The 72,089-nt window shown below is 35.6% G+C and overlaps 5 protein-coding genes and 1 long non-coding RNA gene across 7 annotated transcripts in view; 2 read left to right on the top strand and 4 right to left on the bottom strand.

Annotated features, from left to right (window-relative positions):
* The window catches only part of LOC126726381 (SH3 domain-containing protein 3), an 11,299-nt gene extending 8,606 nt beyond the window's left edge, over positions 1-2,693 (top strand). Inside the window, exons 9-11 of one of the 2 annotated variants that reach the window (XM_050431627.1) lie at positions 1,134-1,208; positions 2,063-2,193; positions 2,369-2,693. In XM_050431627.1, the coding sequence (XP_050287584.1) occupies positions 1,134-1,208; positions 2,063-2,182 (195 nt within the window). In that variant the 3' untranslated portion in view covers positions 2,183-2,193; positions 2,369-2,693. The other variant, XM_050431626.1, reaches the window with a different exon arrangement.
* A 3,376-nt stretch (positions 2,694-6,069) lies between these two features.
* On the bottom strand, positions 6,070-16,000 carry LOC126728396 (ABC transporter B family member 9-like). The gene is made up of 12 exons (XM_050434221.1): positions 15,740-16,000; positions 11,430-11,484; positions 10,819-10,994; positions 10,225-10,446; positions 9,906-10,144; positions 9,194-9,719; positions 8,833-9,106; positions 8,119-8,749; positions 7,807-8,035; positions 7,460-7,726; positions 7,110-7,373; positions 6,070-6,862 (listed from the first exon to the last, which is right to left on the bottom strand). The coding sequence occupies exons 1-12, from the start codon at positions 15,998-16,000 to the stop codon at positions 6,218-6,220; spliced, it is 3,789 nt and encodes a 1,262-aa protein (XP_050290178.1). The 3' UTR covers positions 6,070-6,217.
* An 11,752-nt stretch (positions 16,001-27,752) lies between these two features.
* On the bottom strand, positions 27,753-35,925 carry LOC126726368 (ABC transporter B family member 9). The gene is made up of 12 exons (XM_050431602.1): positions 35,418-35,925; positions 34,089-34,143; positions 32,507-32,682; positions 31,953-32,174; positions 31,632-31,870; positions 30,892-31,417; positions 30,531-30,804; positions 29,793-30,447; positions 29,484-29,712; positions 29,140-29,406; positions 28,790-29,053; positions 27,753-28,499 (listed from the first exon to the last, which is right to left on the bottom strand). The coding sequence occupies exons 1-12, from the start codon at positions 35,679-35,681 to the stop codon at positions 27,852-27,854; spliced, it is 3,819 nt and encodes a 1,272-aa protein (XP_050287559.1). The 5' UTR covers positions 35,682-35,925; the 3' UTR covers positions 27,753-27,851.
* An 8,286-nt stretch (positions 35,926-44,211) lies between these two features.
* On the top strand, positions 44,212-51,231 carry LOC126728393 (uncharacterized). The gene is made up of 5 exons (XM_050434220.1): positions 44,212-44,563; positions 47,317-47,685; positions 47,773-48,500; positions 48,982-50,555; positions 51,099-51,231. Exons 1-5 carry the CDS (start codon positions 44,212-44,214, stop codon positions 51,229-51,231), a joined length of 3,156 nt encoding a protein of 1,051 aa, XP_050290177.1.
* A 613-nt stretch (positions 51,232-51,844) lies between these two features.
* Positions 51,845-55,506, bottom strand: LOC126726376 (E3 ubiquitin-protein ligase AIRP2-like). Its single transcript, XM_050431624.1, has 5 exons — positions 55,340-55,506; positions 54,336-54,498; positions 54,163-54,229; positions 53,609-53,840; positions 51,845-52,225 (listed from the first exon to the last, which is right to left on the bottom strand). Exons 1-5 carry the CDS (start codon positions 55,429-55,431, stop codon positions 52,015-52,017), a joined length of 765 nt encoding a protein of 254 aa, XP_050287581.1. The 5' UTR covers positions 55,432-55,506; the 3' UTR covers positions 51,845-52,014.
* An 808-nt stretch (positions 55,507-56,314) lies between these two features.
* Positions 56,315-59,475, bottom strand: LOC126726379 (uncharacterized). Its single transcript, XR_007655846.1, has 2 exons — positions 59,330-59,475; positions 56,315-58,493 (listed from the first exon to the last, which is right to left on the bottom strand). It is a non-coding gene; the product is annotated as an uncharacterized LOC126726379 (long non-coding RNA).
* Positions 59,476-72,089: the final 12,614 nt, after the last annotated feature.

Raw genomic sequence — 72,089 nt, 5'->3', positions numbered from 1 at the left:
GGATTATGTTCCTGGGGACCAAGAGTCCTAATATGCTAGAACCAACCATAACCAAATGACCTCCCATAGAAGCTTGAAATCCCATGATATCTCAAAGCCAGAGAGGCAAACTGATGGTGTATAAAAAGATGGCCCGTTGACTAAAGAGGTTGGGTTCATGACGTGCTTTGATAACTAATGCAGTGGCATAAAGGAGTTGAAATCTTTCTTTAAGGGCCTATTACTATATTATATGCCTTTCTAAGTATCATTTCCTATCTATTCCCTAATTGGTAATAAGTGATATTTCTTGAAATCCTCAATTGTGCCTTTTCAACAAGAGGGAAAGGAAAGGAAAAACCAACAAAATGACCACAAAAAAAAAAGCTATTGTGAGAACAATTAGAGTATTGCAATCCCAATCATTTTGGTAACCAATATATGAAAGACAACACCTATGTATTCTCATACCAAGTTCAAACTTTCCGCTGCCATTTTCTGAGTGGATGCCAAAATCTAATTTCTATTTCCTTTTTTGAGGGACTTGTCAAAAAGGGGGGTTGGATGCTAAAATCTTATTGGAGCTTTTAGATCTTTGTAATTCCAGATCTTGGTTGTGATGTACATCTAGCATACTTCCTGTATACCAGGTGCAATCATTTTTCTTAATAGCAAAGTGTGTGCCAATCCATTTAATCCCTTGAAACTGTTTTTCTACTCAGGGTGTATTGGTGTGTAAGGGTGGCCTGCACCAGTGAGGAAGAGTGAGTTGATACAAGTCAAGAGAACCAAAAAAAAAAAAATGTAGAGAAGACAAATATTAACATTATTAGAAGTGGTAAAGTTTTAAAAAATTTTCATTTTGTATAACAAGGAACTTGGATAGTGTGAAGTATGGACATATAACCAACACATCCTTATAAGAGAAATTAGGAGGGGACTCAACACTAACACAGCATTTGAATAGGGAACAGCTCTGCTCTATACTCCTGTATGCCATGTTATCAGAAAAACTTTTACTTGAAATCAGAGAAATTGATCTAGCAGCTTCTGTGACTTTTAAGCCCTTCATCCTTGAACTGGCTCCTCAAATCCATGTTGTTGAATACATATTAGAGAGTCTATCACTAAATTTTTTTATTTGCCTATTGCAGGTAACACATACTTTTAATGCTGAATCGGAGAAGGAACTGAGCTTGTCAGTAGGTGACTACGTTGTTGTGCGGAAGGTACTTTATCTTCTCCTTGACACATCTCTTAATTTTGTGACTGTGATTTACTTGCATATAGACAGCATCTGCCTAATGGATAAGTATATTGGGAGATGTTTTTTGTCCACTGCTCTTGTTGGAGCAGAAGGAAATACGCTGCATATGGTTTGCTAGCAGTTGACATGTCACTTATGGTGGGGTACTCTCCATGCATTCTCCTTGTTGCAGCTCTAGTATCTGGAACAGATGGCACTCCTAATATTTTTAGAAAACCTTTCCATTTCATTGTTCCATATATATATCATCTTATAAAATAAGTTCTTGAAACATTTATAAGTGAGCTTAGTCAATGCATTTTAAACAATGAGTTGATCCTTCTTTGACATTGAGGGTTACATATTCTCTTAATGGTTCCGACCACTTCAACCTCATTTAATAGGTTTACTCTTACGATTTTTAATCATCCTCAACTGATTGTTGGTATCACATCATCCCTATATATTCTCTTGCCTTCTCCATTTCCTTGCCATGAATTTATTTTTCTGAAACAGTGTCAACTCCAATACTTCAAGCTATTTAAGACTTTCTTATAAAATTTTGGAAAAAGTGTGTTTAATGTTTTTATAATATTTCTAACATTAAGGTTTAAACATCTAACCACTATTTTATTCTAGCCAACAGCATTGCAATGGCCATGTATTATCTTAAAGAAAACATACTCAAACTATGAAGCTGACAGGGGCCATGCTTTTGTTTAGATGCTAAAAAGAGAGAAAGAAGTGAAATTAATATATTTTGTATTTTTCTGTCTGGGTTTGACATGCTTTATATTTGCTTGTTCTGTAACTTTGAAACTTCACATGTTTATCCAGGTGAGTCCATCAGGATGGTCGGAAGGAGAATGCAGAGGTAATGCTGGATGGTTTCCATCAGCATACGTGGAGAAGCGCCAAAGGATTCCTACTGCTGATGTGGCTGGGGAAGTTTACTAAGCAGTACCCAGGTATTCAGCTGGTAGTTTAAGTTTGTCATCTGTCCAAATTGGAACAAGACTGTTTTATGTATAAAATAGTAAAAAAGAGTACTACTGTAATGCTAGTTTCTATGCTCTTGGGTTTTTCAAATTGTTTTGTGCATGTTCTTTCATATTTATTTAAAGAGAATGGTCATGTTTGCAGATGGAAGGCTTCTCTTTTGTTAGTACTGAAAACAAAATTGGGGATGTGGCATTTAGCTGGTTGGCAGAGGAAATACATTAATTTACAACTAGAGCAATATAAATTAAAGGCCAACAAATATGATAACTAATCTATGGCCGAAAAAGAAACAACAATAAGTAGCAATCCCAGCCATATTTTTCGGGGGCATGTTTGTTCATTACTTCATTGTAAAGTTTTTATGTGCACATGGTGCTAGTACTACACCAAAAAACTGAGTGGATGTTATTAGTTTTGGTCTTTTCTACTTAAAAAAAGGTGATAGTAGAGGTTACTAGTTAAAATCTCTCATATCTCTTCTTCATGATGAAGCTGTGGTTAGATACCAAAACTTAAAATTATTAAAGAAAAATGGTACAGTCAATCCTCTTGTTGAGTAGATACTGTGAAAGCAATAGCCAACGTGATGAAGCTACAGCAATTGGGAGTGTCTCTCCTAAAACAAGCTGGGGTTTAGTCCTTTGACTAGTTAGGGGAAGTTTGGGAAAAACCAATAAATTAATTAAGAAAAAAGTTGATGAATGTTCTAAGGGCATTGATTTAGGAACAAATTTTAGAAATTTTTTATGGGAAAAAAAAAGTAACTGATTTTTTTGATGACTTTTTATATTTTCAATAAAAACGGTATCAAAATTTCTTATAATGGTTTATTAACAAATACTCTAAGGGCATCCGTTAACCGAAACCATTAATTAATTTGTTTTTCATTTAAACTACCCTACCATGTAGAAGAAAGCAACGCAAGTGTAAGGACCGATTAGCAAGGAGGGCGTCCCCAATCCATTAGCCATAACGCAAATGTATTCCTGGTAGAACATTTCTTTGGCACACCTAATCTTGTTGCATGGTAATTAGTACAAGGATGTGAAGGCTAACACGACACTAATCAATATATATATATATATATATATATATATATAAAGCAAAGACCGTATGCGGAGTGCATGAGCTCCTGTCATGTGGCGCTCTAATATTTCATTTAGCATTTTTTACCTCTTATTATTATTGTTATTATTATTATTTTTGTTACTGTTATCCAAAAGACCACATTAACTTTTTTTTAACTGTTATCTAAAAGATGGGTAGTAGTAGGGATGACAATGGGGCGGGATGGGGCCGAAGGATGGGGTTTTCGTCCCCGTCCCATATGGTTTTATCTTGCTTCATCCCCGCCCTGTCCCGCCTCGCCCCACATGGTGGGGAAAACTTTCTCACCCCATCCCCGCCCCTTGGGGCCCTGTGAAACCCCGCCCCACCTCGTAAAACTCTACTTTTTGTTAATTTGCTTTACAACTAGTACAATTTTTTTTAATGAAACCTATTTCATTAATAAAAATATACTTAAAATTACAACTAAATTTATCCCATCAAATCAAATCAATTTTTAGAAAAAATTGAATAATATATCCAAGTGTTTAACAAGACAATCATATAAAAAAAAATAAAAAATCTCATAGTATAATACATAACAAAATAAAGGCAGAGAACCACATTGGGTAGAATAAAATAAGCTAATATTGATATGGTTATTTAAATAGTAGGGTTTTAAGGTATGAAAAATTTACAATTATAACCCTTAGTAACGCGGGGCGGGGACGGGGAGGGGTGGGGCAGGGTGGGTCTAAAAAGTTTAAACCCATTCCTACCCCGCCTCGTGGTGCGGGGCTAAAATCTTGCCCCATCCCCACCCCACCACCTTTGCGGGGCGGGGAAAACCCACACGGGGCAAAGTGAGGAGGGGCGGGGAAAAATTGCCATCCCTAGATAGTAGTTCAAAATTAAATTAAAATTAGACCAAACCTTATGAAAAGCCTAAGCCCACTTATTACGTTACATATTAAGACCCAGATTTGGCCTTTCAACATTAACTTTTTCCCACATTCTCCAAAATATGGGCTAGCATCATAAAATAAGACACATTTTGAAAAACTCTCTCTATAGTCTTCTTGATATGACTCTTATTATTAAGTGCCACATCAATTTGCTCTTTCCTCTTCCTATTGCTGATAGTATTTTTGCACAAAAATGGATTATTTCTACGCCATCTTCTTTTATATGGTGGAATCTATTAAAAATAAATAAATAAACAGTTTATATGATAGGAACAATAATTCCCTCAATTTGTTTTTTGTTTTAATTTCTAATGTAGAAGACTCTTAAAGCCAACAAATTATATGCCTAGTTGTCCACTTTCTTTCAAGGAATGTAAAAGATAATTATACACTTTAATTAGCCAAAATAATTAAATAATTGTGAAATTCATTTAGGCTATACATACATACATACATACATACATATATATATATATATGTATGTATGTATGTATGTATTCATATTCTTAATTATGTATATTCATAATAATTTTAGTTCTTTTTATTTCATTCCTCTTAATGATATGTATATTATAATTGAACATAAGATAGGGCCGTAAAGAATAGTTAGAAATTATTTCAAAATAAAAGTATAAAGTTTCAGCGCATTGTGCGGGACATCAACTAGTATCTAATAACAATACTGATTAGTTACTACTTAGTGACTTTGCAACTGCATGATTTAGAGGAAGGATTTTAAAGCAAATGTGGCAATGAAATCATCTACAATTATGTCACTAGCATGTGCTAACTCATAAGAATGCTCTAGAAGAGAGACACATGACACAATATGGGAATGATACGTGGTACTATCTAGACCTGCCACGTGGCTTTAATAGAAAATTCTTCAGTTTTACTTGAGCAATGGACTAAAACATGGACTGCAATGTGTTTAAACAATGAATTGCGCTTATGAACTTTTAATCAATAATCAATATCCTTTAATTAAATGAATTAACATGAACTCCAAATAAATTAAATGTACATCCTGATACTTCCTCCAAAAAAAAAAAAAAAAAAAAAAGTACATCCTGACAAAAATAATGTGATTCATTTAATAAACACATGAAAAATGCTTAAAAACAATGACATAATTTATGGAATATAAGTAGACCCTTCAATCAACTCAGCTATCAAGAATGTGAAGGCCAACACAATACTTATTTGTAACAAATCTTATTAGTGATTACTTAGCACCTGTTTGGGATGCACTTATAAGCCAGTTAGCCAACTTATCACTTATTTTTCCTATACTATTTGCAGGTTCTACTTGAGTTACTTATTTTATTTAACTTTGATATTATATGTACAGTACTTCCAAAAAAATGTTTCCAGCAAAAAGTTAAATAGTGAGTTTACAATTGAATTATTTACAAAAACGAAAAAAGAAAAAAGTAGAACCATTATTTATTGTTTTCACGAGTTTACAACTCAATAGGCAGGGGCTGGGGAGCTATTATTCATTTAGGACACATTAGTATGTTGAATAACGTAGGAATATGAACAAGTGTTACTTAAAATAAGTTATACAATTGTTTATAGTATCTGTAGAATATCATTGAGAATTAATCAATTGTGTGTCATTTTATTTATATAAGATATCTATTTTCTCAATATGAGCTATTCACAGGTATCAGGAGTAGCAATTTTCACATCTCAGATAAGTAATGTCTATTTCTATAATCACAGAAATCATTGGCCTTGGACCCTCAAGGCCTCAACATCATACGCAAACACAACAATATAAAACTCTAATAACTCGAGCAACATATAGTTGACAGTGGTGTCTTAAGCAGCTCTTTGTAACAGTACACTTTGGTCACCAATTTTGATTACTACCCCTACAGAGAGCACACACATTCTGAGCCAAAAGGCATGCCCAGAAACTGTTCTGTTATCCAGCAAAGCAAAAATGAGCTTATGATACTGCAGTTTTTCTTCACGTTGAAGTCATATGAAGTGCTACCAAAGAGGCATAGACGCCATCAGTGATCTTCATCAGAATATCATGCCTTCCCTTCTCAGCAATCCCACCATTCTTCACCACTGCGATTATATCAGCTCCTTTGATAGTGCTTAGGCGGTGAGCAACAACAACAGTTGTTCTATTTACCATCACTCTATCCAAAGCATCTTGCACCACGCGTTCTGACTCTGCATCTAGTGCACTTGTGGCCTCATCGAGCAAAAGGAGTTTCGGGTTCTTCAGTATAGCTCTTGCAATGGCTATTCGTTGCTTTTGGCCCCCGGATAACTGTACTCCTCTTTCCCCTACAGAGGTGTCATAGCCTTCAGACAGTGAGGATATGAAATTGTGTGCATTTGATGCTTTTGCAGCTGCTATAATCTCTTCCTCGGTAGCATTCCCATTGTTGCCATATGCTATGTTAGCACCGATGCTTTCATTGAATAGGACAGGTTCTTGACTGACCAATCCCATTTGTTGCCTCAACCAGCTTAGTCTGAACTTTCGGATATCAACTCCATCCAAAAATACACAACCTGAATCAGGATCATAAAATCTCTCTATGAGGCTGATTACTGTTGATTTCCCACTACCACTCTCTCCAACCAAAGCAACAGTCTGCAAAAAGAATTTCAAGTTAAGAAAAATTGATTAAATGTATAAAGAAAATAATTGATTGATACATATAAAAATCACACACAAGTGGAAGACCAGAATGTTTAAGCTTAATATGCAACATGCTAACATCAAAGGTTGAAAATCTAATAGGTGGGGGTTTTGTTCTGGCAGATCATAGCTCCAAACATTACCAAGGAAAGAAAGGAGAAAAAATTAAAGTCACAGAACAGAGTGGTAATGCCTATACCTTCCCAGAGGGGATGCTCAAAGACAAGTCTTTGAAAATTTGAATATCTGGACGTGTGGGATATTTAAAGCTGATATTTTGTAACTCAATATTCCCAGTTACAGAGGGCAATGTGATGCCCTCATTGCTACTTGAATCTATGCTAGGCTTGCTGTCAAGAATTTCAAATATTGAAGCTGCTGAATTCTTGGCTTTGGTGGTGTCTGGAGCCAAAGCACTTGAATGTGAAACCCCATTTGCTGCCATTGTCAAAGCAAAGAAAACCTGCACAAATTCATTAGTTTTATAACCAGAATAAAACCAATACTACAATGAGAAGAGAGGAAAGAAACAAATGGCTCGGACTATACCTTGAAAACTTCACCAAATGTTGCAGATCCATGTTTCACAAGAATAGAACCGATGTAGAAACAAAATGCATTTGTAAGGAAGAGTGCAGAGAAAGAGAAGCCAAAACCTAATCCACTTATGATTCCTACCCTAATTCCATGTTTTGTAGGGCCGTCACATTTCTCTTGGTACAAATCCATCACCTTCTGCTCAGAACAAAAGGATGCAACAGTCCTAATGCTGCCTACGGCATCATTTGCCACTTGACTTGCTTCTTCATACATCACCTGAAAAATGGTTGCAACATCATTAGTACATCCAACATATATCCCTTTATAGAATGTGGACAATTGAAGAGAAACCTAACCTTGGCATCTGCACTGAACCCCTTCATAAATTTCATCTGAACGTATCCTTGCACAAACAAGACGGGCATCACAGCTAGAATTATCAAAGCCAATTTCCAGTTAGCTGTAAATGCTATGATTAGTCCAGCCATGACCGTTGCTATATTCTGAACAATTAAGGCCAAGGCATCACCAAGAAGACTCTTGATAGTGGAAGCATCAGTAGACAACCTTGCACCAACTGCGCCACTGATAAGTGAAAAAAAAAGATCAAATGGTTAGAACATGAAAAATATGGTAGCACTTAAAGAATTACCACTCATTCAACACACCTTGAATGTCCAGGTTCATCAAACCAACTTATTTGTTGGTACACGACCTTTTCAAATGTCAAGGAACGAATTCTTTCTATCAACTTTCCACCCGCAACTCCAAAGAAGTAACTCTGCCCTGGAAGAGCTATCAGAGAAACGCAACCCAAACCCACATACACAAGTGCCCAAAATCGAGAATCTTTTTCTAATTGTTTTGGAGGTTTAAAGAACATGTTAATGGATGATGATAGTAACAGAGCAAAGATGGGGAAAATTACACCCTGTACGCTTGCAGCAATTGATCCTATTATCAACACTGGAAGCTCAGGCTTGTTCAAGTATGCCAACCGTTTCATGGACACCTCTTTACGCTTCTCAATAACCTCCTCCTCATCATCTGCTTCTTCTTCAGCATCATAGACATTAAATGGGCCAGGGACAACATAGCTAAGTGAAAAAGGCCTGTTAACTGATGGACCTCTACTTAAGGATCTTCCCGAAGAGGATTTCCGGCTGACAGAACGGACCACGGTCTTATCAATATCATTGTCAGAGGTCTGGGTGTCTTCCGCTTGAGCAGCTCCTTCTTGCAGGCGAACTAGTTGGGAGTAAGCCCCTTCTGGATCTCTTGTCAATGCCTCGTGTGTTCCTAGAATTCAGTTTTTTCATAACAATTAAAATTTGGTGTGAAAGTTTGGAAATTTGGGAAGGAAATTGCAGGTTGAGTTTTACCTCTCTCTACAATTTTCCCTTCTTGCACCACTGCTATAATGTCAGCATTCCTAATAGTTGTCAAACGATGTGCAACAACCACAGTTGTTCGATTTGACATGATGTTTACTAATGCTTCTTGAACTATGCGTTCAGACTCAGTATCTAGTGCGCTTGTTGCTTCATCAAGGAGGAGGATTTTTGGGTTCTTCAGAATGGCCCTTGCAATAGCAATTCTTTGCTTTTGTCCACCAGAGAGCTGAGATCCATGCTCCCCTGCCATTGTGTCAAGTCCCTGTAAACAGATGGATAGACTTGAGTCTTATTCTTAAACTAATCTTTATAACATAGAGCAGCACAAAAAATAAAGGTCTATGATTACATTGGGTAGCTTGTCTATGAATTTTGCTGCATTAGAAAGCTTAATTGCTGTTCTGATCTCCTCTATTGTCGCATTTTCCTTCCCATATGCTATGTTTTCCTTTATGGTAGTTGCAAACAGAACAGGTTCTTGACTAACCAGACCGATCTTCTCCCTTATCCATTTAAGCTGCAACTGCTTCAAATTTACACCATCTATAAGTACTTCACCAGCTTCAGGATCATAAAATCTTTCAACTAGGCTGATCACTGTAGACTTCCCACTTCCACTTTGGCCAACTAGAGCAGCAGTCGTGCCACTTGGAACGTGAAATGAGAATCCGGAGAAGATCTGTACATCTGGCCTTGCAGGGTATTTGAAGTACACATCTTTGAGTTCAATTTCACCTCTTATGTCCTCCAATACGTGCCCACTAGTGTCAGAAGCATCAATATTGGGTTTTCGCTTAATTGTTTCAAACATTTTATATGCTGCAGCCTGCCCTGATGCAAATGCATTCAGACAAGGGGATGTCTGGCCCAAAGACCTAGTCAAGGAGATCATAGACAAATATATGGGAATCAGTGAAATTAAAAGCAAGATAATCAATTTGGATTGTCAAAATTAACAATGATATGTGTCATAAGCGTGCATGGACAAAGTCATAAACATTATATGTGTTGCAAATGAACTATCAAGCCAATTATTTTATCAAATGTGATACTCTACTTACATTCCACCAGTCATGAGCGCCATAATTACGTTGAGGACTTGTCCTCCAGTGTATCCCTTTTCAATAATCAGTTTGGATCCATACCATACAGCAAGTCCATAACTGCCAAACATAATGAGGAAAAGTACACCAATTCCTAATCCTGAGACCAGCCCTTGTCTAATTGTAGAATCGCGGGCAATTCTTATCTTGCTCTTATACTTTTCTACTGCGCTCTTCTCCCCAGTGAAAGAAGCAACCTTGCACAGTTAAAAATTGAATTAAGAAATTTGATATTTTGGAAAGGTATTTATAGTAGATGCTTATATCAATTCCTTACTGTTCTTATGGATCCAAGTATTTGTTCTGCTAAGCCGCCAGCTTCTGCATAAACAACTTGGCCACGGGTTGACATTCTTGACATCATGAGTGACATAATTCCACCAACAAGGATAATAAGAGGTATACAAGAAAGCAAAACGCATGCAAGGAGCCATCCTCTAGCAAAGGCAATCACAAAGCCACCCACAAAAGTAGATAAAAGTTGTATGAATTTTCCAACCTGTCAATAGACTAATTGTTAATGATGCTTCAAATCCTAGAACAAATATGAAGTTAAGATAAGTAGAGAAAAATGAGGTTAAAAAAAGGCTGCAAGCATCGTATTTGAGTGAGACTATCCCATTTAGGAGAAGGTATCTCGTGCATAGGATAGATGTATCCTCCCTTTCACAATGTGTAGATCGTGCATAGGATAGATGTATCCTTCCTTTCACAATGTGTAGATCCCAAATAATTGGGGTTCACACAATGTAAGGTGGATGATACATATATCTGATACACAAAATAATTATTGCATATTTAGGCATATAAATAAGGACTTCTTTATGGAAATGGTTCATTATGCAAAGGTTCTTCAATCAAAGAGGATTACCTTTTCACCCATGGCTTCTTGAATGAGAATGGTATCCCCAGACATCCTCTCAATGACCTCTCCAGTATTTGTTTGAGTGTCAAAGAATTCAATGTCTTGTCTTAGTATCGTTTTCAAGTACAAACTACGTATACGGGCAGACTGCCTCTCTCCCGTTACTATCCAGTTCGATACCTCTACAACATATGGCACAAAGTGATCATCAATTAAAATGACTCATCTAATTAGTACCAATTAAATCCAAGGGCTAAATCTAGTTGAATGCTAGCCATTATTAGGGGATCCTTAGCCAACATGTGCTCCTATTACATGACAGAAACTTCTCAATATATATGAAACACTTATATTTGAATTATAAGCTTTTTATGCACATGTTAGTGGCTCTAGTGAAGCACTCTATCATGCACCAACCTTGAAGGATTCTTGTACCGATTGCATATTCTGTTGTTTTGAAATGAAAGTAACTCATTTATCATGTACGCATATATGTGTGTGTGTGTGTTAGCTCCACAAGGCCAGTTGACTCAATGTGCTGACCATATAGTGAAAATATTACAGAAAGAAAAAACATGCAACCGTGCAAGAAAGAATTGGCAACATTCTGCTCTTACGTAGAAGTGCAGCGATTCCTGCACCAATTGCCAAGTACACAAAGTATAATGCCACCTGAAAATCAAACAGGCACATACTAGTAAGTCAACAAATTTTCATTAGTGGAAAAGGGACCTTCATCTCCAATAAAGCACAAAGAGAGATTATAAAGAAAAATGATGATTTGTTCCCTAGTACATTTCTTCTACAGCATCTCAATTTGTAACCCACCCCCCCAAAAAAAACCCATGTCATATATACCAACACATTGTCACTTTTGCAATTAAATTGTGCCATGTAGCTTCCAGCATGGCGGTAAACTTCTTGAAATCTCCATTTTTTTTTTAATTAAAAAATGAATCTAGACCTATCCAATTACTCCTTAATTATTTCCCTAATTTATTGTTCACTAGTATGTAGCTTCATGCATGTGCACAAGTTCAATTAAAAAAAAATCACAATTATACAATTCAAATTAAACCTTTTTTTTTTCTCAAAAAAAAAAAAAAAAACTTTTTTTGAGAAGAGGTTCAAATTATACATAGTATTAGCTTACATTTTTTTATTCTATACATTTCTAAAATATGTAATGGTTTCTCATTATATATATATATATATATATATATATATGATTTAGAATTTAATTGGTTTTGAACTCTTCGATTTTTGCAATCAATAATTCACTTGCCACAAAAATTATTAAAAACTTAGATAGACACAAGGTAAAAAATTGGACTTTAATTAAAATCTAATTTAGAATCTAATTGAGAATCTCTTTCTCAAAAAAAAAAAAAAAAATCTAATTGAGAATCTAATTGGATTTCAAAAAATTGGACTTCACTTGGCACTAAATCTATATCTATATATTACTAAAAGCTAAAACGTAGCATTTAATGTTGCTAGGCTCACGTTGAGCCACATCAGCAGCTAAATCATCATTTTTTTTTTCCAATTTTTCTTATATATATATTTTAAACGTTTTCTCTTTTAAGGTGACTTAAAAACTCCATTATTTAAAAGTTAAAATATCTTTTAATCATTATTTTTATTATTAATTTTCCAAAACTCTCCATGCCTTTTACCTCTTCATCTACCCACTACTTTCTACCTTAATATCATTATTTCTCTACCTTTTGATCTTCCTTTATTTTGACTCTTCATATTCTCAACATCTTACTATAAATTTGACATTTTCTTTTTCATTCTAAGCATAGTTTTCTCACACAAAAAAGGTCACTTCTCTCTCTCTCTCAATTTGTTTTTCATTTTTTGTTTTATTTTTATTTTTATTTTTATTGCACCAATTCTTTAGGTTGATGAATTTTTGTGTTAATTAGAATTCTACTTTGATTCAATATTATCCTACTACATTATACATATAGTATATAATAATATAATGTTATTATATTACATAGATGACTTGGATAATTTGATGTTTATTGCTATATATTTTATTTTTACTCTTTTTTCTCTCATCTTATTTTATTCAACATGTAAATCCAGTCACATCCTCCATACTATTAAATTATGCAGCACAAATCAAGAAAATGGCTAGATACAAACTTGCCTTTCTTTACCATACATTGGGGGAATCAATATATTTGTGTGATAAAGGGTCATATAATTTATAATTTAGATAGCACCCTTTGTATGTGTCTAGGCTCATAGATTGAGCAATTTGTAGATTTAAAAGGCTATTGAGAATGAACTTTTTGAATCAAGTCTAAAAAAATATGAACTACTATATATCATTGAAATAAAAAATTTTATCATAGATGCATTAATATTTTTTTGCCACAAATTTAAATCACAGAAACTTAATAATTTTATATTATGTGTTAGCATCATCTCTGCTTCTTTTTATTCTTCTCAAAAATATTATGTATCATCTTTAAAGGATGCCAACAATATTGATCTTATGGGAAAAGTTACATAAAATATTGAGAAAAAAATGTTTTATATTACAATCTACTCAAAATGTTTTTGAAATATTTAAACCTTTCTATTTTTCATATCGCTGACGTGATTTATAAATACCACATGCGTTAACTTAAGTTTTAATATTCTTAAGTTGTTTTGGCAAAAAGAAAAAGGAAAAAAAAAAAAAAAAGGTTGTCACAAAAGAGGAGTTCATGTAAAATTTCTTGCAAAATGAAATATCTGTTTTGTAAGGTCATCAGACTTGATAATTTGCAAATGATGGAACCACTCGCAACAATATTTGCACAGTTATATAGTTACAGCTAAAAAAATTATGTATACTTTTAGTCTTCAAAAAACACACATCTACAAGTGGTTAAACGTTCATCTTGGGTAGTTTTAAGTTTTCATATAATTTTGCGTATATTCATCTATTTTAATTTAGATTTTTTTTTTCAAAAAAAATTTATTAATTTAGATATTTATAAGTAAAAAATGAAATAATGATTCATGAATAATAAAAAAAAAAATTATCTATGCATATTTATCTTGTGCGATTGTAACTTTACATATAATTTTGCATTTATGTATTCATCTACTTTAATTTAGATGTTTATAACTTAATAATGAAATCTATAAATAAGGTAATTAAAACAATCACATTTCTACAATTCAAAAAGTCACAATTTTTTTTTTAAAAGGCCTTTTACACTTCCTTGGAATTATTTTTAAATTTTTTTTATAAAACCTTTGACATACCACTAACCTAACCACTTCATACATTAAAAAAAATTTAAGGCTCATTATTACTTTAGTTAATATATTATGGATATCTTAATTGATTGAGACCAAACTAGAGAAATGTCTTTCATATTTCCTTGAAAATTCAGAAGGGTAAAAAAAAAAAAAAAAAAAAAAAAACCCTTTGACATACCACTAGCATAATTACATCTATAACTATTTAAGCCTGATATCTATTTCTTATTGATAACCATAAAATTTACAACTAGCATGGGAACATACAAAGTAATAAAGAATAAATGAAGGAAGATAAAAAGAAATGAAATCAAATGTCAATTAATAACCGTTATTTGGAAAATAAAAAGGTGGTCAAGAGGAGTAAAAAATAAAATAGAGATGGCTATACAAAGGACATTAATTAAAAACTTTATAGTACAATAAAATCAACAATTAAATATAATAATACAAAATTTGAACTTAAAACCAATCAAACTCTGACTCGGGAAATAATATATATATATATATATATATATATATATATATATATATATATATATGAAATCATAATCTTCATATACCATGACTTAAGAAAATTTAATGAATAGTTTTACCTCTTATTTAATGTCTATGTTATGCAAATCATCAATCAATAAATATATGATAATGGTAAAAAATGTTATAGACAAGATTATGAAAAATATGATAAATCTTTTTTTTTATTTAAAAAAAAAAAAACTCTTTATAAAGTCTAGAGACTAAAATAATATTTTATTTAAAAAATTATCATGCGTAACGCACGGGTCTGCGACTAATTAAATATTAAATGAGACACATGATAGAAAATTGAGAATCCTATTAAAATATAATTGGATTTTTTCTAAACTTTAGCTATTAATATATATATATATATATATATATATATATATATATATAGATTACTATTATCCAAATCCCTTAAAAGTTATAATATTTTTCATTAATGGTATATTTTGCATTTACTTAATTCTTGGAGCATTACGTACAATCAAACTTGTCAAAATCAGGATCTTAGGCAAAATCGGTGAGAATGCTTTGTAGATCCAATTGTAGGATCAAATCTAGTAATGATTTATAGACAAAATGTAACCTATATTTTTAATAAAAATATTTTTCTAATTTGATTTATTTATTTTTGCATTTGCAAAGGCTACTTCAATTTTTTTTTCTTTCAATATATGTAACCCCCCCCACCCCCCAAAAAAAATGCTAGATAATAAACTCCCCAGATCACACTACAATATACATCAATATTTGTGAAAGTTTGAATGCCAAAAATAAAAAATTTGTAACATTCCTATCCAAAAAAAAAAAAGTTGTAACATTAAAAATAGAAAAAAGAGTACCAAATATTGCAGTATTGCACCAACACAATTAATACAAACTCAGCCATTTCATCAAATATACAAGGATGTTTCAAGCCTTCTAGATTAGCAAAACATTTTCCTTCATCCTATCATTTTTTTTTTAATACAACATTTCATCCTATATCATATATGTTTCATGTTCAGCTAGAGATATCAATACCCAAAACAATAACCAAAAAAAGATCTAACAACCATGCATGCATGCAAAACCAAGAAACAAAAGAAAAAAAGACCTACAAGACATTGCAAAAAACAAAAATGCATACCTTAGCCACTTCATCAACGACCTTGGATGGGTCGCTGGAGCCAAACGAGTTGATCAGCTTCCCAAATATGATCGTCATGAGTGGCTGCGCTAACCCATTGCCCACAGCACCTATTGTGCCCATAGTCATGAAGAACAGGTCGAATTTGTCGGCGAAAGTGAACATCTTATAGAATGAAACCCTCTGCTTATCAATTGTCGCGGCCATGTCTTCTGATTCGTTTCCTCCATTTCCATCACCACCTCCTTCCTTGATCGCCATTTGTGTTTTTTGTTTCTCTCTGTCTCTGTCTCTGTCTCTGTCTCTTGGCTCTAAACAAAAAAAGCAATGGTATTGCTTTTTTTTATGAAGCGAATAAAAAATAAACATTCATGCATATATATATAATGAAACAAAGAAACCTATATATAGGTTTTGGTTTTGTTAATGCGCGTTTTACACGTTATTGTAACAAAAAAAAAAAATTAACATTAACGAAATACAGGAAGGAAATATGTAATTGAAATGTCCCTAGGGCCTGTTTTGTCGCCACAAACATAGTGCATGAATTCAAAATCCCTGTTGGGAAACTTATATATAGCATTCTTTAATTTGTAAGAAAGAAAATGCTAAAGCTACAAAACTTATGTCTTACAAAATATTTTACACACTTTACGATTAGTGGGAATTTGGTCAAGAGTATAGGGATGCTTTTAATCCGTACATACATCAACCCTTCTTACGACCAATCTATTAATAGGCAAAATTTAGAGAAAATTCAATTAGATTCTACAACTGAAGTCTAATTTTGTACCATATATCCTAAATTATTTATTTTTAGAGAAAGTTTTACTTCCTAATTTTGGAGTCAAATGTGGGATTATATCATTTTTTTTTTTTTTTTTATAAACATGTGGGATTATATCATAAATATCCATCCATGTTACAATTTACATTTTCTCCTTAATAATATTCTTACAAGACTTTTTAAAGAGTTAAAAAAAAAATAAGAATGACTATCAATAATATTTAAATTATATATGTAAAAATTAAACCATGCATCTTAATGTATATCTTTTAAGTATATTTATGCATATGGACGAGATTACAAGCTAGTTTTTATAATAGGCTTCTTTTAGAAAGAAAAATTATTAGGTACTTTCAAAGTAGAGTAAAGTGGTGCTCTCTCTCTCTCTCCTCTCACATTTATTGTAGATTTTGCAAATTAAATTTATGATGGTCAGTCATGAGGGAACACCACGTCACTTAATAAATTTCCCTTCTAGAAGCTTTTCATATTATTACTAATTAGAAAAAAAAAAAAAGAATAAAGAAAAAGAAAAAGAAGAAGTTAGAAAGCCAAACTAGAGTATCCCTGTCACCACAAAAAATCCCATGCAGATAAGTCTGGTTAGAACTTAGAAATAGCACTATCCAAAGTAACTTTTGCAGCAAGCATCGACCTCTAATGCGAGGGGATTTAAATAATTGGACGTAAAGAGTAGATTTAGTAAGGGCTTTCTATATTTACACCCTCCAATATTGTGTCAGGTAGATTTTTGTAAATAAATAAAAAAAATAAAGATTGATATTATTATTATCTAATATAATTAGAAAATCTAAAATCCCATCGTCAAAGAACTGTGAATGATTCTAACAAATTTTCTAAAATTTTCTTTGTTTCATCGCTGTTTAAGATTTGACCGCAAGACAACTTGGCACAATTTAGGCATCTCTTTGTTCTTGATCTATGTTGAGTATAACCATTTTTATCATGAGAAATGTTATGTTTATAACATTTTATCATAAGTGGTAAATTGTTATTGGTTTTAATTTGAATTCAAAAATTAAATTACTTTTTTGTCCACACATAATAACCTGTAATAACCTACCATTTAGAATTTATTATGAAAATGTAGTGAAAATATTGTAGACATAAAATTTCTCTTTGACCATCTAATAAAATGTTTGGGATTATTTAGTTCAACTATTAATGTTCAGGTATATCATATAAACTTCAATTTTATTATTATTATTATTATTATTATTATTATTATTTTTGACATATTGATATTGATATAGGGGGAAAAAATAGAAGAAGAGAGATTATTGGCCAATGAATGAGGAAGAATGTTGTAGACATGTGATTTCTCTCTCCTTTTTTATTTACTAGATGCACTCAAGTGACAAGACAATCACATAAACACAATGAACACACAAACTTGAAAATTATTTGATTTATCAGCCTTAGTAGACTAGATCCTATTTTTTCTGCGAAAAAATTGTAATGTATGGTGTACCAACTGTATATTCTGGACCTACGTCCTTTATGAGTAGTGCTTCTCGGGCATTACTTGACTACTGTGTAGTGCCCACTATTCCTGATTGCTGTTCTACTGTTATATATGATAGAATGATTACTAGCTAGACTAGAGTACTAATAGACTATGCTAGAAATGCTAATGTTGTTGTCGGAATTCACTCATTGGATTGCTTTCATTATGATTTATCATTTAGGTATAGATAGTTACTTGTGTACGGTCAATGGGTCGTTGCTGTTTTGTTTAAGCGTGTGTCTGTGATATATTAAGATTTGATATCTATCTTATTGTGGTTGAGATTTATCCTAACTTTATGTGTTTAATGTGTGTTAGTGTTACTGTGTTTATCAATTTATTCTTTTATTCTTTTTGGTTTTTTTCTTCTAGATTTTGTAATTGATATGTTTTTGGTTTATAATGTTAATTATTGATGGTTGATTTGTAATGCTTTACCCTTTGTCTGGGAGTTCTTAAATGACTGGAATGAGTAAATCATAAAGAGATGGAAAAGAATGGAATGAAATTGAATATATTTGAGAGAAATGAATGAAAAAAAAAGGAATGTAATGGAATTATTCAATCTTGTTTGGATGTTTAAAAACAAAGGAATGAAAGGTAAGTAATTTTGTTTAATTTGGGAGTAATATAGAGGGAAAATAATAAAATTGTTTTATGATAATGTATTACTATTATATATTGATTAAAACAATGGAAACCCAAGTGTAGACTATTTGCAAGTAACAATATCTCGCTGAGTCTAAGGTTGATCCACATGGAATGATTGACACTAATGTAAAACCCTCTATTATTAACAACAAAATAAAAATAGTTGTTTGTTTGTTTTTCCAACAAAAAATGGAGCAAGATAATATTGAAATTACAATTGAAAATAGCATAATAAATTTGAGAGAAATTAATTAATGGAGAAAAACACTAGGGATTCAAAGATCCACATAATATTTCATCATATGAACTTGGATTATTTTTAACTTAATTAAGGTAGAGAGCCAACTCTCCTAATTGGAAGACAAAACGACAAAGTACTCAAACAATATGTAGATTAAATATGAATGATTGAGCAAGTAATTCAATTGGCAAATTGTAACAAATCAAGGAGTTCAAGCATTCAATATATATAAAAATCATATTAAATCTTAAAAGCTTGTCAACATGCAATGATTCTCAATAATAAAATCAATGGCAAAACTTAGATATAGTACTTAGTACCTTATGTACTGTACTTTAGGTTCCTCTTTTAAAATTTAAACACATGGCTATTTTGTAGAAATACTAAACTGTGTCAAATCTAATTTTCCATAGTGTGAGAAATCTCAACCAATTAGTCCTTTCTCTTTTGAGTTCCAATAGCAAAACTGTAGTGCCCCAAGCTCAAAAAAAAAAAAAAAAAAAAGGTCAGATTTATTTTTGGACTCCCATGTGCCCCACTTACCCCATTCATTACCACCACACATCACCCTCCCTTCTCTCCCTCTTTGGCTGGTCAACTAAGGGTATTCTACACTTTGTTCTTTTTCTTTTCTTTCACGCAAACACTCCTCTCTCACTCTCTCTTACTCTCCCACCGGTACCCACTCATCACCGCCATCTCCACCATCTTTTTTCGGGAAGATCACCGGAAAAATTCTTAGGAACCTCTAAGCATCTTTATATCTTTTATTTGAGGTAAAAACTCCTAATTTTTTTGATGGGGTTTTTATATATATTTTTTGAGGTTCTTTTATCTAAACTTTGGAAATGATATTCATGCGATTTATGAGTTTCTTGGGTGATATTCTTGTGATTATGTATGTGGGTTTTGATTTGGTGGACTTATTTGAAAAGTGGGAACTACTTATTAAGTGATGAGATTTTAATGTTATGGAGAATACCTAGAATGACTTAAGTTTATAAATTGGAGTGTATGCCTTGTAAATTAAATTGTTGAGAAACTTTGGAAGTGGAATAAATTATTTGTGAGGTTAAATACTTAGGCTTGCCTATTAATTTCTTATTTAGCAATTTCAAATTCGTAGCTAGATGCAGTGTCAAGTTTTATGCTTATTGTGATAGGTTTTCTTGGTAATGTTTAGGTTGTAGTACATCTATATCTCCTTTTAGAGCGTTGGAAGTTAGGTTTTTTGTGGATTGCAAGGTAAGTAGCTTTTTAATCGGATTTCTGGAAAATAACCATGTTGCATAAATGTTGTTTTTGGGTTAGACACATTTTAGAAAACTATTTATAGAAACTTATATTTTCCTAAAAACTATGTTTTTGTAACCTTAATGTATATGACTATTTATGAAAAGTGCATTATATTTGGTATTGTATATAGGAAAATGCATGAATTGTTGACATGGAAATATGAGCATCTTTGATAATGGATTTCATGAAATTATTGTATTGTTGCAATTTCTAAGGAGGCTTTAATGCTAGTAAGATTTGGGAAATTGATAAAAAATCTTATTGCAATGAATGATTTTAAGGACCTTAAGAATTTTATGGATATCTTGGTTATTGGACAATTTTATGAAACTACTTGGAAAGTAAACCGTGTATTTTGAATACATTTAATTTGTGAGCTTCTAATGTGATTTTGCGTTGTACCACGATATTGGTGATTATCCCATGTTTGTGACAATGAGTCAGGTTAGAGCCTCTCACTTTGCATGACGCAGGTAAATCCTTGAGTGTGTGAAAGGCTGCTGTCCATAGGGTCAAAAGACCACATGCAAAAGGGGTACTATGTAACGCGCCCTTCCCTGCTATCCATGGGGGGAATAGGTAAATCCTTGAGTGTGTGGGTGAAGCTAAGCAGGGCCAAAAGACCACATGCAAAAGACGTACTCTATGACGCGTTCTCCCTTGCTGCTTATGGGAGGGGGTTGGGGGGGGGGGGGAGGTAAATCCTTGAAATTGTGGGTGAGGCTACTGCCCATGAGGCCAATAGACCACATGTCAAAAGAGGTACATATCATGCTAGTGGTTTGTGGGTTCTAACTTGTCTCTATGGCAGTATAATTTCTTTGTGACATTTTCGTCTTTGTGGCGGCTTGTCATGTGGCTTGGGTTGGCTTTTCAGGTTTTTGGAACAATGTTATTATGCTCACAGCATATATATTAAGTAATTTCATGGCAATCATTTTTGAGAAGCTTTGGGTGGCATTATTTAGTTACGCTTATCATTTTATCAATGAAATAATTTTGCAGTTTTCAGCTAGAAATTCTCAAATTGTTTCATGTTGTAATATGCACATAATCATGAAACTTGCATTTCCGCTACCTCCATTAATTGTGTTACTTTCTAGGCCCTATCTCATCCCATTATTTTACCAAAATTTTTTAGAGTAGACAGCGATCCTTTTGAAACAGGTTTTTGTAGCTAGCAGTAGTTAGACAAATTACTAATGGAGGCTGATCTTTCATAATGGTGATCGTTAGGTGTTGTACATCCTGGAGGAAGCTTGATACATTCTTTTGTAGCCAAAAGTGATGATGACTTTTATTCCCACTAATGGGACAAGTTAATGATGTGTAATTATATTTATTCAGACGTCCATCCTTTTGTGGTTAATGGACTTTGTAATTATAGAATAAAGCTCTAACTCACTTTGGAAGTATCTTTAATGAAATTATTATGAAAATTCTTGATGTTGGTACTTGGTATGAATAATTTGAATTGAATTGTCAAAAAGGAAAAATCTACTGGTACCTTTGGGTTGTATTTCTCATGTTTTGGATCCTTTTGGGTACGGGGCGTGACAAAAACTCTCTCATTTTCCTGTTCTCTCTTTGCTAGAAATCAAACCACTTGAACAAAAAATCAAACATAGGTGAGTGAATTTAATATCTCGAAAAATAATCTTGAGGGTACCTTTGGGGTTCAAGAGCGAGATGTACATTTTGAGTCTATTGGGTAACCCAAATCTCTGTAGCCCCACTTTGAAACCCTTGCATCCATGTTCGAAACCCAAACAACCTTTGTCCTATGTTGTTTTAGCTATGCTAGTTGTCTGGGTTGTAATCCTACTCGTGTCTCTTGTGTTATGGTTTTACAAAACCAAATTTCTAGCATTTGGTAACAAAACCCAAAAGAAATGGAAGGGAATCGCATTCCATCGAATGGGTCGGGATTCAGTGAGGAAGACATTTTTGCATTTCAAAGAAAAGAAAATTTGATTGGATGGTTGGATATACAAGTTGAAACTCAGATGGGTCAAATATTAGCAATTAGGACTTAGAAGGCTTTGGGAAAAGAGAGAGCTGCTACTCCTGGGTTGGGTTTCTCACGCGGTGAGAGATAAATTTAACGCCGTTTAATATTTCTATTAAGTTAGCCATGCTGTTTAGATACATAAGGTACTATATTTAAGTTTTTTCTTAATATGAATCCCAATAATCAATCAGCAATCCGTAAAAAGCATATAGATAATCTCAATATCACATGATAAAAATATTAGGTTTCACCTTTAATCCTAAGTAGAGATTTAGCCACACATATTTATGCAAAATAAAGCCGTCAAAACAATGGTAAATGTCTAAAAGAAATAAAAATAAGATGAAAAACGTTCTAGGTTTTTTCCTCCTCTATAACCTCAACCTCCTCTAAAAGAAAAAAAGAAAATCCCTCAAATTTTGGATGTGAATCCCTTAATTTTTGGATTTTTTTTTTTTTTTTTTTTCACTATTAGTTTCCAGCTCACGTTTGACCTCCAAAACGATTTTTCCGAATTTGTGGTAAACTATAAAGTCATAGATATATCCTTGAGTCTTTCTGTGGTCAAAAGAATAAGGTCAATCGAAAATCTATGTAAAAAGTTATGGCAAAAATATTGAGACACCATAGGTTGTTTCCATATCAAGATTTTTCCAATTTTGGCTTGAACGAATTTATTTCTTTTCTTTTTTATTCTCACACATTTTTACTTATTTAATACTTCAAAAACCATGTCTCATTTGAGTTTAACTCTTGGATTCTCTTGACTGAACGTTTGCATGATTAGCCTATTAGTTTTAATCTTCTACAAAAGAAAAATATACGTAATAAGTATATTTTAGAGAAAACTTTCAAATTCATATATTTATGTGTAATTGAACATTTAATTGATGTGATATTGCCTACAAAAACTAAGATAATAGTGTAATTTTAAGCAGTTATCATTAGACTGCTATTTTAAAATAAAAAGCTAAATATATAGGGGTATTTCTAGAGTTCTAGTAAAAAATTTATCAAATTTAATTTCATTCCCTCAAATGCTTCCCAATTTTAGGGGAGTGAAAATTTAAGCTTTTAGAGGAAAAAGAGGAATGAGTGTTCTTTCCTACCAATTTCATTCTTTCTCACTTATACTTCGAAACGAAACAAAAGAAGGAACCTTCCATTTTTTCCATTAAAACTTCCAAACAAATGAAGGGAAGAAAAATATTCTAAAAATATTCTTTTCATTCCTTTACATTCCATCACTTTCCCTCCTCCCAAACGAGATGTTAAGGGTTTAAAGTTAAGCCTAACATGTATAAAGAAAGCCTAAGTTTTAAAGTCAAAACTAGCAAGAAATGCCTAGTTTCTTTTTAGGAATTAAAAAAAAAAAAAAGAAGCCCAAATGGCTTTAAAAAAGTCAATTTTTTTTTTTTTTTTTTTTAAGACCTAGTTGAAAAAAAAAATCAAAATTGTCTCAAAAATACATTTCTTTAGTGGAAAATAAGCCCAAAATTTAGAACCATCTTTTAAAAGTGACTCATAACTAAACTAATCACACCAGTGGGTTCCAATTACCTCAATTGGTAAAGTCTCTGATGGTTGTATAAGAGATCTGGGGTTTAATCCCCGCCTACACCAAAAATTGATTAGTGTTTTGGTCTGATGAGGTTTGATGATAAAGAATTATCATCAAGAGCGGATGCCATAAGTTGAAACTCTCTCTCTCTCTCAAAAAAAAAAAAAAAAAAAAAAAACTAAACTAACTACACCAAAAGGATATGGTGCACCGCACCTTGTATAAACTGGTTCTTACGCCTCCATAGGTGGGGTGCGGTCAGGCATAAGGGAAAATCACACTCTATAGGTGTGGTGCAAACCCTACCTCCCAAAACAAGCCGAACTACACCATGTGCAGGCCTACTGAACATTGCAGATGGTAATAAGTGTACGTAATTGGTTAAGAGACAAGGTTGAAACCCCCTAATAGATGCAATACAACTTGCAAAGTTGTGAGGTATTTCTTGATAGGTTTATATGGAGTACATAGTTCAAGTGTGGGGAATTTTTCACAACATTGCATTGATGTTGCCAAAGTCTTGAATGCCCCAATTTTCTATGTAAAAGCTAATGACCAGAGGTTGTTCTGTTTGTGTGCTTACAACTTAGTGGCATAGGACTTTCCACTGAGATGTGGTTGATTTAGTTTATTATCAACATAATAATATATATCCCTAATGTTGTAGTGTAAGATATTTACATACAATACTAAAGGAGTGTTATTTGATAATTGATGTTTATTATGAGTTTCTTCTCTTTTTAGTCAAATTGTATTCTCTTGATATTTTTTCCTTCAACTATTATATATTTTAACTTTATTATGGTTATGTAGAAAACAAGTACCATGTTTTATTCTTTTTTTTTTTTTTTGCTGAGAATACCGTGTTTTGTTCTTGATGTATTTGCTTCTTAGCATCTACAAATATCTAAAAGTTGAAGTGTAACATTTATTATTGCTACGCTCCAGTTAAGCCACTTCAGTCCCATGTCATCATTTATTTTCTTTATTTCATTTTTATTTTTCGATTTATCGATTGACATTTATTGAGCATCTCCTTAGATTCAGGTGTTACTCCATCTCTAACTCTACTGTGTGTCTCTCCATTAACCCAAACTCTTCAGATGTTGCTATTATATGGAATTTTGATAGTTACCGACAGATTGCAACCTCTTCACCTCCTCACCTTTCATTTCTTTCTTTATAAATTATTAGTTGTTCTCTCTCCACAAATTGATCGGTATGGCCTTCAATGGGATAGTTTCTTGAGTGTTTTAACCGTTCTTTTTGTCATGACTCAAGTATGTCTGCCAAAACCCAATCAAATGAGTGCAAGAGACAAAGAATGACTCTAGAGCTTGCAGATGAAACTAAAGCACATGAGAGGCAAACATTAGTAGCTCAGGTCCAAAGGGTATGAACTCAAAATGAGTTTTGTTATTTTTATGATTTTAATTATTTATTTATTTATTTCCATCTCATTACTTTAAAAAAAAAAATGTAATTCAATTTTGGGATTTCATGATGAATGAGTTTGAGTTTTCATGGCCTCAAAACTATTTAAATATATTTTTTCTTTTTCAAAATTGATTTGAGTTTGGCATTTGATCATGTTTGTTATAAATTGCTTTATGGTTTCTCTTCTCTAGGCTGCAAGAATGTTACTCTCAATATGTTTGCTATAATATTTTTCTATTTAATAATTAACTTCAATGTGATGTTTTCATTTTGGCCTTTGTTTTATAGTAAGAGTGTTATTTACTTTCACCAAAGAGAAATTGCTATTGTTCTCTTTTTCTTGTCTCTTTTTATGGTGAACTAAATTTCTTTTTTTATCTCTATTCTGTTTGTCCACTCATTGACATATGTCAACAATTAAAGCCTCGCAATCACTGGAAGCTTTTTATTCTATTGAAGATCATACCAATCAATTGGTAACCATTATTTTTTTAGAAACTTTTGAAAGAAGAGGAATAAATATTTTTTTTTCTTGGTTGGTGCTTGATAATTTGCTTTTTATGGTTCAATACACATCATATATATTAGATTTCCTTTTTCTTATATTAATATTTTGTTGTTTATTGTTTAATTGGACTGTTTGGTGACCCAAAAATTGTGAAAATGGAAGAGAAAAGAGAGTAGAGTTTGAATCTTAAATTTTTTTTTTTTTTTTTTTTTTTTTTTGTTTGGTTGTATGGAACTTGGGGTTTAACAGTTTAAATTTTTATTTTATCTTAATTTTTTAAATGAAACTTAAATTCTTCAAAGTACATCAATTTAAGTAGACTGTTGTGTTGTGGCCGAAATTTTTGTGTTTTGGACCTTAGTTGGTTTGTTTGGTTGATGAATAACTTTGTGGATTGTTTAGCTTTTGAGAAATTGTTTGGAATTTTAGGAGTGATAAAATTCAAAGAACTGAATTCCTTTTAAATTCCATTAGCATCTAGCTTTAAACTAATTGTTGTGTGGATGGAAAAATTAATTGGTTCTTGATTATTGAATATCTATCTATAATATTCTGTACATGAACAATAGTTGGGTTTGAAGTTTTAGATTTTGGATTATGTAATTTTTTTCAACAACTTGATTTTCTATTTAGAATTTTCTCCTCTTGAATATCTAGAATACTGTGTACATAAGTATTAGACAAAACTTAACAATACCCCTATATGCTAAGTTTTAAATTTTGAATTTTGCTATTTATTTCATTATTAAACACAGTATGATATAGCTGACGTGATCTAATGAAGGCAAAAACAACTACTAATTTTGAGGCATAACAACTGATATAATCTGATAATTTTCCGTAGCCATTTAAAGTTCATGAGTTGGAATGCTAATAGCTATCTTCTTTGGGGCAAAAGCAATTGGCCAAGCTCAGCACGTTTGCCACCAACTTTGACCACAACGTGTTGGAAAATTTTTATAAAATTATTATTATTGATTAAATGGTCATTTAAGTGGAAAGATCAAATTAATTTATTTTTCATATCCTTCTCATTAGTTTTCTTTTTTACCAAATTTTGAGATTTGCAAATTACTTTCTATTTAATAATTAATTTAAGAGTAATGCTATAGCCACAAACTATTTTATAATATTTTTACAAACTATTGATGTGGTCAACCTTTTATTGGTTTTCATCTAAACCCCCCATTAATATCACTTTTTTATTTACCAATTATCACTCACTACATCAGCAGTTTGTAAAAATTTTTGTAAAATAGTTTCTGTCTCTAGCATTATTCTTAATTTAATATATACAGTGATATAACACATGGTTTAATTGTTTTTTACCACAAACTTAAAGGTTTAGACAGAAGCTTTTTAAATCATAAAATTGATTGTCATGCGTTAACTACTTTTATGACAGACGTTTTGAATTCTTTAAATTCATAAACATTACCTATACAACTATGAAACAACGAGTAGAAAAAGCTACAATGTAATTAAAATATGGATTTAATTTGGTAAGGCTATGTTTGACCACAATATTATATGGATGTACATGGTCAGGTTAGTAAGATATAATATATATGCCTATGTTCTTAACTCACTTACTTACCATTTGTATACACACTATTTCAGTAGTAATGATATCCTTTATGGTATTTCATATAATGGTTTGAACATATTTATCTCTTCCCCACTATCTACCTATCTTTGCTGGGAGAACGGTACCTATCTTGCAACAAGCAAGTTTGCTCATTGTAAAGTTTGTATGTACACATGGTGCTAGTAATAAAACCAAAAAGTGAGTGAATGTTAATGTTATTAATTATAATCTTTACTTCTTTATCTTATTTGATTAAGATCATCTCAACCCGTATCTTATTTCCAATAAATTGGGTTGGATAATGTGGCAATGAAATCATCTAAGTAACTAACTAAATAAAAGAAAAATTATTGTACCATCACTGATAATTATTATTTTTAAATAAAATAAAATAAAATCAAGGCATAAATAAAGCACATGGCATTTACTTGCTTCTGAATTACAATCCAGACACATATAAACCGAAACTATTAATCAAAATGAGCTTATTATTGCTGCTGTTTTTCACGTTGAAGAACTCATATGAAGTGCTACCAAAGAGGCATAGACCCCATCAGTGATCTTCATCAGAATTTCATGTCTTCCCTTCTCTACAATCACACCATTCTTCACCACCACGATTGCATCAGCTCCTTTGATAGTGCTCAGGCGGTGAGCAACAACAACTGTTGTTCTATTTACCATCACTCTATCTAAAGCATCCTGCACCACGCGTTCTGACTCTGCATCTAGTGCACTTGTAGCCTCGTCGAGCAAAAGGATTTTCGGGTTCTTTAGTATGGCTCTTGCAATGGCTATTCGTTGCTTTTGGCCCCCGGATAACTGTATTCCTCTTTCCCCTACAGAGGTGTCATAGCCATCAGGCAGCGAGCATATAAAATTGTATGCATTTGCTGCTTTTGTGGCTGCATCGATCTCTTCCTCAGTGGCATTCCCATCGTTGCCATATAATATGTTGGCACGGATGGATTCATTGAAAAGGACAGGTTCTTGACTAACCAATCCCATTTGTTGCCTCAACCAGCTTAGTCTGAACTTTATGATATCAACTTCATCCAACAGTACACGACCTGAATCAGGATCATAAAATCTCTCTATGAGGCTGATTACTGTTGATTTTCCACTACCGCTCTCTCCAACCAAAGCAACGGTCTGCAAATAGAATTTCGAGTTAAGAAAAATTGATTCAATGTACATATTAAAAAAAAATGAATGATTGATAGTTGATACAAATATACAAATAGTACACAAGTGCATTCAGCCTTACATAAAAGTCAAGTGGAAGATCATATAGGTTTAAGATTAATATGCAACATACAAAACATCACAGGTTGAAAATCAAAGAAGTGGGGTTTTTGTTTTGGTACATCATAGGTTCAAATATTACAAAGGAAAAAAAAAAAAGAAAAAAGAAAAGAAAAGAATTTTCAGTGGTAATATACCTTTCCAGAGGGGATTCTCAAGGACAAGTCTTTGAAAATTTGAACATCAGGACGTGTGGGATATTTAAAGTTGACATTTTGTAACTCAATATTCCCAGTTACAGAGGGCAACGTGATTCCCTCATTGCTACTTGAATCTATGCTAGGCTTGCTGTCAAGAATTTCAAATATTGAAGCTGCTGAATCCTTGGCTTTGCCTGTGTCTGGAGCCAAAGCACTAGATTGTGAGACTCCAATTGCGGCCATTGTCAAAGCAAAGAAAACCTGCACAAATTCATTAGTTATATAAGCAGAATAGAACCACTCCTACATGGATATGAGGGGAGAGAAACAAACAACTCAGACTGTACCTTTAAAACTTCGCCAAATGTTGCATTTCCATGTTTCACAAGAACAGAACCAATATAGAAACAAAATGCATTTGTGCAGTAGAGTGCAAAGAAAGAGAAGCCAAAACCTACTCCACTTATGAGTCCTAACCTAACTCCATGTTTTTTCGGGCCATCACATTTCTCTTGGTACAAATCCATCACCTTCTTTTCGGCGCAAAATGACGCAACAGTCCTAATGCTGCCAACTGCATCATTTGCCACTTGACTCGCTTCTTCATACATCACCTGAAAATGGTTGCAACATCATTAGTACATCTAACATATGCATTTATAGAATGTGGACATTTGAAGAGAAACCTGACCTTGGCATCTGCACTGAACCCTGTCATAAATTTCATCTGAAAGTATCCTTGCATAAACAAGATTGGCAACACAGCTAGAATTATCAAAGCCAATTTCCAGTTAGCTGTAAATGCTATGAGTAGCCCAGCTATGATTGTCGATATATTCTGAACGACTAAGGCCAAGGCATCACCAACAAGACTCCGGACTGTGGAAGCATCAGTAGACAATCTTGCACCAACCGCCCCACTGATAAATGCAAAAAAGATTAAATGGTTAGAATGTGAAAAATATGGTAGCACATAAGAATTGCCACTTGTTCAACACACCTTGAATTTGCAGGATCATCAAACCAACTTATTTCTTGGTGCACGACCTTCTCAAATGTCAAGGATCGAATTCGTTCTATCAATCTTCCACCTGCTACTCCAAAGAAGTAATTTTGCACTGGAAGAACTGTCAGAGAAAGGCAACCCAAACCCACAAACACAAGCGCCCAAAATCGAGAATCTTTTTGTAATTTTTCTTTAGGTTCATAGAACATATTAATGGCTGATGACAGTAATAGGCCAAACATGGGGAAAATTACACCATGTATGGCTGCAGCAATGGATCCTACTATCAACACTGGAACCTCAGGCTTGTTCAAATATGCCAACCGTTTCAGGGACACCTTTTGACGCTTCTCTATATCCATCACATTTCTTTCAGAACTCACATCCCCATTTTCTTGAGTCTCGTAGGCACTAATTGCTCCAGGGATAACATAGCTAATTCTGAAAGAATGCCTGCTACCTGATGACCCTCTACTTAAGGATCTTCCCATAGAGAATCTCTGGCTGCCAGAACTAGCCATGGTCTTATCTATATCAGAAATATCAATGTCAGAGGTTCTGGTGTCTTCCACTTCATGAGCTCCTTCTTGCAGGTGAATTAGCTGGGAGTAAGCCCCTTCTGGATCTCTTATCAACTCCTCATGTGTTCCTAGAATTCATATTTTTCATAACAATTAAAATTTGGTGTGAAATTTTGGAAATTTGGGAAGGATATTGCAGGTTGAGTTTTACCTCTCTCTACAATTTTCCCTTCTTGCACCACAGCTATAATGTCAGCATTCCTAATAGTTGTCAAACGATGTGCAACAACCACAGTTGTTCGATTTGACATGATGTTTACTAATGCATCTTGAACTATGCGTTCAGACTCAGCATCCAGTGCGCTTGTTGCTTCATCAAGGAGGAGGATTTTTGGGTTCTTTAGAATGGCCCTTGCAATTGCAATTCTTTGCTTTTGTCCACCAGAGAGTTGAGTTCCATGCTCTCCTGCCATTGTGTCAAGCCCCTGCAAATAAACGGATAGACTTGAGTCATATTCTTAGACTTCAATCTATAAAATTCAGAAACACTAAAAATAAAGGACTATGATTACGTTGGGTAGCTCGTCTATGAATTTTGCAGCATTAGCAAGCTCAATTGCTGTTCTGATTTCCTCTTGAGTCGCATTTTCCTTCCCGTATGCTATGTTTTCCTTTATGGTAGTCGCAAAAAGAATAGGTTCTTGACTAACCAAACCAATCTTCTCTCTTATCCATTTAAGCTGCAACTGCTTCAAATTTACACCATCTATAAGTACTTCACCAGCTTCGGGATCATAAAATCTTTCAACTAGGCTGATCACTGTAGACTTCCCACTTCCACTTTGCCCAACTAGAGCAGCAGTTGTGCCACTTGGAACTTGCAATGAGAATCCAGAAAAGATCTGTACTTCTGGCCTTGCAGGGTATCTGAAGTACACATCTTTGAGTTCAATTTCACCTCTTATGTCCTCCAATATGACCCCATTGGTGTCATAGGCATCAATATTGGGTTCTCGCTTGATTGTGTCAAACATTTTGTAAGCTGCAGCTTGCCCTGATGCAAATGCATTCATGCTAGGGGATGTCTGGCCCAAAGACCTAGTCAAGGAGATCATAGACAAATATATGGGAATAAGTGAAATTAATAGCAAGATAATCAAATTGGATTGTCTCAATTAACAATGATATGTGTCATAAGTGTGCATGGAGAAAGTTGTAAACATTATATGTGATGGAGATGAAATGTCGTGACAATTATTTTAGCAAATGTGCTTATCAAAAAATTATTTATCAAATGGGACACACTACTTACATTCCACCCATCATGATTGCCAACATTATGTTGAAGACTTGTCCTCCATTGTATCCCTTTTCAATGATCAGTTTGGCTCCGTACCATACAGCGAGTCCATAAGTGCAAAACATAATGAGTAAAAGTATACCTAGTCCTAGCCCTGAGGCCAGCCCTTGTTGAACTGTAGCAGCGTAGGCAATTCTTAGCTTCTTGTTGTATTTTTCTATTGCTCTCTTCTCCCCAGTGAAAGAAGCAACCTTTGCAGAGTAAAAAAATAGAATCAAGAAATTTGACATTTTGGAAAGGTGCTTATAGTAGATGGTTATATCGATTCCTTACTGTTCTTATGGCTCCAACTATTTGTTCTACTACATTGCCAGCTTCTGCATAAGCAACTTGCCCACGGCTTGTCATTCTTGACAGCAGGATTGACATAACTCCACCAATAAGGATAATAGCAGGTATACAAGAAAGCAAAACTGATGAAAGGAGCCATCCTCTTGCAAAGGCAATCACAAATCCACCAAAAAAAGTAGAAAAAAGTTGTATGAATTTTCCAACCTGTCAATAGACTAATTGTTAATTATATCCTCGACCAATAACGAAGTTGAGATATGGTGTAGAAAACCAAGGCTAAGTAAAAGCTGTATGCACAACATATTAGTGAAACTGTCACATTTAAGAGAAGGTATCTCATGCATAGGATAGATGCATCTTCCCTTTCACAACTTGTAGATCCAATATGGCTGTAGGGTTCACTCGGTGTAAGGGGGAGGATACATATATCTGGTGCATAAGATAATTATTGCAAATTTAGGCATACAAATAAAGACTTCATCTAGGAAATAGTCTGTCATGCATGCAAGGGTTCTTCAAACAAGGAGGAGGTTTACCTTTTCACCCATGGCATCCTGAATGAGAATGGTATCCCCAGACATCCTTCCGATGACCTCTCCAGTAGATGTTTCAGTGTCAAAGAAGGCAATGTCTTGTCTTAGTATCGTTTTCAAGTACAAACTACGAATTCGGGTGGCCTGCCTTTCTCCTGTTACCATCCAACTTGCTACCTCTGCAACATATGGCACAAAGTGATCATTGATTAAAATGAACTCATCTAATTAATTATCACCAATTAAATCCAAGGGCTAAATCTAGATCAATGCTAGCCATTATTAAGGGATCCTTAGCCAACATGTGCTCGGGCGGAGTGGGGGGGGGGGGGGGGAGGGGGGCGAGGTAGGGCAGGTGCCCCCTTGAACTTTCAAATTTTTTTAGTACTAATATGGTACATATATCACACATGCCCCCCAACACAAAAGACATTAGGTTGTAGTTGTACACAATATGCAAATCATACTGCAATAAGGAAATAGGAATCATAGGGGAATGGGGCTGACCTAATAATGATTATAAAAAATAAAAAAGATCCTACTGCCAAACAAAAAAGGAATTACACAACCTAATACTAATATTAATAGGACTCTATAAAATATATATATATATATATATATATATATATAGTATAAAGGAGTAAAGGATGCCTCACATTAAAAAAATAATAAAAATTTCTTTTGATTCCAATCTCTTTCGATTTGTACCTTAGAGTTTTTGCTGAGTTTTTAAAAGCATTCTACACTAAAGGAATTGGACAGTTTGCTGAAAAGATGGTAGAAATGAAAATGATGTTTCATATCCATTCGTTTACTCATTAGTGACCTTGGCATTGATTTTACCAGTTGCAATAGCTATTATTGAAAGAGTTTTTTCAGCAATGAACATAATTAAAAATTGACTACACAATCAAATAGAAGATCAATAGATGAATGATTGTTTAGAAAGATATATTTAAAACTATTGAGTATGAAAAAAATCATGCAGCGGTTTCAAAATATGAAAAATCGTCGAGGGCAATTGAGTAAATTAAGCTAGGTGTGAAAAGCCAAATTAAAGTTTATATTTTATGTTAGATTCTATATGACAATTACATTAGCATATAGTTGCTTATTTATTTTGTTGTTAATATTGATTAATTTTTTTAGATTAGTTTTTTACTTTTAATCATGCCCCCGACCTAAATTCCTTGCTTCGCCATTGTGTACGCTCCTATTACATAACAGCAACTTTTCAATATGAAGCACTTATATTCGAATTAGAAGCTTTTTATGCACATGATACTTGCTCTAGTGAAGCTCTTTATCAGGCACCAACCTTGAAGATTCTTTTACCGATTGCATACTCTGTTAGTTTGAAATGAAAGTAATCCATTTGTCATGTACGCATATGTGTGTTAGTGTTTTTTACACAAGGCCATTTGACTCAATGAGCAATGACCATATAAAAAAAAAAATCACAATTCAAGGCCAATACCAACCTAAGTGCACTGAAATCACACTCTTCATGCGTAAGCAAAACAATATCACATAAGGAAAAAACATGCAGCAGTGCAAGAAAGAATTAGCAACATTCTGCTCTTACGTAGAAATGAAGCGATTGCCGTACCAACTGCTAAGTACAAAAAGTCTATTGCCACCTGAAAATCAAACAGGCACATACTAGTAAAGTCAACATATATTCTAAGTGCAAAACGTGGAAAAGTATGGTCCATCAGACTAAGCTTGTCCTTTTTCTTTTTTTTTTGATGGGAAGCTTGTCCATTTTTTGTGGTTAAAGCTATTTAGTGCTAAATGCTTAATACGTTTCATTCAGAAAAAATTAAAAATTAAGAAATAAAAATATGGCTGATACTTTTCATAACCAAACCTTGATTATTGCATTGTAACATCCCAAAACGACCTTATGTCGGCTATTAAAATGAAAGTTCAACAACATGCAGTTGGAAAAGGGACCATCTCCAATTAATAAGGAAAGATATTATAGATAAAAGTGATGATTTTTGCTCCCTAGTACATTTCTTCTGCAATATCTCAATTTGGTACCCCCCCCCCCCCCTCCAAAAAAAAAAAAGGGTTAAAACCCATGTTATGTATACCAACAGAATGCAGTAAACATCTTGAAATCTCCATTTTTTTTAATTAAAAAAAATGAATCTAGTGCTATCCTAATTACACCCTAATTTATTATTCATTATTATTAATTATGATCCAAACTCATTAAAAGTTATACAGCTTGTCATCGAAGCTACATTAATTTGCACTTACTTAATTCTGGGAGCATTACACAACACCAAGGTTGTTAAAATTGGAATCTTAGGTAGGATCGGTTAGAGGGTCTTGTATTTACTTAATTCTTTAAGCATTAGTGCATTACACAACACCAAGGTTGTTAAAATTGGAATCTTAGGTAGGATCGGTTAGAGTCTTGTAGATCCAATCGTATCATCAACTCAAGCATCATAAGATTTTACTAGGTAGCAAAGTCATCAATATAATAAACCCCCCAAATCACAGTAAAATACCTTAATACTGATGAAAGTTTGTGTGCCAAAGAAGTGTTGTACTATTAAAAAGAGAAAAAAAAATTGAGTACCAAACTTAAACATACAAGCCCCTTCCAACCTTATGATATTACAGTAATATACAGTAAAGGAATATATTTTAGTCAGTCATGAATTCTAGATTAGCAAAATATCTCAGCTAGATAGCAACCTTAAGAGTCAAATTTATGCTCTTTGGTAAAAAAAATTTCATGTTTCAACCATCAAGTTCAGCATGTGAGTTTATCCTCCTTTAATTTTAAGCCCAGTTAGAGTGACCAATGAAAAAAAAAAACATCTAGTAACCATGCGTAGAAGCCAAGAAACAAAAAGACCTACAACTACAAGACTGCAAAAAGAGACATACGTACCTTAGACACTTGTTTAACGACATTGGATTGGTCACTGGAGCCAAACGAGTTGATCAGCTGCCCAAAGATGAGTGTCATGAGCGGCTGCGATAGCCCATTAGCTGTGGCTCCTATGGTGCCCACAATCATCAAGAACACGTCAAGCCGGTCCGCCAAAGAGAACAGTTTATGGAATGGAACCCTCTGGTTCTCAACTTTCACAGCCATGGCTACTACATCTCCTTCTCCTTCTCCTCTTCCATCATCATCACCTCCTTGTTTCATCTCCTCCTTTTCTTTTTCTCTCTTTGGTTCAAAGGTATATTGCTTTGCTTAATTTGTATGGTGAAACAAAGAAACCTATATATAAGATTTTGTTTTTGTTACTTCGCGTGTAACATAGTGAAAAGGGTCACGTTAATGTAACGAGAGAAAAAAGAAAAACTCTAAACAAAAACGAAACATAGGAAACATGAAACGTGCCCTTTTTTGTTGCCACAGAGAGAGAGACCTTTTGTTTTGCTTCAAAACCAAGGAAAAAGAAAACAAAAATAAGAGAGAGAGAGAGAGAGTAAGAGTGACGTAGCAAAAAAGGTATGGTAGAGATCGAGAAGGAGATGAATACGGAAGCAAAAAAGGTGGGGGCTTTGAACTTTGAAAACGATACATGTTGTTAAACTTGTATACCATGTGTATGTGTACGTGTGTTGATATTTAGTGTTTGGTGGCTTATAGAGATGTTTGTTTTCAATCTGTACGTCTATTAACCCTTCCTACCACCAATCTAACGATGGATTTTACTTCCACGGAGTTCGAAGTACACTGATTTTCTCTCTTTTCACGTTGATGATGATATTCCGAATGAACGTATACTTACCTTAATAATGACTTTTGTAAAAGCATTTATAAAAAATATAACTTTTGGATTGCATCCTCTTATACCCTCCAATAATATTGTCACATAGGTGATAGAATTTAAATCATTGGACATAGAGATTAAATTCAATCACAATTCTATATTTATTATACCCTCCTCCAATAATATTGTGGCACATAGATGATAGAATTTTGTAAAAAAATAATATATGCACAATCACACCCTCTTTAAAATTCTAAGTCAATCCCAAGGGGTTGGTTAAATGGTTTCTAAAATCTCATGAAATCTTGGATTAGAAACTTCTTACCCCATCTTAGGGCTACCCCCATGTGATTCCTCCCTATAATAACACGGTGCGTGTGGGACGGGAGCACTACAAAATCATTGAGTCTAATAGAATTAGAAAATTTTAAAATCCCATCTTTAAAGAGCTGTGATACTATCAAATTTTCTAATTTTTTTCTTTGTTTCACAGCTGTTTAACATTTGAGCACTTGACCACCGCACACCTTTAGCGCAATGGTCACTTAACAAGTATAACTGCTTGTGAGGTGTGGGAGGTAAAGGCCAAGGTTTAAGTCTCTAGGAGGAAATTTCACACATATATACATTTAGATTAGGTTAGAGTAAAATTTCTATCTTGTATAAAAATTTATAAAATAAAAAATAATTAAAAAAATAAAAAATAAAAATAAAAAAACATTTGAGCACAAGACAACATGGCACAATTTAGCAAACGCTAAGGGAAAAAAATTCCAGAATTTACTAACTTATCTATATTTAGTTATATATAAGTTCAGTCATTAAGTAATTTTCAGTATTTAAGTTATACTTCTGCTGCAAGGTATCTTGTTGCTTATCAGTTTATTATGTTTCACCAATCACAACTTACCATATATTTAATTTGTTTCCATTTTAAACTTTGGTTATTCTATAAGGAAAGGAATACATGGCAAGTTATGATTGGTGAAATATAAAGTAAAATACAAAAAGTGGTATAGAAGATTTGTATTTTCGGGTTTTAGAGAGATATTTTTTAATTTAATTAGTCGTTAATCCATGCAATGAATGGGAGAACAAAAGTTTTATATATGTTTATATGTGTGTACATATAAATATCTATAAAGTCATTTCTAATATAAAAATATGACAACAATAACAAATTGGAAATCCAACCCAGTAACAGCTTGCAATCAATACAAACCAAACCAACTAACTTGAATGTAAAGAAGAAAATTTGGAAGCTTCTTTCATTTTATTTCGGCTAGAAGCATCTATTCTTGAAAATATTTGCAAATCCTCTTTGAATTTTTCCACTGAATAACCTATTTGAAACCAAGTAACCTATTTGCAAATCCTCAAATAAGTGAGTGGTAAACCAAGTAATCACACACTTTAGCACCCAAGTGGCATCTTAGAGCATTAGCATTGGGGAGAGTAAAAACCCCCCAATTGCTATTTTAGCCACCAATAAGCCCAAAGTAAGCTTCATCCGGGTAGGCATACCTAAAATATTTTACCAACTATGAACAATCAGATGGTGTATATGAAACCTACTGTAGCTGGAGGGTAAAACTAAAATATTATATTTAATTGTCTCTGTCATCCAACTATCTTTTTATTTTCTCTCTCTTCACGCACTCTCCCTCACAAATCTGCTTCTCACTTTTTCTACCTTTCTCCTCTCTGCTCCTCACCTTTTCTCCTCTCAATCCTCTCCACCTCCATCCGCCTCCCTTACCCTCATTCTCTCTCACCTCCCTCTTTTTTCTCCGCCTCCCCCTCTCTTTTCTCCACCTCCCTCACCCTTTATTCTCTCTCACCTTCTTCCACCTCCCTCACCCACTTTTCTCACCAAATCGAACCGCCACCATATCACCCCAAGAAATCAACGAATATGGATTTATTGGTGGTTCATGGTGTTTCTCTACTCACCAACGGGTTTTTTCTTTTTGGGTGGTTCATGGTGGATTTATGGATTTATTGGTGGGTTTATCGGTGGTGTTGATGGTGGAGCGTGGTGGGGACCGTGGGTTGCTAGTTTTTTTCTTTTTTTGGTGGGTTTACTAGTGGTGTTGATGGTGGATTTGTGGGTTTTTGTAGGTTGGATGTGGTGGTGGTGCATGTATGGTGCAATGCTGGTGGCAACTGTGGGGTTGTTGCCATGGTAGATGGGCGGCTGCTTTGGTTTTGGGTTTTTTTTTTGTTGGTGGTTGCTGTGGTGTGTGGTGGTGGTGGGGTGGTGGTTTTTTGGGTGGGTTTCGGTGATGGTTGGGTTGGGATTGGTGGTTGGGTTTTAGTGGTGAGTTTCTTTTGCTATGGGGTTGATTTTAGGAAGGGGATTGACTGTGGTGGTGGGTGATGGCAGTTTTTTTTTTTTTTTTTTTTTGGTAATTTTGGTGGTGGAGAATTGGTGTTTGTGGCTAAGTTTTGGTGGAAACTAGAAAATGGTTGTGTGGGATTATTGGAGAGAGAGACAGAAGGGAAGAGAAGAGAGAATGAATTGTTTATATTATTTAATGTTGTAGGTTATATTATTTTAATAAGTTGTATGTAAAAATAGAAACTGGGATGTGGGGTGAGTTGTAAAATGGGATTGTAAATTAGATAAAGTAGGTTTTGAGGATACAAAATAGTACTTTTTTACATCCCCGGATGCTAATGCTCTTAGCAAGGCTTATGTACAAAAGTCGTTTGTATCATGGCTGCATTCTTGCTAATAATGGGAATTACCTATATAAAACTTGAAAACGGTCAAATGACAAAATGGAAAATATTTCATAAATAACTTATTGATGACAGGCATAGAAAGGGGACTTGTGTAAAGTCATCAATGGAATTAGAGTCAGCATCTCATTACAAATGGAACATGGTTATCCCATGGTGCTCTATATTAATACTAAAAGTAAAATTTCACTCGTTTTTTCTCTAAAACACTATCAAAACTATAAGTAGTTTACCTTGGTTTCAATTAGAAATTACTCAAAGAAACAACTAATTTGAATCATTATTTGAAAGAGAAGTGACATAAAAGCTTAATAAGTCTCAAAGATGAAGTTCCTCAAATATATTTCAGCATCAATGTCGAAGTTCAGCTCTACATATAGCAAGCAAAGTATCTCACAACCTTCGTCCTTTGAAATACACAAATCAATTAATCCACTCTAGTTGAAAGCACAATGTTTGAAAGAATATGTCAATTATCTTAGTCACTTACAATTTTCATCCACCTCCCTAGATCACTAAAAAATACATCTACCTACCTTAACTTCAATTTTAAATACAAAGACAAAGCCAAAATGTCTCATAAGAAAATGCATACAATAAGAAGCCTTAAAGCCAGTAATATCCTCTAAATTAGAAAAAATAAATAAAACCATTTAATATTCTTTCCTAGTCCATTAACAACATAAAACTATTGAAGCTGTTATTAATAAATAAATTTAAAAAAAAAAAAAAAAAAACTATTGAATGTGTAAAACAATTATCCCTACATGCTAATACAGTTTTATACAATTAGTAGAAATCATGCCAAGACTTATTATTCAAGGTTATATTAATTATTTATCCAACCTTGACAAAATTTAACTCAACAACTATAGCCTATATATCACATAAAAATTTGATTTGTAATCTCAAAGTTCATTAATCGAATCTAACAATAAAAACAAACAAAAAACTTAAGATCTACTATATTTGTAATTTATTAATAATTTATAACATCTTAGAGAACAAAAAACAGTTTAGTTTGGTTTAGATTTCTGTGTAGGTCACTGGTCTTTGTTTTTGTAATCCCCTGCAAAACAAAGCCAAGAAAATTAAAACTATTCTAAGCCTGAACTAAAAGCAGTCAAATCTCAAACAGAGATCAAGTGTAGTCAAGAAACCTCATGGAATAGTGTTATTTCATTCATAATTTGAGTAAGAATCTCTTTTCAATAAAAATTTATTGTTAGAGTAATTTTTATTTCAAATGGTAAATGAGGTATTAAAAAAATGTATGTACACACACACATATATTATACATTATAGTAAGTATACTATTACTATGTTGCAACATGGTGTTTAAGTGACAGTCTAATAGTAATGGCATCATTTGTGATGTTTTTAAATATTTGTGATTTAAATCCTACCTATCAGTCTCTCACTATCTACCTATCCTGGGGGGGGGGGGGATTTTGTTGCAACATAGTGATGCTTTCAATAGTTGAAAGGGATTTAAACATAGGACATCCCTATTAAAATATTAGGAGGTAGCAATTGAATTACAGGGCTTATGACATTACAACATAGTAATGTCTAATATTTTGATTGCAAAATACATTATCATCACTTGGAAAAGAAGGAAGAGGAGGGTGGGTGGGTTGGTTTATAGGAGTTCTCTTTAAGAATTTTGAATAGGGTAAGCATTAACCTAATTACTAAAAGATTGCACTTCTCCTAACTAATTAAAATATCTTAAAACTGCATGTATTCCATATAATTAGGCTGAGATCACTATGCGTCAAGTTTATTATCTCTACATATTAAGAGAATTCAGAAAGTTAGTTATGACTTCAAAAAATACCCCTAATCTAATTAGATAATCCTTGTTTTAAAAAATTAAAAAAATAGGGTTAAAATTGTAATTTAACAAAATTAAAAAAAAAAAAAAAAACTACCAGATAAATTTTTTTTCCTAAAAATTAGCACACTCTCTATTTGAATATATCTCACGCATAGTGATCTTAGCATTTTTACAACAAATCATATGTAGTAAGTTGTTATAAGTTCAAATTTGAATTCACAACTTAAATTACTTTTTTACCTACCTATAACAACTAATAACAACCTACTATTTAAGATTTGTTGTGAAAGTGTTGTGAAAATGTTTTGAACATAGCATTTCTCCATGTTTAAGAGAAATACATTTTTTTTCTAAGAACGAGCACACACTAAACCTAGCCGTTTACTTATTTTCAAATCCTAAATTTTAGTTTCTTAAAAATTCATTCCTGTATAACATCACTAACAATAAATAATTCAAATTAAAAAATTACATTAAACTCAAAATAATAATAAAAGAGCTTCATTGAGGCTAGTAATTATTAACAGTTTCATTTTACAAAATAAAATAGCTATGTTTACAATATGTTAAATTGAAAATTTTCTTTTTGACATTCATTTTTTTTTTTCCCCTTCAAGGAACTTCAATAGAAATATAGGAAATTAATAAGTGTTTTTTTCCCCATGTTATTGTAATTCTTAATTACACAATGAAAGTAGCTCCTTACACCAAACTCTTTACCAACTATTTAATCCCTTTCGGATGGGGACAATTCTTCATCAACATTCAACCCCATTAAGTAATGAAAATAGTTTATTTTATAATTGATGCGATTTCTCATGCATGTTTTTTTTTTTTTTTTTTTTGAGAGATTGTCATGCATGTTTTAGTCAAATAAAAAATGAGTGCTTTAAGCATATCATATGTGTGGTCCAAATGATGATAATTTCTTTTGATTGGGATTGCTTGAATTTTCCGCTGCGCATTAATTCCTTGCCTCTAAATTCAACCTCTTATTCCTAGCACTCACCCAGTCAGTATTAGTTAACATATATTCAAATTATATATATATATATATAAATATATATATATATATATATATATATATATAATTTAATTTTCTTTACACACTTTATTTATAATTTAATTTTTTTATTTAAAATCTATTATTATCCTCCAAAAAATTCATCTATCTTTCAGTACTCTCTCACCTTCATCCCTCCCATTTTTTTTGGTATTTTGATATCATCAATACCCAAGTCACCTCATTATAGTTAACAATTGTAAAGTTGTGATTTACAACTATTTTGTGTTGGCTTTAATTCTGTGCCAAATTTGATTGTAATTTTATTCAATCATTTTTCCCTGTATTTATGTGGGGTTTTTAATTATAAGGGTTGAGTGTGAGAGAGTGTGAAGACTCAAGTTTCAAACAAAATACAAGTGGATTTCACGAGAAGCTAACCCGCGAAGTTGCCACATATAGAGCACATGATTGGAATGTAAAGACTCATGACAACCTAAAGTTTTTGCAAGTGCCTCACGGGTAAGGCCTTCCCGCAAAATACTCGCAAAACATTCTATTTGGCTAATTTGTCATGTTTGTTTTACCAAGTCTTTACCTACACTATATATACCCTCATTACTCACATATTGTAAGGAGTGCTTTTCAGAGAGAAAACCCTAGCATACACACTTGAGAGTTAGAGATTGTTATACCCACAATCATCTACACATTTCCTTGTAGTTTTCCTCTACTCCTACCTCTCCATCTCTAAATCCTTGACAGGTTGATAGCCCAAACACTTACCACACCCAATTTAAGTGTCAAGTGAGGTTTTGGTGCTATTGGGGAGTATTGGAAGAAGCTAATCGTTGGCAGATGCAATCGGGCTGAATTACGGGATTTAGGAAAACTAGAGAAGACAAGGTTTCGAGAAGCTAATTGGTAGCAGGAGCTTAGAGGGCTCAAGTACATGGTGTAGACTAGGCTTAGAAGGTCTTTTATTATTCGTGTACTTCAACTTATTCTCTAGTGGATCGATTTACCGCTTAGAGGGCGGTGGAGAGGTTTTTTGCCGAGTTCTTCGATAACACGTCTCAGTGTTATCTTGTGTTTGCATCCTTCTTCCCTACTCTTTAAACTTTTCTTTTATTGTTGATATTAGATGAATATGGCTTAGAGTAGTTTTATCGGTTGTTTGCACGCATTTACTCTTATTCCGCACTTAGTTTAAGTTAGGAGTAAAAGCAACCGAGCCGTAATTTTTATTGGGGATCAAAACAAGCTCTTGTGTTTATACACAAATCCGAGCTTTCAACAATATACTACTATTTTTGTCCTAAGACATCAATAATTTGACTCAATCTTGTCCCGTTAAAATTTGCAAAGAACTCAAAATTACACATCAATAAATGTAGACTAATTAATCACACTGAGAAACTAAAACTCATGATTGAAAATCTTTACAAAAAGCTACAACATTCCATTTTTGGTTTGAAAGGTTCTCTTAAATCCTAATCAGGCCATTACACATCATGTCTATGTCAGTTTGGAATGCACTTATAAACTAACTTATTGTTTATTTTTTCTATTATTTGCAAGTTCCACATGAGTCACCTACTTAGAATTTTATTTAACTTTTATTTTATATCTATAATATTTTTAGCAAAAAATTAAATAAGTTTTTCCCAAATAGATATTCCATAACTCTGTGACACATCTGATCTATGGGTATCTGAGGCAGGAGTTGAATACCCTCAATTACACTAGAGGGGAGGGGGGTCCATGCTCTTCAATGGTGTGTTGGCATAACATCAACATAGCTCGGTTAAACATAAAAATTAACAATTAAAAAGAAATTAGGGGAAAAAAGCCCATTTCATTATCTTTGGAAAAAAATTAATGGCACATTTTTCTAACCTGATATACAAACATAACTAAAAAGGAGAATAAGAAATGCGATCCCAGGTAAAAAGTGGACTTACGGATTAATCCCTTTGGAGTTTTTGAGTATTATGGAAGAAGTTATTGGCTGGTGAGTGGTGAGACAGAAAGAATGTGACCAGGTAACCATAATACCATGATTTCATTTGCGACCAAAAATAATAAATAAATGTCGCACTAATACCAAGAAAAAGAAGTTTTTTTTTTTTTTTTTTTTTTTTTTGAAAACAAGAAAAAGAAGGTTTGAAAGAAGGATAAAATGAGAATTTTGTAAGTTTTAAATGGAAGAGTCAAATGATAATTTTTTTTTCACTTAGAAAATGAGGGTAAAAATGGCTTTTACCCAGCATAAGTTCAGTTTATTATGTAAAGGGAGTTTATCCTGTACAACTTAAAAAATGAGTCAGGTGTTGGAGTGGTGGTGCGCAATGAGAGGGCTGAAGTCATGGCATCCCTAGCAGCCAAAGGTCCACAGGTACAGGATAGTGAAGAAGCGAAACTGTTTGCCTGTCGTAAAGCATTGGAGTTTGCTGTCGACGCTGGCTTCATGGACGTGGTGCTGGAAGGAGACAGCTTGAATGTGATGCGGGCTATCTCAACTGGGAAAGCCAATACATCACGTTTGGGTCACATTTATGAGGACATCCAGTGCCTTGCAGCAGGTTTTCGAAGCTATTCTGTTAGTTTTGTTAAACGCAGTGCAAACGGTGTGGCACACGCACTTGCTTGTTTTGCTAAGAATGTAGGGGATGAATTAGTTTGGCTGGAGGAATCCCCACCACCAGCACTTGAGCCCTGTATTTTGACTATCATCGTTTTTAATAAATGAATGATATTTGATGTCGTTTTCAAAAAATAATAATAAAAAATGAGAGAGGTTGGTGTTATTTCAATAAACTTAAAGGAGAAGTCATTGCAATTTTCCCATTAAAATTATCACACACAAATATGTTGTGACACATGACAAAAAAAGGGAAGAATTTCGTAAAGGGAACAAATGTCAAACAGTTGAGTAACAAGAAATGTCTGAAACATATACCTATCACGCGGTAATTAGGCAACAGCTAAAAAGGTAGTTATAACAATTTAAAATTTGAAGGTTCTAATTCACTCAACTGATAAAATCTCATCCTTGAAAACATTGTTGCTTTTTGCTAAGTAATTGTGAGAGGGAAAGAAGAGGAGAAATGGAGAATGAAGTCCATAAAGTGAACTTTTTTTTTTTTTTTGGAGGTAAAAGGCAGAAATTTTATTGATGAAAAGAAATAAAAATATGTAACAACCGTAAGTGAACTTCTAATAAGAGCTAAATTTTACACATCCAACTTCAAAAATCCTCCACTTCAATCAATCAAAACTTGTGTAAATTTGGATTGTTGCAATTGTAAGTCAGTAACCATGTACACAGTTACTATTCACATGCAAATCTATTTTTTAATACTTCTTTACTAATATACACAATGAGAGAGAGAGAGAGAGAGAGAGAGAGATAAATTGATAAATAAATAATTTTTTTTAAATGTAGTATAAAATATATAAACTGATGTTGGTGTTTTTGAAAAATGGTTATGTAAAATAGAAAAAATAGGCTCTTATACCAAAATAAACATGAATTTTTCTCCTAGTTGATACCAATGCTAAACCCACTCCACTCTAGCTAATATATATAATATTTTAATTTTTCCTCCTTGGTTAAAGATGATAATTGGATCCTGTGAATATGTGATGTTAGGCCAAACAAAAAGAAAGGAAGGAGAAAAACCGTAATGAATAATACTCCAATCTTTGAAATGATAATTAAAAAAAAAAAATTATGTATTTTTCATTTAACATAATTGTGATGAACAGAATCATACGCATACTAAAAACCCCATTACTTTCTTTGTTGGTTGGTTGGTTGGTATTTTTCTTTTTCTTTTTTTTTTTTTTTTTTTTTTTTTTTTGGTTCCCTTGAGTATTTGTATCACACTTTGAATCTATCAGTGACCAACTAGAGTCTGTAATTAAATTACAAGAGATGAAGCTAATTACAATCCCATTCTGGACCCAAGTTGAAGCAAAAATGTAATTATGTAAATGAAGCCCAAGTGGTTAAGGAAAAAGGTATGGTAGGTAGCAGCTTGAATGCCTCAGATGCAAAGCACATGAATACAATGACCAGATCATCACCATCCAAACCTCCAACCTCCTCAAATCTCAATCCATGTAGATGCACCCTTAGCTAACAATGTTTTTTTCTTCATTTGGTCAGCATAACCATGTATTTGAATTTAATTTTGAAATCCAATGTATTACATGATACATCTAAAGAATTATAACTAAATTTTATTTAATAAATAAAATAAAGATACGACTAGGCATACTTAAATAGTCAAGTTGTTTATGGGCTGAATATTAGGCTTTATTTTGAACTCATCATGTATTTTTAAGGAACCTTGGGTTGGGGAGATTTGCCAAGCCCACTCACCCGTTACAAAGAGGTGCAATTATAATGGCTGAAGCTCTCAATTTTACTCTACCTGAGACTCAAGAAGAGTTGAAGTTTTAGAAGGGTGGCAGCAATGCCAAGTAACTAGTATTGTGAAGCTGTCTTGCTTTTTCATTTTGAGTGTCGATGGAAGAGTTTGTTGGTCTTGCTTTTTGGCGCTTTCAGTCTATGGGGCATATTGCTGTTCACTTTGTGACATGGCCAATATTTGCCTATTGATTCCAACAGAATACATGGCACCCACACATGCAATGGAAGAAGCTTTGTTTGAGATTAATGGGACATAAGTGAGAGAGCCATTTGCAAACTTAACAAGTTGTAAATTCATCATTATGAGGATCAGGAAATTAACCAGAACAACATTCAAGGTTTACATAAATTGGTAGTTATTATAACCAGCTCTTGTCAACAGTTGAATTGGGATCGGGAGCAGGGAAACGGAGGAGAAAAGCCAACACAGTTTGCCTGTCAAAGCAGCAAGGCTAAATCATTAAAACAAATGGGAGGAGAAACAAGCCTCATTCAGAGAGTGATGATCATATTCATACGTATTTAAAATTGGCAAAGGAAGTTCTAGTATCTTTTTCTTAAAAATTCAGTCTCTCTTCTTTTTTTCCATTTTTTTTTTTTTTTTTTTTTTTTGTGTGTGTGTGTCTAAACAAGTATTGTGTTTTCACTCTTTGAACATCTTCAGCAGGAAGTAAATAGCTGTAACCAACATCATTGCGCATAAATTGCTAAATTATTTACATAAGTAATTATGCCAAACCAATCACAGCTACAGTTTCTCTGTTGGAATCAGCAACAGAGTAAACTGCAGAAGACCATCAAGAGAAACTAAGAAACTACAAACTAGAACATTCTATCAAGAAATAAATTGACAATATGAGATGAAACTCTAGCTGCAACAATTATTAAATACTGAGGCTACAAGTGAAGCCACAAAACATCCCAAGGATTGGGAGGGCACAGAGATACCATTTGTGGAAAATACTAAAGGCAGTCATTAAGAATTTGTTGTCAAAAATGTCATTAAATTCGATAATAAATTTGTTGGGGAAGCTAAGGGTCGTGCAGGTGGGCTGTGTACGCTATGGAAGAATGGTGTGACTATAAAGGAGATGGAGTTTAATAAGAACCTAATCGCTGTCAAAATCTCTGATTCCATACTAGACTGGCTCCTAGTTGAGTTCTATGGTCCACCATACTACACTGAGAAGAAAAAGGCGTGGGGAAATCTGTTGGCACTTTTAGCAGCTCACCAAGGCCCTTGGGTATGTGTGGGAGACTTCAACTGCATTCTAAATGACGATGAACAAATTGGGGGTTGTAAAGGTAGCTCCTCTACCACAAATTACCTCAAGGAGCTGATGTTCAATCTCAATTCTGTCGACCTTGGATATTCCGGGAATAAGTTCACTTGGGCCAAAGGTAAATAGGGTAACGCAATAATTAAAAGAAGGCTTGATAGAGGAGTGGCCAGCATTTCCTGGAGGCTGGCTTACCCAAAAGCAACAGTTTCGCACCTCAGTGCGATCAATTCAGACCACGCCCCAATTTTGTTGGATACTTGCCCAGCTGATAGTTTTGCTCACAGACCATTCCGGTTTGAGGCGGTATGGCTTAGAGATGAAGGATGTAAACCAGTGATTGAAAGTGCATGGAACAAAGAAGTTCACGGGTCAGATTTTGTTAAGTTGTATAAAAAACAAGTTGCTACAAGGGATGCGCTCTGCGAATGGAACAAAGAGGTTTGTGGCCGCTGTCAGGACAGAATTAATAATCTGCTTCAGAAAATCAAAGAAATACAGAGTAGACACCCAAGTCCGGTGAATGAACTAGCAGAACAATCCTTGCAAGCAGAGCTATTCGAGTGGTTGATTAGAAGTGAAATCCTTTGGCGTCAAAAATCAAGGGAATTATGGCTCAAGCTTGGAGATAAGAATTCCAAGTTCTTCCATCTGTCCATGGTCATTTGCAGAAGGAACAACAACATTGATGCTATCAAAAAAGAAGATGGAAATTGGATTCATGACTCTAACCAAATAAGAAAGCTATTCAAGAACAATTTTGTTGACTTGTTCAAAGAAGATATTGACTTCCCAGAGTACCTTGAACACCTCATCCTCCCTTGTATCACTGAAGAAGAGAATGAAATGCTAGAAAGAATTCCATCACCAGAGGAGATTAAAGACACCCTGTTCCAGATGCAAGATTTAAAGGCCCCAAGGCCTGATGGCTTTCTAGTACTATTTTATAAACAACTCTAGCCTACTGTGGGTAATGATATAATCAAGGCAGTCACATTCTTCTTCTATATGGGTTCCATGCCAAAAGAAGTAAATAACTCCTTAATTGTCCTTATTCCCAACATTTCTAACCCGACAATTGTGAACCATTTCAGGCCAATCAGCTTGTGTAACGTAGTTTATAAAATCATCTCCAAGCTTCTAGTTGCAAAGTTGCGGCCCCTGCTGGACCTCTCCTACTCAATCGGCATTCATCCAAGATAGATGGATTGCTAAGAATCAAATTATTGTTCAAGAGATAATGCACAGTTTTAAAACTCGAAAAACAAAGCCTGGTCTGCTGGCAATCAAACTTGACCTCCAAAAGGCATATGACAGGGTTAACTAGAAGTTCATTCAAGCTGTATTGCTGCACTTTGGTTTCAATGAAGTTTTCACCAAATGGATTATAGCTTGCATCTCCTCGGTTTCTTTTGAGGTGTTGGTGAATGGGGGTAAATCTGAATCCTTTAAGCCTAGTAGAAGGTTGAGGCAAGGAGACCCACTGTCCCCTTACTTGTTCATCTTGGGCCAAGAAATTTTATCAAGGCTGTTGGATCATGAACTAAGCTTGAAAAATGTTAGCGGCATCAAAACAAGTATCAGGGGACCAACTATCACTCACGTCATGTATGCCAACGACATTGTATTGTTCTCAAAGGCTACTAGGAGAGATGCAGCAACTCTGATGAAAACTCTGGATAAATATTGCAAATGGTCGGGTCAAGCTATCAACATGGGCAAGTCTGGGGTCTATTTTTCCAAAAACACACAAGGCCAGACCCGAAGAACAGTAAAGAGCATTCTCCAGATGAAAAACCTCAAAAAAGATGCAGTATACTTGGGAGCACCATTATTCTTATCCAAATCCCCATGTAAGGATTTTACTTTCCTCATAGATAAGCTTGAGTCTAAACTTTTGGGATGGAGAAGCAAGTGTTTATCATGGGCAAGGAGGAGAACCCTCATCAACTTAGTGGCACAAACATTACCTAATTATGCTATGTCAACCTTTAGAATCCCTAACAAGGTGTGTGATAGGTTGGATTCTCTAACTAGAAGATTCTGGTGGAAGCCAAGTCAGAGGGAGGGCAGGTTTATAGCGTGGAGTGCCTGGGACAAACTCTATTATCCGAGAAGTCATGACGGACTGGGATTCAAAAAAGCCAAGGAGATGAATAATGCATTGTTGGCCAAATTGGCCTGGATGATAGCGTCTAAAAGGGATAGCACCTGTATGAGGATTCTTAGACTGAAGTACAAGGTAAGTGAGGACTGGTTGTGGGCAAAAGCACCAAAGAATGCATCTTCTATTTGGAAAGCAATTGAGAAAGCAAAGTCTATTGTATCAAAAGGTGCATGCTACCTTATTGGAGATGGAAAATCTATTGATATATGGCTTGACTCGTGGGTGTCATGGATTCAGGGGTTCACACCAGCCCCAAAAACTGCATCCACACCGCAAGTAGCGACCAAGGTATCCCAATTAATCGACCCTGACCTGCGAAAGTGGAAAGCACCTTTAATCCTCGAATTATTTGATCCAAGTTCTACCAAAGCTATCCTCTGCATCCATTTACAGACAAGACCCCACCCTGATAGGCTTATATGGATACCGGACCCCAAAGGATGCTTCTCTGTAAAATATGCTTACAGGAAAATATCCCAACTACCATCCCAACCAACTAATCTAGAGGTGGATTGGAAAAAGCTGTGGAAGATGAAAGGACCGGAAAGGATTAAAATGTTTCTTTGGAGAGTTGCTGTCAATGCTTTGCCCATAAAGGAAAATTTAAGCAGTCATGTGGAGGTGGAAGATCCTTGTTGTGTGCTATGTAATCAGGAGGCAGAATCGTTTGCTCATCTCTTCTTCCATTGTCCAGGGGCAAGAGCCCTATGGTTTTCCATATGCTGGGGATTCAAGGTTGATGAAGCACAACTGACAACGGCAACGGACATTATCAATCTGGTTTTCAACCCTCCCGAACCACTCTGGCAAGCGCACGATAAATGGTTAGTATCCTTGTATTTCGCTTACACTATGGAAGAAATCTGGTATACTAGAAGTATGGTGTGTAACCACAAAGGGAAGGCAGACCTTCAGTCCTCAATTCACAGAGTACATGCCAAAATCCAAGAATGCGCTGTCATTTTCCCCAAACCAGTACCTCACTCTGTCCCGTTGTTTCATCCTTAAACTTGGTCTAAAACTCCATTGGGCACAATCAAGATCAACTTTGATGCAACTATCTCTAATTCGAAAGCTGCCTTAGCTGTCATGGCTAGAGATTATCGAGGTGCTTTTATAAAGGTATGGGCTAAAGTTATATCCAAACGGTCTCCTCTCCAAGCCAAAGCTGAAGCATTACTTTGGGCAGTTTAGCTTGCTAGCCGAGAAAGATGGTTCTCTGTCACTTTTGAAGGTGATTGTAAGGTTTGCTTAGATGGGGTCCTGAAACTTAAGGGCTGTCCAGATTGGCTTATTAAGAGTTTGATTTCTGACATTTTATTCGCTGCTGAGTCCTTTCCTGCTTGTTCTTTTGCTTGGGTCAACAGGTCTTGCAACAATGCTGCCCATGTAACTGCAAAGTTTGCTATTGAGTCTAATTTGTCTTGTTTTTTCATTTCGGGCAATCTTCCTCCTAGTATGGTAGATGCTTGTAAGAAAGATGCCCCACTTTGTTTCTAAGTTTCTTAGTTAATATATATTGAAGTTTATCAAAAAATAAAAGACTAGCTTCCTACACGTGCTGCGCATGTACAAGATGCTCTTTTTCATTTTTATAGAAGTGGACAAATATGAGAGAGAGAGAGACCACATGAAATTTTCCCTTTATATATGATGGTATGGATAAGAGTCAATGCACAAGATGGAATCGAATACTATAACAATTGTTCAACTGTGCATTGCAATTTGCAAGTATAAATCAAATTGTACATTTCATGCAAAGCAGGTAGCACTTGAAAATGTGTGAACAAGAACATGCTCAACATGTTCATATTTTAACAAGGCATCCTTGTTCTGTAATAGTATAGGCCTGCACTAACTAAAGAGCATTCAGAGTCACTTTAAAAAGAAAGATTTGTACAACCAATAGTATCCTAATAAAAGGAATTACTCTGGTTGTTTCATCAGCAGCATTTGGTAATAATGCATTTATCAAATTCCAAGAAATAAACTAAAAATCACGGACATTACTTCAGCTATGCTGATGATCTTCTCACTGTAATGCAAGAAATCACATCAGAGATAGCCCAAACCTCTTGCACCATCATCAAATGAAGACAGTAAAACAATATCATACAAGGAGGAAGTGCATTTCAATATTAACAATTGGGTCACTTACACAGCATATACATTATTCTTTTAAAAAATGGAGTAAAATTTTCCACGTGAAAACCTCAGCAGACTATGTGCAGCCACTGCTTGGCATTTTCCTCTTTCTGTACATCATTCTTCTTGCCTATCAGATTAAAATAAGTATTCGTAGTACATAAAAAACAGAGCATCTGGGATATCCTTAGGCAGGCTGTTTATAAAAAGATAGAAGCGCAATATATCATCCCTCAACACAGTTTGAGTGTCTACCACATCATTACTGCATGTCAGAACCCATAAGTCCCCTGAGTTCACTTTCTTTAAAGTTCCCCGGCAGAATGGGCAAGACTCTGACCTGGTGTTCCTGTGAAATATAGAAGGTAAGGAAGGGTGTCAACTCTTAAGAGTTAAGACTTACAGCTTCTCCAACACAAATTCACAGTTAATAGCAAATAAAGACACAACAGGAAATTTTACTTGGAGGCAGGATTATAGCATCAAGGCATAATTAAACCATATTCATCAAAGTTGACTAGGCCGCACCATTTTTTGTATATAATGGTTAAGCTTTATTGTAATTTAGACCACTCGATAGGTTAAGAATCTCTTTTGCACTAAATAGTTGGGTGAAAAATATCAATTCCATGCTCATTTTTACAAGAAAATGATGATTATTTTTCTCAGCTCATAATTGCAAATGCAATATATTTCCTGTACAAATATAACCAAAGATATAAATCATTTTACTGAATTGATTCAAGCAAAATTTGAAAATTGTCTACCCTTATTGTTTTGTAGTTTTGTTTGAATGGTATAGATCCATAAATAATTGATTATTATACACAAAAAAGGATGGCCACATCAACTTGACAGAGCCCCATTGCACTGCCCTGTTCTAGTTTCTCCATATGTGTGTGTGCTCGCGTGTATGTGTAAGGCATACACTTACATTTTTACATCCATGCACACATGTTCATGTATGTGTTTGCTTGTAAAGTGTTAGTGGAACTCCCTACTTTCTAAGAAAGAACTAAACTAACAACACATGGGAAGTTACTGATTCAATTCCTCTTTTGGACTTTTTAACATTATAAGTTTTAATGAAATACCATCCTTTCATGTAAGATTGCATAAAACTTCATTAAAAATCATCATACAATATTAAAGACTTTAATGACTTAACTTTATTCATTTTTAAAAAAAAAAAATTTGATTGTGAATTGGACATTTGTATTGTCTCTGTAATGCATTTATACCTTTATGCCCATTTTATGAGATAATATTTATTTTCTATAAAATTCTAGCAGGTTGAATATTTGAATCTAAGAGAATTAGACATTATTTTTTGTCATTGAAGGGGGAGCTCATAATTTTTTGGGTCAAAACATAAGAAATTATTATTTTTTAATTAAATTTATATAAGGGATGCATTTATTTTTCAGAAGTTTGGGGGAACCATAGCTCATTCACCCTTCCACCTAATTCAAACCCTATTAGAGATCATTGCATCTGTTTGAAGAAAACAAAATCCATACATATTTGTTGGGGCCAGTTACTGTCTTTTTTTTGGGGGGGGGTGGGGAGGGAGGGAGAGAGGAGGAGGGGGTACATTCTTAAAAGGCTAAAACTTTTAATATATATTTTAAAAATTTCCTAAAATTTTGGGGGGCCATGGCTCCATCACCCAAATAGGCTAATATGTGGTTGTGTCCCTGAGAGAAAAGGAAGAAAATGAGATAGGAATTACCAGTCCCGGTAGCAATTGATGCACATGGAATGACAGCAGTTTGGCAAAACCATTTTGGTGCAAGGCTCCAAGCAGATCCCACACTCGTCTTCTCTCTCCAAGTCCACATCTGAAAGCTTCTTATCCTCTAATTTCTTTCTGACTACCATCTCTAAGCCATTGACTTCCTCTTGAGTAGTTTCCAATTTGTCAGGGTCACAATGGAGACGCTGAAGAGATGGTAATATAACAGCTGCAGTTTAAGGTTCAAGGGAAATATGATTAGTGAAGGAAAAAAATAGCACATGAATGGTATACTGTAATCATTCTAGCTGAAATTTCACATTATTTAAAATTTGAAAGAATGCATGTAATTTTTAGAACAAATTGGTTTGAAGCAAATTGCAGTCATAGCAGGCTCACAGACTCATTGAGAATTAAACATTACTTCTCAAAATCCTAAAATGAAACTACTAATTTATTGACAAATACACTCATTTTGCAAATTATTCATATCTCTGTATGACAGCCAACAGCCCTCTAGTACAATAAAGAATTTAAGATGGAATACATACAATAGAAGTCTCTAATGGTAGCTTTCCTTCCACATGAGGAGATATTTGGCCTCCCATCTGAGTAAACCTAAGTAAAAAAGAAATTAAGAAACATAATTTAAGTTCAATAAAATGGGAACCATCGAATATTCTGATTTGCATAGTAATGCATAAGTGCAGAAGTAGAAACTAACCTTAAATACAACTACGTGAAAAAGGTTTAAATAACTTGAAAGTAGACATGTACATGAGCAATCAATCCATTGAAGAAAAAACAGTAAAATAGGCGCCAAGTGATTGTAAACCAATTTCATTTGAAAACACGCACCACCCTTGCCTCTTGGAATGGAAGCTGCCCTGCATACATATTTAAATTCAAACCAATCAAAGGTTGTTTCGTTTTACAAACCATATCTTGGCCGGTCTAATAATTCAGTGACCGTGCCAGGGATCAACAGCTCGGTTGCAATAAAATAAAATAAAATAACTCAGCACAATATCAAGAGAAAAATAAGAACAATATCTCTACATGTTTTAAATTGATAACAAAACCTTTGGCAATTGAAATGGGTCTAGGCTATGCACTGACGACTCAATTATTGATATCGTGCCACTGACATTGCAGATATTCTGCAAAGCCCCACTTTTGATTACATAAACCATTCATTTGAGACCATTAACAACTGAAGTTATGATAATCACAGCCAATCAACAGTTTCATCCACTGAATAAACAGCAGAGTTGAAGCCTAACTTGAAAGCATGCCAATTACTCAAACTAGCATTAAAATCTATAAATTGGGGTATACACAACTCTAAGTGATTAATATCAGTATCAGTATAAATAAAATGCATGAAAATTTGACTTTTTAATATAAAAAGCCAACCTTTTAAAGGAAAAAACCAGAATTGAGAAAAAAGAAAAGAAGACAAACTGAAAAAATAGTCATCCAACCCTTCTGGGTTTTCCAATAATATAACAGTTTCATCACCAAAAAAGTGAAGCAGAATCACATTGCAAAAAAAATCAAAAACCACAAATACAAGTTCACCAAACAAAAGATACCAGAAGCCTATTACTAAATTTCAAACAAAACCCAATTAATTTCGCACATCAAATAAGACCCAATTTCACAATTCAGCCCAAATACCAATTTAAAAAGAAACAAAATACAGAGAGAGAGAGAGAGAGAACTTACAGTGCATTGGCATGCTGAATATCAGCCTGAAGATTCTCGAGTGACTCTTGGTAAAGAGGACCAGCAACAAGCTGCTGATAAGAATCCAACATTTCTGTCACTTAGATTACAGTTCTTCCAATAAAGTGTGGAATTTACAAAAAAAAAAACACACACACACACAGAGACAGAGATGATCACAAATAAAGAAACCCAGAAGAGGTTTATTTATACACACAACCTTGGACAATTTACTGGGGTGTTTGAATTTGAACAAAGAATGGTCTTTGCAGTCTAGAAGAAAAAAAAGAAAAAAAGAAAACAGATATATAGAGAGAAGGAGACTCTGGAGAGACAGAGTGGTTGGTCTATGTAACTATGTTGGAATTTGAATTTTTTATTTTAATTTTTACTCAAGGAGTCATTATTGTCTTCTTCTTCTTTTTGATATTAATGAGTCATTATTGTCATTATCCAATGAAAGTTTCTTTTTCTTTTCTTTTGAAACTTTCCAATTTTGACTGCTTTCAATGCTTTTGGTTGTGGTATTAAACTATTAATTATAATGAATTGTGATTATGTTGAGTAGGTGTATCTGCTTCTTATTTAAACATGTATTTGGTTTGGTCATAGGAAAATTAGCAAATCAAGAAAGGTATTAAAAAAAAGTGATTTTTATGTAATATTTTTACAATACTTTTATAATAAATAGTAAGAAATAAGTTGTTACGGGTTATAATTTAAATTTATCACTTAAATTATTTTTTTTAACTATCCGTAATAGCTTATAACAACTTATTATTTAAAATTTGTTGTAAAAATATTACGGACAAATATAACGTTTCTCAAGATATTAATATTATATATATCCCAATCCTATAAATAATAATAGAAGAGAATACGACCGCTTGTTTTAATGCAATGAGAAATGCCAGCCTAAGCTAGATTTGACTGACTATTGCCATTTCATTTAGGCTGTGTTACACGTGATTCATAATAATACTGAGTCATTGACTATTTGGATATTGATTAGGCCGTTCATTACAGGTCATTCTATCCAATACTAGATGATATATATTATATACAGTTCGTGAATTTTTTTAAAAAAAAATAAAATATAACAGTTCGTGGAATATTTTTGTTTGTTTCGGAAAAATTTTGGGCTTCTTTTTTTAAAACAAAAGTTCGCATATTAATTCGGTTATTCTAACTTCTTTCTAACATGATTCTAAAAAAACAATGTTGTAACTTCCACCATCTTGGATGGAGGTTTCTCTCCCAAAAATTGAAAAAAAAAAATGAATGGAGGTTATCCCCAATAAAACATAAATTCTTTCAATTCATTACATAACAATTCAATCCATTTTTAGTTAGGCAAAAATTCAAATTATACCTTTATTTCTTTTTTGGGTAAATTTTAGTAAATTACCTTCAGATTTGAACTAATGCCAACTAAGACCAACACTTTTCAAAAGTGACTAACTTGGTCCCTAAACACTATTAGAGCATCTCCAATGGTCTATGCAAAAGCAAAATATTCTCTATAATAGAAAATGAGACAAAAAAAAGCCACGCCAATGGATTCTTTATACCCAAAATTTTTTTGGGCTCATGAACAGTAGCTCATCAAGTCTGATGGGCTACTGTTCATTCTTCAAAATTTTTTTTTTCTATTATAATAATCAAGTGTTGAATAAAAAAATGTTGGAAGATGTGTAATTGTTAAAAAATAAATAAATAATGAATGAATAAATAATATTTAAATGAGATAAAGAATGTGATAGAGAATCTGTTGAAAAGTGTATTTGAAAAAGTGAGTAAATATAAATAAAAGTCATTGTTTATTCTCTAAACAATACAAAAATTTGATGAATTTGCTGGAAATGCTCTTAGCCATTTACTTATTCTTAACCTCTCTTCTATCTCTTTTCTTGCAAACCCTCATCTTTACTAAATGATTATGTTCATGCTAAAATCTTATTGAGTTCTATTCACTATGATTAAGTTGCTATACGCATGCATTTTGAGCACAAATCACACTTCACAGCTGCAGCATGTCATAGAACACAAACACACACACACAAAACCTTAAACCCCCAAAAATAACGATTACAAAGTATACACATATATTCATAATCATACATACACCCAAAAAAAAAAAAAAAAAAAACACCATATTAGACTCATTTTGAGACGAAGCCCAAATCAAAAAACACCCACAAATCCATAAATGACCATACCCAAACCCCACCTTTCAAACCCAAATAAAAAATCAACAAATCCTTATCACCATGATAAAACCCAACCTAAATCAACCAATAACAAACTAACAAAAAAAGAGTAGAAATACTGGCGGCCACTATTGGTGGCATTACTAGTATGATTTGTCACTTGCGGTGGTGGCAGAGCTTGTGGATTTCGAACACAAACTAAAACCCAAACCCAAACAAAAAAAAAAAAGAAACATAAATACAAACATTCTTATCCATAACTAAGGAACACCAAAGCTAGTGTCAGTAACACTCAATCAGAGCCTACAACAAGGAATAACAGCAGCAATGGTGAGGAAAATCTTGAAAATCCCTAGCCAATTATCTTTATGGCATTGATTCAAAGAGAGTGCAAGATGGTAATGGAAACATGAGTTTCACCCATGGCCAAAGCTTAAGAGAGGAAGTCTTCAACCACCGTTAGAGAGAGAGAGAGAGAGAACCATAAATGTCACGCCCCAAACCCAAGAGGGTCCAAAGCATGAGAAAAGAACCATCAAGAGAGAAACTATAGGAGATTTTTCTTTTTCTTTTTCTTTTCCACGTGATAAGAGTATATAACCATACTAAAATCTCCACATTAAAAGTCAAAGCTCAATGGCACATTTACAAACAATAACTAAAAATCATGTGTCTCCATGTAATACATGAATATATTACAAAACTCCAAATGGATTACACAAGGTCACAAGACAAGCAGTCATAAAGACGTAAGGTATCCACAAAGACATCAAGTTATGCTACGAAGACATCAAATATGCCATGAATACATCAATTATGCCACAAAAACATCAAATATGCCACAAAGACATCAATCATGCCACAAAGACATCAATTCGTCACAAAGACGGGGTGCCAAGATACCTATGTCACAAAGATTGTGGCATCTGGCTGGGTAATCACACCTGTCATGGCACAAGGGTAAAAATAGCATAAAGCTCACATCTAAATAAATTGAAACTCGTAGTTCATTTCCAAGTAGTTTCATAAAACTTTATCATATCCGAGCATTTGACAAAGTTCCCAATTTTTCAAAATCATTTCTTGTCAATAAAATTTTCTAGCAATTCCCAAATAATACAAGTTTTTTTTTTTTTTTTTTTTTTGAGAAAAAATAATACAAGTTAAGATAACACATCTTTAGAATTTCAAAATAATACCATAAATCTATGAAATCCATTATCAAAGGAATTGAAAGATGTTTATCTTTTTCCGTGCCAAATACTTAGGCATTTCCACATATGTAATATTATACATGATGCGTTTTTCATATATAATCATATACAGTAGGGTCACAACACAACACTTTTTAGGTGAACATAGTTCTACAAATAATTTTTCAAAATGTGTTTAACTCAAAAACAACGTTTATGCAACGCGGTTATTTTACAAAAATCCCATTAAGAAGCCACCTACCTTGCAACCCACAAAAAGCCTAGTTCTCCAAGCTCCAAAGGAGATTAGCTAGAACTTAAATAATACCAAGCAAACTTATCACAATAAGTATCAAGCTTGATATTTCATCTAACTACAAATTAGAAATCACTAAATAAGAAATTACTTAGGCAAGCCTATGTATTTAACCTCACAAATAATGTATTTCACTTTCAAAGTTTCTAAAAAACTTAATTTATAAGGCATAGACCACAATTTATAGACTTAAAAGCATTATCAAAACTTAGATTAAAAGAGCCTCAAGCAAAAGCATATAAAACCCCCCAAAAAGATTAGGAGTCTTTACCTCAAATAATAGAGACGAGTGAGTCTTAGCTCTTTTCCTGTGGAGTTTTCTGGTAAACTTTGCCAGAAAAGATGGTGGAGGTGGTGGTGAGGAGTGGGGACCGATGAGAGAATGTGAGGGAGAAAGAGAGAAGTGTTGTGTGTTTTTGTGTTTGTGTTTTAAAGTAAAATAAAAGAAATGAGGACAAGATAAGAGGGAGAGGTACCCGGCCAAGAGGGAGAGATATTTTACAAGGTTATGTGGTTGGGAGATAAGAGGTAGGTGGGGAACGTGGGTCTAAACAAAAACTAACCACATTTTTTTTTTTTTTGAACTTGGAGGGTTATATTCTTCCCCTCTTATAAAATTTTTGTCCCCAAAATTGTACACATTAAACTTAGGTCTCTTTCCTTCATGCACTTCATCCATGATTTTCATCAATGATGAGTCCCTACCTTGCACCAATTTAATTTTCTTTACTAGAGTTGGTTGAACTCTCAACTAGCCCAATAGGCCTCAGAATGGCTTATACAACCTCAACTCCCATCCTTTCTATATCAATAATGATTTTCCTCTAAGTGGTATGCAAAGCAACTGAAAAACCCGAAGACTTTCTACTGAGTGCATCAACCATGACATTAGCCTTACGGGGATGATAGTTAATAGAGCAATCGTAGCCCTTAATCAATTTAAGCCATCACTGTTGTCCCATATTTAGCTCATTCTAGTTAAAAAAATACCCTAAACTTTTATGATCCATACAAATATCATATCTCTCATACAAATAACATCTTTAAATTTCCAAACCGACATAACAGCAACTAACTCCAAGTCATGTGGGGAAATCTTTCTCATGATTCTTACATCACCAATTTTAGCCAATAACTCTCTACCCTCAATAAAAGATACAAGACTTGAGCACAAGATTATTCCATATAATATCACCAATTGGGGTAGAAGTTAATAACTTTAAATCAAGAAGTTCCAGGCTCTTATCACAACTTTTAGTAAGGCACTAAAAACAAAATAATGTGTGGAACCAAGATCAAAAGAACTCTATAGCATGTGGAAGCTTCAACAAATGTACCAAATAAAGGATTCATCAAACCCATAATGCTATTACTTATATCAAAATCAATTCCTATTTCAAAGTCTACAAAATGATAACCTAAGCTCTGATACCATAATTGTCACGCCCCAAACCCAAAAGGGTTCAAAACATGAGAAAAGAACCATCAAGAGAGAAACTTTATGAGATTTTTCTTTTCTTTTCCACGTGATAAGAATATATAACCATACTGAAATCTTCACATTACAAGTCAGAGCTTTATAGCACATTTACAAACAATAATTAAAAATCATGTGTCTTTATATAATACTTGAATATATTACAAAACTCCAAATGGATTACACAAGGTCACAAGAAAAACCGTCATAAAGACGTTAGGTATGCTACAAAGACATCCAGGTTATGCCACGAAGACATCAAATATGCTACAAAGACATCAAGTTATGCCACAAAAACATCAATTATGCTACAAAGACATCAATTATGCCTCAAAGAGATCAATCATGCCACAAAGACATCAATCTGCCACAAAGACGGGGTTCCAAGATACCTATGTCACAAAGATTGCAGCATCTGGCTGGGTAATCACACCTATCATGGCATATGGGTAAAAACAAAATAAAGCTCACATCTAAATAAATTGAAACTCATAGTTCATTTCCAAGTAGCTTCATAAAAATTTATAATATCTGAGCATTTCACAAAGTTCCCAAATTTTTCAAAATCATTTCTTGTCAATAAAATTTTCTATCAATTCCCAAATCATACAAGTTAAATAACACATCTTTAATATTTCCAAATAATACCATAAATCCATGAAATCCATTATCAAAGGAATTCCAAGATGTTTATCTTTTTTCATGCCAAATACACATGCATCTCCACAATACAATATTAAACACGATGTGCTTTTCATATATATAATCATATATAGTAGGGTCACACATGACACTTTTTAGGAGAACATAGTTCCACAAATAATTTTTTGAAATGTGTTTAACCCGAAAACAACGTTTATGCAATATGATTATTTTACAAAAATCCCATTAAGAAGTCACTTACCTTGCAGCCCACAAAAAGCCTAGTTCTCCAAGTTTCAAAGGACATTAACTAGGACCTAAAAACCTATCATGATAAGTATCAAGCTTGATATTGCATCTAGCTACAAATTAGAAATCACTAAATAAGAAATTACTTAAGCAAGCCTAAGTATTTAACCTCACAAATAATGTATTCCACTTCCAAAATTTCTGAACAACTTAATTTACATGGCATAGACTCCAATTTATAGACTTAAATCATTATCAAAACTTAGATTAAAAGAACCTCAAGTAAAAGCAAATAATACCCACAAAAAAGATTAGGGGTCTTTATCTCAAATAATAGAGATGAGTGAGCCTTAGCTTTTTTCTATGGAGTTTTCTAGTAAACTTCGCCGGAAAAGATAGTGGAGGTGGTGGTGAGGAGTGGGGACCAGTGGGAGAGTGTGAGGGAGAAAGAGAGAAGTGTTGTTTGTTTTTGTGTTTGTGTTTGTGTTTTAAAGTAATATAAAAGAAATGAGGACAAGATAAGAGGGAGAGGTACCCGGCCAAGAGGGAGAGATATTTTACAAGATTATGTGGTTGGGAGATAAGGCACACGTGGGGCATGTGGGTCTAAACAAAAACTGACCACGTTTTTTTTTTTTTTTTTTTTTTTTAAGCTTGGGGTGTTACAATAATGGTTTATTTGGTTGGAGGGGTGGAAAAGTGGGAGGATAGAAAGTTGTGGGAGGATAAAAAATATTTTAATTTCTCTCCTTTTTGTTTGGTTGGAAGTGGAAAAGTGGAGGAATGGAAAAAATAAGTTTAAATAAATTTACTCATACCCTTGTTAAAGAATGATGCACAATTAAAACAAAAAAGTGACAAATAACCACACAAAAAAAGAGCAATCACCCATGATGTGCAACGAAAATTCGCTAAGTCTCTCTCCTGTCCATATGCGTCGTCCAAAGGACAGACGAGGTTATTCATCAGTTACTCGTCCGTCTGTGCTCAACACAGACGGACAAACGAACTTACTATCATCCGTCCGTCCTTCAAGGACGGACGGGCTTCTTAGCATTCGTCCGACTGTAAAGGACGGACGAGCTTGGCAGCATCTCTTCGTCCATAAAGGACAATGGAGGATTACTGTCTCCGCCGAGTGGAAGAACAAACCGTCACCAGCCAAACCCAACCGTTGCGAAGTACGAACTTCTGAATCAGTTATTTCCGAGCCTGTTGGATTCCTCAACTGTAGGAGCGGTTACCAAGCAAGTAACTGCTTCCCGTATACTATATAAGCACAGGCCAATGAAAGAGTAAGGCATTCTATTCTGTTCTTGGGAAACTAAGTTTACATTTTTTCAGTCAGAGACTAACTTCACCATCGGAGGGTTCTTGGCCGGCCACCACCGGTCTCCTCTGAGTTTTTACTTGTTTTCTCAGGATTCAATCGCAAGTTTACCAAGGCCCGGCATTTTCAGTCCACTGATATCCCAGAGTTCATCAGTTGGCGCCGTCTGTGGGGAAGAGTAACGTTTGATTTCCATTGTTGGATTCTGCGATTTCTTTCTTGGACATAAGGGCTGAAATGGTCCGGACAAGGTCAAGGGCTACCAGCCCCGGCCTTCAAGAAAGTAGAGGCGACCGTCAATCGGTGCCTACCGTACAACCGCCTTCTGTCCAACACGTGCAATCCATGGCTGCTACTATGGCAGAATTGACCCGCCAGAACCAAGAGTTGGTTAGAGAACTTAACATGAGGAGGCAGCATCGGGATGAGAACGTTGGAAGACAGGTCCAGAGCCAAGATGAGAGGAATGCCGAGTTTGAGAGCCAGTCAAGGGGTACCCCTTCAAGAAGGGTGCCTCACTTGGAGAGGGAGATGGACCAAATGAGAAGAACTATGGATGAAATGAAGGAAAATATGAAGAGGACCAACCCCGTAGAGGACTTGGTTCACAGGACCGACTCCCCATTTGTGCCTCCCATCAATGCTCACCCTTTGCCACCGAAGTTCAAGATGCCTTCCTTAGATTCGTACGATGGGACACGAGATCCATTTGACCACATTGCCACCTTCAAAACTACTATGCATCTTCAAGGGGTTCCGGATGAAATAATGTGCAGAGCTTTCCCTACTACCCTTAAAGGACCCGCACGAGTATGGTTCAGCAAAATACCTCCCAGCACGGTAACGTCCTTCGAAGAATTAAGTAAGTTGTTTGTTAACAACTTCATCGGAGGACAGAGGCACAAGCGTTCCTCGTCCAGTTTGCTGACCATAGAACAAGGGGAGAATGAAAGTTTGCGGTCGTTCATTACGCGGTTCAATAGGGAAGCTTTAGCAGTGGACGAGATGGATGACAAGCTGCTCCTGGCGGCTTTCCACAATGGGGTTCACTCTGATTTGTTCATCCACAAGCTATATGAGCAAGAGCCTCAGACCATGGCCGAACTCGTCCACTCAGCCCAGAATTTTATGAATGCGGAGGATGCTATCATAGCCAAGAAGAGGAAGAGAATTGAGAAAATGGATGCTAACCCCACTCGTCACTCAGAGCAGGGTCCTCGTCTCAAGAAAGGACGAACGGAAGACAAAAAGGATCGTGACAGGAAGGCAGGCCCCTCAGCACGAAGTCAGCAGTATACGCCATTGAACATGCCACTTGATCAAGTCCTAATGCAAATCAAGGATGATCCTTCCTTGAAGTGGCCAGAAAAAATGAAGGGAGATCCGAATAAGCGCAATAGAAACAAGTATTGTCGCTTCCATAGAGACCATGGGCATGATACGGACGAGTGTTTTGATCTAAAGCAGCAGATTGAGAATCTTATAAGGCAGGGGAAGCTAAGAAGTTTCCTAGGACGAGACCATAAGGACGACAAACTCAAGGGAAAAGCTGAAGAGTCGTCACGGCCACCTCTCGGAGAAATCAGGGTTATCGTCGGAGGAAGCTCAACAGTTCAATCGTCCAGGTCCAGGAAAACATACCTGAAGGTGGTGCAGAGCGTCCAACTCTCTGGACGACCACCTAGGGATATGGACGAACAGGCAATCACATTCACCGAAGAAGAAGCTGAAAGAATCCACCATCCTCATGACGATGCTATTGTCATAACCTTGCTCATCGCTGACTACACAACCAGAAGGGTACTCGTTGATAATGGAAGTTCGGCAGATATCCTGTATCTTCCAGCTTTTCAGCAGATGAAGTTAGGACGAGACCGTCTTCGTCCGGTGAATTCTCCGTTAGTAGGTTTTGGTGGGACGAGGGTGCAGCCCGTGGGTACGGTTACATTACCAGTGGTAGTAGGTTCATATCCACAACAAGTCACCAAGGACGTAAGTTTCCTGGTAGTAGACTGCTCGTCCTCTTATAATGCCATAATTGGGAGGCCAACTTTGAATAGTTGGAGAGCAGTTACGTCCACCTACCACCTATCAGTCAAGTTCCCGACAGACTATGGAGTAGGACAAGTGCAAGGAGATCAACTGGCAGCGAGAGAGTGTTACTTGGCTATGTTGGCCACGGACGAGCAAGTACAGACAATGACTATTGAAGAAAAAAGGGTCGTGGTAGAACCTATTGAAGTGCTGGAAGATGTTCCCTTAGACGAAAGGAACCCTGAGAGATGTACCAGGGTGGGGGCAGATCTAGAAAGAGGAGTTAAAGAAAACCTTGTCCAGTTTTTGAGGAAGAACGTAGATGTGTTCGCATGGAGTCATGAGGATATGCCTGGAATAGATCCTAATGTCATCACCCATCGCCTGAACGTATGTCTATCCTCGAAGCCAATACGACAAAAGAAAAGGGTGTTTGCTCCTGAGAGAGAAAATGCTATTAAAGACGAGGTTCAAAAATTGATGGCAGCAAAGTTTATCCGAGAGGTGTATTATCCGGATTGGTTGGCCAACGTAGTAATGGTCAAAAAGGCGAACGGCAAGTGGAGGATGTGTGTGGATTTTACTGATCTGAATAAAGCTTGCCCCAAAGATAGCTATCCATTACCACGAATCGATCAGCTGGTGGACTCCACCGCGGGCCATAAACTGCTTAGTTTTATGGACGCTTTCTCAGGATACAACCAGATACGGATGGACAAGGTTGACCAGGAGAAGACCTCATTTGTTACTAGTCAGGGCTTGTTCTGTTATGAAGTAATGCCCTTCGGATTGAAGAACGCGGGAGCAACGTATCAGCGACTGGTCAATCACATGTTCCGTCCTCAGATTGGGCGAAATGTCGAAGTGTATGTGGATGACATGTTAGTGAAAAGTCTTGAAGAGGGTAAGCATTTAGACGACTTGCAAGAAACCTTCAACACACTCAGGCGATACAGTATGAAGTTGAACCCCAGTAAATGTGCTTTCGGAGTGGTTTCGGGAAAATTCCTTGGATTCATGGTCTCACACAGGGGGATCGAGGCCAATCCAGAAAAGATCAAGGCAATCCAAGAAATGAAGCCTCCGCAGAATATTAAAGAAGTTCAATCTCTCACCGGGCGAGTTGCCGCCCTCAACAGGTTTGTCTCTAAAGCTACTGACAAGTGTTTACCATTTTTCAAGGTTCTAAAGAAAGCTTTCGAATGGACGGACGAGTGTCAAAGAGCCTTCCAAGATTTGAAGACGTATCTTGTCATGCCCCCGCTGCTAAGTCCGTCCGTGGTAGGAGAGGAACTGTTTTTGTACCTAGCGGTGACCCCGCATGCTGTGAGCTCAGCGCTGATAAGGGAGGAAGCAAAAGTGCAAAAGCCAGTGTATTACACCAGTAGGGCACTGCGGGGGGCGGAAGGACGATATCCGCCAATAGAAAAGCTGGCCTTCGCGCTCATCACGGCTTCCAGGAAGTTAAGACACTACTTCCAAGCCCATGTAATCAATGTTATGACAGATCACCCACTTAAGAAAGCTATGAACAAGTTGGAAGCTGCAGGACGTCTAATCCAATGGGCGGTCGAACTTAGCGAGTTTGATATCCGATACCAACCAAGACATGCTATTAAGGCTCAGAGCCTGGCAGACTTTATTGCGGAGTTCACTCCAAGATGCAACGATGAAGTGCAGGAGGATAAAAATTGGGTGGTCCATGTAGATGGCTCGTCCACACAGCGTGCAGGAGGAATAGGGGTGGTTTTGCAATCCCCTGAAGGAGACAAGTTGAAGCATAGAGTCCGTCTGCAATATCGACCAACTAACAATGAGGTGGAGTATGAAGCTCTGCTTAAAGGGCTAGAATTGGCTAAGTCTGTAGAAGCGGAGTCGGTCCTCGTCCTGGGAGACTCTTCGCTGGTAATGGGCCAAATAAACGGGACATATGAGGCGAAAGAAGAACGAATGAAAAAGTACTTGGAGAGGGTATTACAGCTTGTGGAAAAATTCAGGAAAGCTAACTTTATTCAAATCCCGAGGGAAGAGAATGCAGAAGCAGACACCTTAGCGAAGGAAGCCTCAGCAACTGGAACGATCGAAGAGTATGATGAAATTCAGTATGTCCCGAGTGTAGATCTCCCGGAAGTACAGCAAATAGGGAATGAAGAAAATTGGATGGCCCCAATCGTCTCGTATCTGAAGGACGGGAGACTTCCGGAAGCAAGGGACGAAGCTAAAAAACTAAAGATAAAAGCAGCAAGATATGCCCTCATGGACGAAGTTCTCTATAGGAGGGGCTTTTCTCAACCTTATCTTAGGTGTCTGGCCCCAGAAGAGGCGAACTATGTGCTGAGGGAAGTTCATGAAGGAGCCTGTGGAAACCATTCAGGAGCCAGGTCGCTTATCCAAAAAGTCGTCCGTGCAGGGTACTATTGGCCAACTGTTCAAGTGGATGCAAAAGCCTATGTCAAGGCATGCGACAAGTGCCAACGATTCAGTAATGTCCCCAGACAACCATCAAAATACCTCACCCCAATGATGGCCCCGTGGCCCTTTGCTCAATGGGGCCTAGATATCCTGGGTCCATTTCCACTTGGAACTAGACAGATGAAATTCTTGGTGGTAGGGATTGACTATTTCACTAAGTGGGTGGAGGCAGAACCATTGGCACACATTACACAGCAGAATATAAAGAACTTCGTCTGGAAGAATATAGTGTGCAGGTTTGGAGTGCCCAGGGTACTAGTTTCCGATAACGGGCGACAGTTTGACAACACCCTTTTCAGGGACTTCTGTCTACACTTTGGAATCCAAAATCATTATTCCTCCCCCGCACATCCACAGGCAAACGGTCAGGCTGAGGTTACAAACCGATCCTTGCTGAAGATCATCAAGACTCGTCTTGAGGGGGCAAAGGGAGTATGGCCAGATGAGTTGCCCGGTGTCCTATGGGCATACAGGACGACAGTGAGGACCCCTACAGGGGAGACCCCTTTTAAACTAGCCTATGGAAGTGAAGCAGTTATACCTGCGGAAGTGCACATGGCCAACCATAGGGTGATGTCATATGAGGAGAAGGATAACGAGGAGCAACTCCGCTTGAACCTCGATCTTATAGACGAAGTAAGGACAGAAGCAGAGCACAGGGCAGCGAAGTACAAGAACCTCATGGCTAGGCAATATGATGCAAGGGTGAAACCAAGACGTTTCAAGATAGGAGATCTTGTCCTGAGGAAGGTCTCTTTAGCAACCAAGAACTCAGCTCATGGGAAATTGGGCCCCAATTGGGAAGGACCCTATAGAGTCATCAACTTCAAAAGACAAGGATCCTATTACCTGGAGGCCCTGGACGGGAGAAAGCTAGAACATCCTTGGAACGTGGAGCACCTGAGGAGGTACTACCAGTAGAAGCGGGCCGAAATGAGGTTCACTGTGGACGAGCTTGAAGCTTGCTACCCTATTTATATTCTACTTATGTTTTATGCTGTGTTTGATACTATCACTTTGTTATTTGTGTTGTGGTTATCTATCATGATTATGGACGAAATTATGGAGTGCTTACTAAATAAAAGGCATTAGCGTGTGTATGCCTTATCTGTAAACGATATTTATGTAATGTACAAAATGTTGTGTTCATTTCAGATTTCCATGGCATTCTCGTTCAAAGCTAACCTACAGGTAGGGCTGTCCACAGAAAACCGGTACCCGACCCACCCGAAAAAACCGTCCGATCCGACCCGAAAACCGGCCGACCCGACGATGGTGACGGTCGGCGGCGGGTCTCCGCCTCCAGAACCCGTAACCGGCGGGTCGGTTGGCGGGTTTTCCCCCCCAAAATCCGAAAAACCCGAACCGACCGGCGAAAACCCATAATCCGGTGAGAAACCCAGATTCCGGCGAGCAAAACCCAGATTCCGCGCGAGCAAAACCCAGATTCCGGCGTTATTTGATAATTCCGGCGAGTTTTGAGATGTATTTTGGCTAGATCTTGACTAGATCCGGCGAGATTTCGCTAGATCTAGTTGAGTTCTTGGCTAGATCCGGCGAGATTTCGCCGGATCTAGTCGAGATCTTGGCTATTTTCAGCGAAAACTCAAAGGATTTGGCCGATTTTCATCATTTTCTAGCCGGATTTTCTTTATTTTCCAGATCTCGACTCCGACCGAACCCGACCGCCGCTCGTTGATGTTCCAACCCGTCCGAACCGACTTCTCCGACGGTCGGCGGCGGGTTGAAAGTTTGCCCACCCGATCTGGTCGGGTCGGTTCCGGGTTGGGCACAAACCCGACCCGGACCGACCCGTGGACAGCCCTACCTACAGGGTGGCTAAGAACAAAATATTTTTTAATTGTCAATGAGACGAATAAATTCTCTGGACGCGGAGATGTAACGTCTAAAGCTTTCCTAAGGAAAAGCAAGATCAAGGCACCCCATCCTAATCAAAGGACGAGGTAGTCCCTGAAATAAGCCCAAAATGTTCGTCCATGAGGGCAGAACAAAGATGAGATACCCACGTCTTAGACAAAGGACGAGGGAAAACCCAACTTGACACTCATCTGTACAAGACAAAATGGGCGTCCAAGCCTTAAAACAATTAGGCAAAGGACGAGGCATAATGCGCATCCAGGCCCGAGATAGTAAGGCCTATGGACGAGCAAGGTCCCAAAGTCTGGACGGTCAGGGTACATGAAAGAAATTTCAGTCTAAGGACGAGAAATAACCCTTCAAACTTTAATAGATGGTTTAAACACACTGAACAAGGACGAGAAAAGTATGAATGCATGCATAAACTTGAAAAATCTCGTCCATACATAAAAGAAATAAAATTCACCAAGTGTTTGAAGGGCGGACAAACAACGTCCAAACACCCTTGTAACAAAAAAAAAAAAAAAAAAAAAAAAGGTTTCAATACCTCGTCCTAAAAACTTTGGACGAGTTTAGTGTACTTGAATTACATCAAAAGATCCAAAAGCAAAGGATCAGGAAAAAAAAAAAAAAAAAAAAAACACGTTCTTAAGCAGGAGCAGTGGGTGGCTGGGTAGAGGCATCGTCTTCAATATTGACGTCCTCAGAGCTGGTTTGGAGAAGAGAGCTGGTAGCAGCATTCAGGTTAAGTTTGATAGAGTTGAAGTCCACCTCAGGGAAGTTTTCAACAGCGTCCATCCTAAAGTCTTCAAAACCCGCTGCATAGTTGCGGTCCAACAAATCTGTGAAATCCTTGGACGCTTTGAACTCCGCAATGGCATCGTCCTTAGCCTTGGAGAGGGAAGTACTCAGCTCGTCATTCTTCGCTTGAAGGTGGTCAAGACGGGAATCTTTCTCCACCACAGCGGCCTTCAACTCTGCGATCAAGTTTAACTGCTCCACTTCCTTCTCCTTAGCCTCAGCAGCAACCCCAGCCCATTTCTTGCTCTCCTCCCTCACGTTTTTTATGGTCGTCTCTAGCAAAATCCTCGTCTTGTCCAACTCTGTGGCTTGCCTAGACGCTGCGATGAACTTGGACATGGCCTGCAAAAGGAATATGTTTGGTTAAGACACCCAAAAGATGGAGAAACGATAAAGTCAAGACGAAAGGAAATTTACCTTAAAAAGATCATGAACACCAGAATGTTCAAAGTCTTTTAAAGACATGTCATAACATGCCTGTATGTCCTCGTCCTTCACAGCTTCTTGAAAACGTTGCCAAGCCAAATCTTCGTTTTCAACTATGTTTGAGGACACTCTCGACGGGAGCTGAGACGAGGTAGGTGCCGTCGTCCTAGGAGGGGTCTTGGACGAGGTCATCTCCACAGGTGGAGATACGTCCACATCAATTGTTTGGACGGAGAGGTTGGGCTGAGGCAAAATAGGCTTGGCCACCTTAGACGATGAATGCTTCACTCTTTTGTCCCGCCTGCTGGGAAGGCTCCCTAAGTCCAAATTCTTCGGTAAGGACTTTCTTTTGTCCCCAGCAGACGGACGAGTTTGGGGTACAGCTTCAGGACGGACGTCCCCAGCCTCAGGACGATCTCCCTCACCAGCTACATCTTTTGCCTTGTTACCCTTCATTGTCGCCATTCCTAAAAAAGAGTTTTTAGAACGAACATAAAAAAAAAAAGGTTAAAGACGTCCTGAGTTAGAAGCTTACTTCTCCTTACGGTTATTTCGTGCGCTAGTGCTTCGTCAGAAGGATCAGGACCAAGTCCCCACTTAGCAAGCCGTCTAAGAGTCACTAGGGAGTGGAAACTCCTATCTGCGTATAGACGAGCTCTGTGGATGCGATCACGGTGAAACTTGCTAAAGGAAGGACGCCCAACAGCTGTAAAGGAATAAGTTAGGATACAAAAAATAATAATAACTTTAAAAAAAAAAAAAAAAAAAAAAAAAAAAAAAACTTAAACTTACCCTGAGGACGAAGGTTCCCTAGGTCCCCAGTATAACGACCAAAAGTGTCCCGTCCAACGTCTGAAGGGTTTCCAGCCCAGTTTCCGGAGACGAAGAAAAACTCCGTCTTCCACTTTCTGTCAGACGAAGGTAGGGACCTAATCATTCTACAATCTTTACCCCTGGCAGTAAACTGGTAAAAGCCAAGGGATTGATGAATTTCAGAGGGTTTATAACAGTAGAGGAACTCGTCCACTGTAAGAGGACGGTCCCCCCCAAACACCTCTCTCCATAGGACTTGCATAGAGATGACCAATCTCCATGCGTTAGGATTAAATTGACATACCCCCAAACCTAACCTAACAAGTAATTCCCTAATGAAAGCATTTAAAGGAAACCTTAAACCCCCCAGAAGATAGGCCTCATAGACGCCTATCCCAAAACGAGGATCACAACACCATTCTCCACGGACGGGTAACCTAGGGTTAAGCTCGTCTGGGATCTGGAACCATGTCCTCATATTATCTAACCTTTGCTCGTCCGTCTTAGAAGGTATGTCTATTGCACAGCTAAAAACAGTTACTTCCTCCTCGTCCAAAAGGACAGACGGAGGGACGGACGAGGAAACCCTGGACGAGGTACCTGCCTGGGATCCTGAGGCTTTCCTAATTTCTTGTTGAATAGCCTCTAAGGGAAACCCAGGGACGCCGGAAACATATTCCTCGTCCGTAGAATTCCCTACATCACTACTACTAGAATGACTAGAACTAGTACTGGATATGGATTGATACTCGTCTATAACCTTTTCTAGACTGTCGCTAGACGACATTTTGTTTTAGAAAAGATTTAAAAAGAAAACCTAAAAGACGAGAGAAAAGGGAATACCTGGCTCTAAGACGAATGGAGGCTACGGACGTGAGGAATATCCTAGACGAGGCTCTAGACGAGGAA

Source organism: Quercus robur, chromosome 5 (assembly GCF_932294415.1).
Source record: "Quercus robur chromosome 5, dhQueRobu3.1, whole genome shotgun sequence".
Lineage (NCBI taxonomy): Eukaryota > Viridiplantae > Streptophyta > Magnoliopsida > Fagales > Fagaceae > Quercus > Quercus robur.
This window is presented reverse-complemented; position numbering and strand designations above follow the sequence as displayed.

Bases quoted from the DNA above. Each gene is read 5' to 3' on its own strand.
- LOC126728396 (XM_050434221.1), bottom strand. From the start codon at position 16,000: ATGGCGATCAAGGAAGGAGGTGGTGATGGAAATGGAGGAAACGAATCA. The intron at 10,995-11,429 runs GTAAGAGCAGAA...CATATGTTGTAG, and splicing joins AGGAATCGCTGCACTTCTAC to AGGTATCGAACTGGATAGTA. The intron at 10,447-10,818 runs GTAATCCTCTTT...GTCTATTGACAG, and splicing joins AAGAAGCCATGGGTGAAAAG to GTTGGAAAATTCATACAACT.
- LOC126726368 (XM_050431602.1), bottom strand. From the start codon at position 35,681: ATGAAACAAGGAGGTGATGATGATGGAAGAGGAGAAGGAGAAGGAGAT. The intron at 31,871-31,952 runs GTAAGGAATCGA...TACTCTGCAAAG, and splicing joins TAGTTGGAGCCATAAGAACA to GTTGCTTCTTTCACTGGGGA. The intron at 29,713-29,792 runs GTGTGTTGAACA...TGCATTTATCAG, and splicing joins GATGATCCTGCAAATTCAAG to TGGGGCGGTTGGTGCAAGAT.
- LOC126728393 (XM_050434220.1), top strand. From the start codon at position 44,212: ATGGCATCCCTAGCAGCCAAAGGTCCACAGGTACAGGATAGTGAAGAA. The intron at 47,686-47,772 runs GTAAATAGGGTA...CAAAAGCAACAG, and splicing joins TAAGTTCACTTGGGCCAAAG to TTTCGCACCTCAGTGCGATC. The intron at 50,556-51,098 runs GTTAGTATCCTT...TTGGGTCAACAG, and splicing joins TGGCAAGCGCACGATAAATG to GTCTTGCAACAATGCTGCCC.
- LOC126726376 (XM_050431624.1), bottom strand. From the start codon at position 55,431: ATGTTGGATTCTTATCAGCAGCTTGTTGCTGGTCCTCTTTACCAAGAG. The intron at 54,230-54,335 runs GTTAGTTTCTAC...TTTTTTACTTAG, and splicing joins TTCACGTAGTTGTATTTAAG to GTTTACTCAGATGGGAGGCC. The intron at 52,226-53,608 runs GTAATTCCTATC...TATATTTCACAG, and splicing joins ATCAATTGCTACCGGGACTG to GAACACCAGGTCAGAGTCTT.